The sequence below is a fragment of the Vanellus vanellus genome (genome assembly GCF_965231255.1).
Source record: "Vanellus vanellus genome assembly, chromosome: 5".
Classification (NCBI taxonomy): Eukaryota; Metazoa; Chordata; class Aves; order Charadriiformes; family Charadriidae; genus Vanellus; species Vanellus vanellus.
The window spans coordinates 80,190,671-80,261,963 of NC_138910.1; the positions used below are offsets into that span (position 1 = coordinate 80,190,671).

Here is a 71,293-nt window from a genome sequence, read left to right on the forward strand (position 1 = left end):
GTGTAGGCTCACCGGTACGCCCAAATTGATTTGGCAGGTAAGCAAAGCAGGCGCAGCCTTGCTGAGGTTCTTGATAGCATGTGGTGAAACTGTCCCGCTCAAACTCCCTAGGTGCTCTCAGAATAATTATACTCAAGTTTGGGTACCACGACCAGAAGGAACGCTTTTGTGGGAGTGGTTGCGATGTTTTCTCGGCCATGAGTGTTCCTGCCAACAAGGCTTTCCTTCTGCAGATGCTTGCATGAGGACCATGAACACCTCTGAAATGAAATTATGGCTGTTGCTTGACAAATGCTTGTGAATATGTTCTTCAGTGTCCACCCGCTGAAGAACACATTCACTGGAGCTTCAGCGGCTGAAGGTCCAGCTGTCAGCGAGGCGCCGAGTGTTGCAGGGAGGTTTCACTACAGCGAAGGCTCAAGGCTTCCTCTGAGGAAGGAAAGCAAAGGTTTAATTGAGTGTAACACTTCAAAACAACTCTGAAACTTTCTGAGGACCATGTTTGCTTTTCCCTACAGATGAAGATGACGGGAACGGTCAGTTTGGAAGTTTCTGAATATCGGGGGGGTTAACAAAGGATTAGATCGTTCGATCCCCCTCTCTCCACCTGGGTCCCTATAAAGCCGCCCAGTTTGCCCATGGCACACCGCATCCCACACCGGTAACACACGCTCCACTGCCGTGCGTAGCCACTGCTCGTAGGCAGGCTGTGTCACAGCTCCTTATTTCTCCAGCAAACCCAGGCTTGGCCACGCTATTCCCACGTACAGAGAAAGGACCCACATGGCCATCCTTGACTCCAGGCCAAATACCACTTATTTATCCTCAGCACAAGCCGGGGTACTGCTTTGAAATTATATTTCTGGCTCTGGACCGAGAGCCCGTACCCATTTTGCTATCACGTTCCCGTTCCCAGAGCGGTGCACGGGAATCGATGCTCCTGGCCAGCCCACGGCACTGCCCAAGTAATGAATGGAGCCTCCAGATGAGAGGGCGAGAGGTGTGATCCTTGCCGTAGAGGTCACGTACGCCCCAGAGTCACTTGTGCTTGTGGCACATCTCAGGTCTCAGCTGAACATGGAAAGGTGAAGAGCTTATTCTACAGGAGTAGGGATTGCAACGGGATGGCTCCCGAGGTTTTATTTTGTCAGCTGTCAATCACCACTGCTATGACAATGACCTGTCAGGAAAAACAGCCTTACGCATCCTCCCCCATCGCCTCAATGCGGTCAGAGGCTGCAGGAGCGGAGGCTGATGCCTACAGACAGAACGGAAGAGTGATGGGAAGGCTCCTGCTGGAGGGAGGGAGGCTCTGGCTAGCACTCTGGCAGGGTAGGACTCCACCTACGTTCGAGGCAGTCCCAGACTGAGGGTCTGGCTATTTTTAGAAAATGACTGTTTAGAAGACACCGTTTTTTTCTAAGCTGGCCTCAGACATGAGTTGTAAGGTAAATCCTGTGAAAGTTTATTCATTGCCTCTTGTGAAGGCTGAGGCTGACAGTTGCTGGTTTGCTGGGGAGGCGGCAGGAGGTACTTTGGTTCTGGTTTTCTTAGGGCAAGAAGTAAAGCAAAATGGGTGATATCACATGGCCTCCTGGTGGCCTTAGTTAGCTGTTGTGATTTCTGAATGGGTGCCTTTAAAAAAAAAAAAAAACAACACAAGAAAGCTATCACCCTCATCTGAGGTGGAGTTGTTTTGGCTCTCACTAGAGCTTCGCTTTTGTTCCTCACCACTGCTAAGCCTTCATCCGGAGGGAAATGCAATACGCGTCTAAAGTGACAAGAACCAGGTGAGTTGAATGGAGAGCGGCAGATGCAATCGAGAGGTAACACTTTCTTGAAGCTAATTCAAATGATGCTGTATGGCTTAAGTTTTTAAGATCTTTGATTTATGTTTGAACACACCAGGCCAAAAATAAAATAGAAAAAAAAATAAGATATTCTTTATCTGTGGCAGTAATGACCCATGATGCAGTGGCATTATTTCTCACAGTTCACCTGCGCTGCTCGCTGATGGTAACTGGGGTGGTCCTAGCCCAGAGGAGGAGCTTGCTGGCTGCAACCAATTCAATCAGGTTTGTTTGACCACTTATTTAAAGTGCTGGCAGCTGTAGAAGCCTTGAGCATCTTGGGGATGGAGATGTTGGTGTCAATGCTCCATGGGGAGGTAGGCAGTGGCATAGACCCTTCTCTTAAGGGTATGGACACGGACACTTGCCAAAGTAAAATTGCTATGGGGTGGGTCCAGGAGGAAAGACCCAACAGAAGAAGGTGGTGATGTTCTTGCTTTCCTGCTGGAAAAGTGTTGTTGGTACTAGGGTCAGAGCTGACCCCTGTGGAGCATGCTCTTCCCTGCCTGGTGGGGCTGAGCTGCTGTGAGCAGGGTTGTGATCCCAGGGCTCAGTGTGGTGGCTGGGGAAGGGATGGGGTTCAGGTTTGGCCTGTGGTTTTCACCAGGACATGAGGCTTCTGGGAGTAAATGTGATGTGGAGATAGACACAGTTGTCAGTTCTATACCCAATTAGGTTTTAGGGCAGGATAGATGATTTTGCTATACTAAATTTTTGATGGCTTACTAGATTAGGTGTCAACATCTCAAGCAATACCCTGCTACCTAGTGTGTACGGCGATGGCTGTACTGTAGGTGCGGGTACTAAACAAATGCAAAAATGGTGGCTGTTATTTTTTTCAGACCATCAGAAGTTTATCAAACTGCTTCAGTTTATACAGGTGTTTAAGCCTCGTTCTGCTGGCAGGACGGCTCACAGCACAGCTCAAATCCTTGATAATGTGGCAATGTGGGGTGGGGTGGGATACTGGGCTGCTAAAGGGGTTCTCCAGAACTCCACCGTGGCTGAGTGCCATGGGTGGTCCTTGCCAGGTTTCAAGGAAGGTAAGCAGAGTTAAAGAGCTTGTGCTGTTTTTCTCTTTTTTTGAAAGCCCATTTTATAGAGTACTTGCTATAGGAATTTTGGAGGTATTGGAATGCTGAATTCATGAGCCTGTGAATTAAGGTTATTTGATTAAGATTTGAGTGCTTTGAAGGGGGAAAAGGCAAAAATGTTAATTCTCTAGAGTATGTACACTTTGTGCAGGGAGAGTCTATTGTTCACAGTGGAGTAACTTTGGAAAAAAGGCTTAATATATTGCATTTTGAAGGTGTTGCTCCAGATATTAAATTAATCTTCAAGCTATATTTGTAATTCTCACAACAATCCACAGTTTGAATGCGTCCGTGAAGAATTAAGAGTATAATATTTCACCTTAACTGTTCCTCTAGTTGGAGGAGAGGTGGAAAAAACGAAACTGCACCTCAGTGTAGCTGGTGCTTGATTACAGCTGCGGAAAGAGACTTTACCCAGGAGAGGCTGCAACCCAGACAGAGAAAACCAGAGAGTTAGAGGCTGGCAAATCAATTGACTTTTCCAAGGTCAGTAACAAGGGGAGAGTTTGTATCTCTTGAGTCTTGAGCAACACACAGTCCTCCTTAGCATGTCGTTAACATCTCCCACAGCCTTAATGGCACCTGCCTGCCTTACCAATTCAAAAAGAATACATCTATATTCTATAGTATCATTAGCCACTGCTCAATAAATCTGCAGGGATGTTAATGAATTTATCAAAGGAGCTGATTCCCTAGGTCTTCCTTCTTTACTCTCACTTTTGAAAGTCATGTGCAATTTAACATGTTATTTGACTTTGGGTTTGGTTTGTTTTTTTTTTTTTTATATAGCATTCTCTATACTGTAGACCTCAAAAAGAGAGAAAACCATGTAGCCCTTTGTTAGCCCAACATAAAGGAAGAATCGGGGGCGAGGGGAATATTACTTTCTACGTTCTCTTCAGCTAAACTTCCCATAGGGCTGGAAAATGCATGGATAAGTGCAGCTTCTGCCAAATCCCACACAACATGCTTCCCTAACCCCATCTCTCTGTGTTTGTAGCAATGGTAATTACAAGCAAGGATGGGACTTGAAGTCCGTTTCCTCCTCCTCCCTCCTCTGCCCTGAGATCCCCTGGAGAGGCTGTACTGTCCCAACTTGGTGCCTTCACTGACGTTTTGCAGAACCCTCTTTCTCCAGGCTGGAGCTTCAGGGTACGGTGGTGATTCCACTTTGGGACTCCTTGGATGGAAAGCAAGCTATGATCCCCCAGACTCTAGGACATATGTTGAATCCATTATTAATTTATTTCTTTCCACAAGGAGAAGTAATTATTTTTTATTACTTTTATGACTGGACTGTACTTCTGCAGAGGTGACAGCGGCATCAACATTGGGTAGGAAACGTTGAGCCAAAGATGTGCTGTGAGGCTCCTGTGGGCAGTGACAGCTGCTGAGGAAGTAAAAATTCTGGACCTGTTTTGGTACTTGGAGAAGAGCGAGCTATAAATCCTGCTGGAGTGAACCTCTCCGCTTGCTTGTACCCTTTTTCCATGAAAACATTTTCAGTAGGACTTTCCTTTTGCTGCCTAATGTAGAGAGATCGTTGCTGCTCGCTGGTTAGAGAGATGAATTCTGGGTATAGGATATCAAGTCGTCTAAGCTGAGCTTCTGGAATTGGTGGATAAAGGCAGCAGAGTAGGCTAGAGACCACAGGTGACAGTTTAAGATGGAGGCTAGGTTGTGTAGGGTGTTGTGTTGTGCTAGGTTCCTCAGCTTGTTCCCTCTAACAGGCCGTAGTCGCCTCCCTTGCGAGCGTGCTTGAGTACTCATGGCAATGTTGCATAGCCTTAATGTGCCCCCTTCACCCGAGAGCCTGGTTTTTCGTGTTTGGGCTGTCTTCTGAGCAAGCAAATGAAATGAAAATCCACCTTGACCCTCCCCCAAATTTCCCATTTGTATCCTAGAGCACAGGAGTTGTTGTATCCTAGGTTGACTAGGAGAGACTAACAGATGTGATCCCTAGTAAAAATACCTATGCTTTCATTTTTCTTTTATTAAGTTGCTGCATATGGGTGCCAAGAGGGAGGGGGACCCATTCCTACTGATGAGCATTGCAATCTGTGTATTGCTGCGTACAGACCGATGTATGAAGAGCCCAGTAATGAGGGGGTAGAAAACACACAATTCTAACCTCGAGTTCAAGCTGTTACCTCTGCTTACTGTGAACTGCTTACGTCAGGTTAGTTCATTTTAGTTTGCTGCTTGTAAATCTGCTTGGATTTTTCTGAGAAAATTCTGGGTCACAGATGTACCTTGTCTGCACTGTAATATAAAATTGCAGGAATTATATAAACAATAGCATGTGACAAGGTATGGCTGTACCAGATGCCCGCTGCCCTGGAGCGTTAAAGAGGAAAGTTTAAGCCAAGTGTCAGTAATATTTCAAGTTATGGTTGTTGCTACAACACTGCTTATTGATGTTGTAGCTTTAGAAGCAAACCCACACTAGTTTTCTAAGCAGAGTACTTTCTGTCCTTTCTGTAAGAGATTGAAGGCGTACTTGTGTCTGGATGCTATGGCTTCCTTTTGCCTTTGTTTTTCCTTAAATTGAAAACTAATCCATTTAGAAGAGTTTAATAGTGGTCATTTCCTCTGGAGCATCCCTCAGTTCCTCTGCTCCATGTACAATGAAATTATGATCTAGTAGCTGTGGCTGCAAAATGCAATGAGCGAGGTATGGCTCATCAGTTGTTCAAGGACATGCTTTGTGTTGGTCTAAAGTCTGTTTACTGGTGAACAGCTAAAAACAGATTGGTGAGACCTAACAACAAAAATGACTGAGCAATCAGTGGTAGTGCTTCTTCAGCTGGGTGACACCAGTTTTAAGCCAGCAGGGGCTTGGGATGCTGACCATAGACTTGTTTAGGTTGGAGAAGACCTTTAAGATCATTGAGTCCAACAGAACCAATGTATCCCACGCTGACTGCTGTGACACAGGGTTCGGGAACCCCTCTAGTTCCTTGCCTGCAAGCAGATGTGGTGTTACACTGAACCAGAGATGCTCTTTAGGTTTTTGGAGGCTTGGTGCAGAAGTGCTGTGCCATCCCCCCTCCTTTAGACTGCAGGCAGAACTGGCTCTGTCACCCTGTAACTTGGTGACCTTGGCCCGCTCCCAAGGAACGCACCTTTCCCTGGTGTGATAGAAAGATCTTAACACCGATTGCTATTTCGAGAACCTCTTCCTGCCAGCTGTACGGCGGACCTCTTTTGGGAGAGGGATGAGGTTGCCAAAATGCATGAATAATAAGCCCTGGAGAAAGAAACGGTGTAGATCCAGCACTTTTTGCTAACTAACGGCTTGCAGCAGCTGACGGTTGGGCAGGGAATGAAGCAGCGTGGACCACTATCGCTCCGCTGCAGCCTTCCCTGCATCCCGTCACCGCATTAATTTGAAGATGCTTCTACTCGGGGGCCTGAAATCCTGCCAGCCCGTGATTGCTTCCGGGCCGGGGAGGGGAAGGACGGGAGGGGAGGGGAAGGGCGGGACGGGGACGGACGTCCCCGTCCCGCCCTTCCCCTCCCCTCCCGTCCTTCCCCTCCCCTCCTCGGGGCGGCCGGAGCACTTGCCTTCCCCTCCCTGCCCGCGGCGTCCAGAGGAGAATTCTCCCCGCCCGCCTCACCCATGAGCCTTCTCGGGAGCTACCGGAAAAAACCGTGCAGTGACGGCTATGAATCTTTACAGCTAGTGGACAACGGCAACGCTGAAGGCGGTGGGGACAAGCCCGGGGCTAACGCGGTGGCGACGGGGGCGAGTGGCCGGAGCCCGGTGCGGCAGCAGCAGCAGCAACAGCATCAGCCCCGCGGCGAGGGCGGCAGCACCATGGACAGCTCAGGTAGGGCCCGGCGCCTCCGCGGGGGTCCCGGTTACACGCGTGGGTGTGGGAGGGGTGGTTTTATTTGGGGAGGGGGTGTGCGTGTTGGGGGGGGGTGTGTGAATCTGTCGTGGAGGGGCCGCTACGCAATGGTGGCGGTGTGGTTGCGTTGGGGGTGGGTGGTGGTGGTGGGGGGAGCCTTGGATAGCCGGGGACAATAGCGGCCCTTTGTCCAAGGGGAGGGTGGTGGGATGGAGGAAATCCACCCGAGGCTGGGAGCGCCGCGGAAATCAGGCGGCTAATAAGTCCTGGCGCTCGGCTACTGTTTGCAGCCCCGGAGAGGCAAAGGTTGTTCTGAAGCTAAGATGGATGGAGTGTTTGGGGATCTTTCCCCAACTGACTTATTTCCTAGAATCATCCTTACTTTTTCTTCCCTCTCACCCCCCCACCCAAAAGCACACATCAAACTGAGTTGGATTAATTCTGATAGATGATGCACCATTTTTCTTTTTTTTTTTTTTTTTTTTTTTTTAATCAGGGAGTAGGGGACCAGATGGTCTTTATGACTGGTAATGGGATAGAGCGCTTTCCACCTCTAAATCACAGGTTCAAATTTGCCTGGATCACCAGTAATTGAGAGTAGTCATCCCATGGCTTCTAAGTGATCTCTCCAAACAAACTGGTTCTGGTTGGTTAGGTGTGCCCATTGCAATGAATGTCTACAGCCTTTGCAGGGAACTTCTCAAACGCAGACTTGTGCAGGGAAATACTCTGTTCAGTTGTGGGGGACCAAATTTGATGTCTGCCCTTTATAGCGGGGTGATCTTGCAACAATACCCACACTGTTCCATGAAAGAAAGGGGTGGGCTCAAGGCACTCAGCAAGTACTTAAAATACATCACTTTTTTTTTTTTTTTTTTTTTTTTTTTTTAATGTGGTAACCTCTTCTGAAGGGGGGGGGAAGCCATAATAACGTCTGGACTTTGGTGGGGAGAAAAACCCCTAATGACCCGTGTCTGGACTTGGGTGGGGACAGTCTTACTTTAGGTCCTTTTCACATTTTCTATGATGTAATGAGTAGTGTTTTGCTCTTCCCCCTTGCTATTTGAATTTGCTTTTGAGAGTTCTTTGTTTTTTAACTTCTTTTACTCCTGGGCTTTAGAAATGTATTTGAATTTGCTGCTCTGATATCTCTGCTACAGTTGCTTGTAATCATAGTATGTGTCAGTAGATTCTTACTCACAGTAAGCTGTTGTGTTACAGTTATTTGGATTCTTACGTTGGCATCTGCTGAGATGGTTAGATATTGCGGTCAGTTTAATATCTATGGTTAAAGCAATTATCTGAATGAGTTTCCTAGAACTTTAAGAACCAAAGGCGTTAATGTTGTGGAAGGTGGCACTTGCCTCCAGCCAGGTGTGGGAGCGTGCTGCAGCTCGTGTCAAGTCACGGCTTTTGTCTAGCGTCAGCTCTCTGTAATACTTGAATGTTGCTGTTGCCATCGTTCTGTTTGGTTTCTTCAAGCCATTCTGCTCCCTGCTGAGGGACAAGGGGGGGAAGCGCTCACGGATAGCTAGACATATGTTTATTTCCACGTTTTCTGCAAGATTCAGCCATTTCAACAATTCAGCTACTAACTCTGAAGACATGCCAGAGCAGTAATTGTATTCATGCCCTCTATCACTTTCTAGGATGTTCTCCCCTTAAATGCATGGGCTTGATCAAGGACCATCTCTGGGATTTGGAAGCTAATGGTGAAGAGATCTGTTAACCAGAGTTTGGTTCCTTTAGTTCATTTTTTTGTACTCTCACTGCCTAAATTTTTCAGGCACTATAAATGACACACCTGACACTTAGGCAGCAACAAACCTCGGGACTTAATATGGCCCTTGAATTGAGTTTACAGGCTTGTTATTATTTTTTTTTTCTTTAATAGCTCATCTGTTTAATAAGGGCTTTTTGGTGGGTGGTTTTAAATCTTCCCATGAAATTAAAGAGCTGTATTAAGTGTGGTGCTCTGTTCTAAACCTGAAGTCCAGACTTGTATCTGCCTGGTTCATTTGAACACTTGATGCTGACAAATGCCTAGCTTCTATCAGTTCACTGTAAAGACATTTTTCTTTGCCAACTATGAAATTACAAAAGCTTAAAGAACCATATTCACCCCTCAGGTGTGCATGTGATTTCTACTGATTTGGGGATTGAAGCTGCTCATGACTTGTGGGATGTGATTTATCTTTAATGCAGTGTGAAGATGGATAGTTATGGTGGGGGATTAGGGGGTACTGTAAGAGAAAGACAGGAAAATAAGGTGGTTGGAGGTTTGGCTTAATAGAAGCAAGGAAAAAAGCTGCCACCCCCCTCCTGTGTGTTGTTTTTTAAAATAGAGAATATATTCATATATAAATGCTTGAGACTTCTCCCACTGATGATGCCAAAGTCTAAATTTCCAAGATGGTCAGTAGTAGAGCGTGTTTCAGTTAGAGAAAAGAGACCCAAATTCCTCAAGAAGGAGATGGGCGAGATAAATTGGTGATACATTACGGTGCAAGGGAGGTGTGCTCTGGGGTTCAGTGGGGCAGGGGAGACTCTCTTCTGCCTAATTAGGTGGCAGACCCTGAAGGTGAAATCCTTCAGCTGCCCTGGCCAAATTGGAGCTTGTTAGGTACTTCCCACGCACCTGCCCTCCCTTTATGTCTCAGGTGATTCGGGTTTTTGGTTTTGTTTGTTTTTCATGGTTTTAAATAATGGTTTCATGCGTGGCGGAACAGCTGCTGCCTGAGTTATCAAAATGGCTGTTTGCAGTGGAGGAGTGAAACAGTCCTGAGGTACGACTCTGTGTCACCAGGCAATTTGGGACACGGTGCGGCAGGCTGGTGGGGTTATTGCTGCGCGGGAGCCGAGCGTCTCTGGGTGCAGTTAAATAGCATCTTCGGTGAAGTTAAATAGTTGGAGAACCAAACCTTCCTCTTCTCTCCCTGGGTACTAAGTTTCACCGGCACCACAGCAGCGCACTCTGGGCACAGAAAAACAGCCTTTGCTCTCTGGGAGATGAGTGCGTAGATTAATATTAAGCAATTATAGAAGTTAGACAGGGGAGGATTTGTGCTGAAGGCAAAGTGCTGGCAATTCTGGGGCAAATTGCTGTCGGGTTAGCTAGCCTGGCGGTATTTGCTGCTGCTGCAATGACAAACTCGCATGTGTTGAGAAAGTGGGCCCCTGTTGGGTTTTTCTATTACTTTTTAAAAAAAAAAAACAACCTAATTCTAAGTATTAGATCTTAAAGTATCATCTCTCAGTGTGGGCTTGCAATCTCATAAACGCTTCTTGCAATGAAAATAATCAGTGGTTACAGCTTTGCTGTAACTTCCGAGTACTCATGATTATTGGCTTAATATTTTTTTGGACTGGTATTGCTCAGTGTCAAAAGAAAAAAGAGGAGAGAAAAAAAAAAAAGGGAATCAAGAGCATGGTGTGTGTGTGAGGGGTTTGCTGTTGGAAGGCAGGATCTGACCATAGCTGGAAAGGGAGCTGCTACGGATGGGCTCCTGAGGGGCTCTTCAAGTCCACCATGCCCCTGTGCCGACACGGTGGGGCTGCAAGCACTGGGGTGGAGGGTCTGGCCAGGCTGTGTCCGGTGGCTGAGCCTGGGAAAAATAAGATTTTCAAAGTCTCTGGGGCTGGTAAATGCTTCTTGAGTTCCGGTGGTTAAAAATTCTTCTGCCACCTTCACCCATGCCACACAGAGGAGCGCTAATGTGAGCTGTTTAACTGAAGCGGTGACAATTTAAGTTGCTTGAAGTATAGCTTGGGGTACCTGTGTGCTCACAGGCAGCACAAATGGGAACTGCTGCCCGCAGCGATGGCGAGTGTCTCCCTGTTGGGCTTGGGGTGAGCTCAAAGGAGCTCAGAGCAGCAGCTTTATTTCAGGGAGGCCGGCTGTATCGGTTACCGCTGGTATCTGGTGATGCTTGTGTCGTTGGCTGCTTTAAACTTTGCCAGACTTAAAGCAGTCAGAACGAAGGATTGGTCAGCATGGGGTTTAAATCTCAGATTTAAATCTCGCGGTGCGGTCTGTTCATACAGGGCTATGCTTAAGGTCTGTGATGCCTCAGGTGGGCATTAAAGCTCTGTGCAACCTTAGCACGAGCCCTCAACTGCTGAATGTTCAGCTCCTGATGTAATGTTTTAAGCAACTCTTATGGAATACACTAGATGCCATATCGTGACGTGATCACAGTGTGTAACTCCAATGGGACCTATATGTTACTGCTGACTGCCAGTTCCTCCAGAAACTCTGCCAGGTTGGGGTTGGAAGTTTGAGGGTGGAGATAAGGGGAGACTTGAGCTGAAGGTGGAAGGACACAAAACATTGCGTGTTCAAAGAACAAATTCCAAGAAGAGCATCAGTATAGTACTTCTTTTGTCTCTCTATTTTTAAGTTGCTGAAAGTGCTCACAAGATGAGGAGCAGGCAGCAAAGAAGCAATTTATTTAGGTTTTTGCTGTGGCATTCAATAATGCTTTCTTAGCAGCTGGCTGAGCATTGAAAGAAGAGGTTCTGGGAAATAAGACATGAAAGTAACAGCAAGGATACATGTTACGAAAGGGGGGGAAAAAACCCTCTTTCTGTGCTCTTCTGTGGTGTTTATAAACTAGCTAATCAACAAAACAGCTTTTAAACACTCAGAGGATTGACTTGCTTCTGCTACGTGCTTCCTCGGGCAGAGTAACCGCAAAAGAAAAGCGTTTTAAAATAAATTGCAAGTGTTGAAGTTGAGATTTCTTGAACTGTTTTACACTTGCGAACATAATCTCTTGTACTCTGGTGATTCCTTTTCACTGAGTCAGAAGAGAGACATCTCCATGTCACTGGCACGGGGACAAAGACCGCCGCTGACAATGTTGTCTTGTATTCTCTTCTAGCTGCGTTTTCAAACGGGGAGGGTCGGTTTAATAACTCTTTTGTTTTGTTGGTGTGTTTTTGGACACTTGAATGGTTTAGTGTTGGCAGTAGTGCCTTTTTTTTTTTTGTTGTTGTTGTTTTGACAGGGAGGAGAACTGGGGAGAATGTCAATCAAGACCAATTTCATGGTTTGTGGTAGTAGTTCGGTATTCCAGCCTCACATGCGTTTTGTTCACTGTAATACAAGCTTCATAAGGGAAAGTATGTAACAAATGAAACAAATTTAGCACAGTACTGGGGGGTGACTTCCCCCCCATCACTACTCTTCTAAAAAAGGAAATAAAAACCCCTCTTCGTGGAAATCCTACATATTGCTTAGCTGATGGTTCAAACCGCATTCTTTAGTTACTATTTCTCAAGCAAAAGTAGAAATATCTTAATTCTTCAAATTTCCGTGAAGTTTACATTTAGGTAGTCTCAAACGAACCTTCAGATGAAAAGCCTTGGGCTCATACAATATTAGTTCTAGCAGCTTATCATAGAAAAACACAAGAAGTTCTTGAGCGTGCTCTAGGGTAGAGAAGCTATGTGCTGCTGGTGGCTCCGAGTGCTTCCCAGGGGAGATCAGGGACCCTGTCCCAGCCCAGGGACCGTGACTTCTTGCGGGAGGGAGAATACAGCTTTCCCTGTAGTCGGAGCAGTTCTCCAGGAGGGAGGCAACGCTGCCTGCCTGGACCAGCGTTGCCCAACAGCAGCAGAAAGGCACAGAAATCTCCCCGCACCAGCGTTTCCTCAAGGTGTGAACCCAAACCTATTCCCTTCAGGACTTTCTTGGTTCTTCCTATCTCTTCTCCTTCCTCCCAATCCATATAGTCTATGAGCCCTTTGTAAGCTTATAATGGGTTTATTTTCCCAGCCTAACTTCATCTGAAAAGGATGCTTTTGGGAGTGAGAAGGGCAGAAAAACATGGGGTGACCCTTCAGCTAGAGGTAAAGCTGACAAAAGAAGTTCTTGGGCACGTAGTAATGCAACTTTGGGTCTTCAGGCAGTTTCTATTCCGGGCAAAAGGCCTGGATAGGTGCAGTGCCAGCTAATTGCAGGAAAGTTGCAGTAAAAAAAAAAAAAAAAAAACCAAAAAAAAACCAAAACCCAAAAAACCCCCCAAAACCAAAGAAACAAACTCAAACAACAACAAAAACCCCAACTATTCCCAACAAAGATGATGAGGGTATTAGAACATCTCTCTGCTGAGGAAAGGCTGAGGGACATGGGGCTTTTCAGTCTGGAGAAGAGAAGGCTGAGGGGGGATCTCATCAACGCTTATCAGTCCTTCAAGGGAGGGGGCCGGGGGGATGGGAACAGTCTTGTTCCAGTGGTGCCCAGTGATGGGACAAGAGGGAACGGGCACAAACTGGAGCACAGAAAGTTCCATCTAACCCTGAGGAGGGACTTCTCTCCTGTGGGGGCGGCAGAGCACTGGCACAGCTGCCCAGAAAGGGGGGGAGTCTCCCCCTCTGGAGCCATTCCAAACCCGCCGGACGTGTCCTGTGCCACTGTTGGAGGTGCCCCTGCTCTGGTGGGGGGTGGTGCTGGGGGAGCTCCAGAGGGCCCTTCCAGCCCTCACCAGTCTGGGATGCTGTGATTCTATTCCCTCACTTAAATAAATTGTTGAAGATGCCATAATGCTCAGTATGTCTGTGCTGTGAGATGGGTCTGGGCTAAACCCTCCGTGCGCTGAACCAGTCTCTTTATGGTAAGGGGGGATGTTGCCTGGGGAGCGGTGGCTTTGGCAGCTGCCCACGTTGCCTGTCCTTGCCTCCTGAAAGCTGGAAGCCCTTTCTGTGCTCATCTCCTGTAGCCCATCCTCTCCCAGCTTCGCCTAGTATTGCTTCTACAGTTGCAGTTTGTATTACTGCCTCTGTCTCTCAGACAAAGTGCCTGCTTAGGAAAGAAATATTCTGGTTTGCCCCCCACATTTTGGAGCTGGCCATGCTCTGGGGGACCTCCCTGAGGCTGTGTCTCCTCTCTGGGTAGTCAGCCCCCAACTCGCCTCTGGTGAATCCAGCTCTCCCCTCCTGCTCAAGAACCGCTGGGGTTTGTCTTGAGCAGTCTCATTGTTAATACGCTTATTGCAAAATAGCCAAACTGCGCGGGTTTCGGAGTGAGGGATAATACTGGTTTATAATCTCATGTGATTTGTGATCTGATGAGCTCTTGTCTTGCGTTAGGTTCCTTGGCTTGTAGCGCGTCTCCTGCTTCCCTCTGCCCTTAGAGAGTCCAAACATCCTCGTAGCCTGGTCTTAAATTTCCCTTTGGCCATGCTGAAGTCACTGTCGTGGGCTTTAACCTCTTTTCTTGGGGATTACGTTTGCTAAAGCAGCCTTCAGCCTGCGTGCCTCCATGATGTGTTTTAAAGCATCAGGACAAGCAAAACCTGGGTGTGGGGGTCTCGGCAATGGCATTATCAGATGGCAGGGGCCTCTTCTGCCACTGTCGTCCTGCAGTTCTACTCTGCACGTGTTTTGCTGTTTATTTTTCTAGAATAACACTTTAAGATATCTGTGCTCAGCGTTGTAGGGAATCTGTCTCTACCAGGAATCTGGGACAGTAGTGGAGGAGGGGAGAGATGAGACTGGTAGCAAAAAAAAAAAAAAATCAGTCTTCAGGGTCTGTAAGTCTGAGGAGCTTCTCGAGTAATTTCTGCAGGTAGGAGCGCTCTCCTTTCCTGCGAATGCCCCTTTACCGCTGTTTCAAATGCCCCTGTTGCTGCTGATTTCTCCCCAGCCCCTTTGCAAACCACCACTCGGTGGCTGTTAAAAAGTTGATGCAATTATGACGCTTGGGCTATGTCTCATCTAAGAGTGGATAGAAGTGCATATAGTTGCATAGATGTTTTGGAGTCTTTCCTTAAACGTGATAAAGCTCAGCTGTCCAGAAGAGAGCTATATGCTGGAAGGAACAGTTAGGGAGGATCGGGCTTCAGTGTGCTGAGGTTGTGCTCTTAAAACGTAGTTGACAAATGAAGCGCGTGGATCTAAACACTATTGATTATCACCGGATGCGAAGGAGCCACCTGCCCAGAGATTTTCATTTAGGAGTACCTGCCACCCTTCCCTTGAAAGGGGAGTTTAAACTCTTCCAGTAGTGTCTGCAAACTAATTTGCAATCCCTTGAAAGACAAAGCGCTGAGGATGGAAGATAGACTCAGTGTGGGGAGCGGCAGGAGATGGGGATGCTGAGGGTACCCAGGCAGGTGGGGACTCTGCTCTGCCTGGGATGGTTTGGCTCTCCGTCCACTTTTTGCACACATACACCCCTCCATACGCGACGTACCTACATGAGGATGCTTGGGCTCTCGTGCCGTGCCGAGGTGAAGCCCGTCCATACGATGATGGGGCCGCAGCAGCCTGGCTTTATGTCCCTTAATGCTGGTGTGAAATCGCATCCCGCATTACACAGGCTTTGCTGGGAGAGCTGCGTGTAGGAGGAACGTGAGCTGGCGGGGCTGCTGGGGGGAGGCAGAAGCACAAATAGTATCATTTTTTGCTGAGTGTTCCTTAAAAACAATTCAGGCTTTGTTGCCGAAGCCACAACAACAGCAGCTCAACTTCTTTCAGTTTGGGGACCTTTAAAAGGGCCCTTTCTACCAAGGCACAGGGCAGCTTCCACCGCGTCCCTCGCTCCCCTTTCGTGCCATGCCCTGGTAATAGTCTGGGGGGTGGGAGAGATGCAAACAAAACCCCCCTGAAACATTTTGTGGGGAGGGAAAATGCCATACCAAGTGGCTAAAAAATTCCAGAAATGTGGAATCTGGGACATGTATGCAGCAGCTCACAAGTTTGGGTTTTTTTCCTCATCATATTGTCAGGCCCTGGCGGTACTGTAGAAAGAGAATACAGAGGAATACTTAATACTCCCAAACTAACCCCTTGTTTTTGGGAGGGTGGGAGATGAAGGCTTTAATGCTTTGCTAGAGAAGCACTGAAGGTTTAGCTCTCTTCCATCTCCAGAGAAAGCACAGGCAGTAGCTCTCTGAGAGGATGGGGGGGGGGGGGAAATATAGAATATAAAAAAAAAAAAAAAATAGTTTGACATTGAAGATACTATTACATATAGTCTGGGCAGACTGAGGTAAACCTGCTTCCTTCCCTATGGTTTCATGTCTGCTTTTTGTCTGCCCTTTACAGGCAAAAAGGGTCTGTTTACTCTTGCTAAGTAACCTATGAAACGCAGTACTTCGCTGCCCGATCTGCAATTTCTAGACGTCTTGCTTTCACCTCCCCGCTCTCGAGCTAAGTATTGCTTCATCAGCATAAATATTCAGACTGACACAGTCTTAAATGCCTTTTAAATGCCGGCTCATTTCCCCCTTAGCTCTCTGGAGACTGGAATTCATGCCCTGTGGCTTGTAGGGTTTGTGGGTTGCCTGGGATTGGGGGGGGCTGTGGCTCAGGGACCCCTGAGGCAGACAAGGGCCATGATGTGCAGATCTTGCAGGGAAAGCTTCCAAATCGGGTGTTTCCCACTTGTCCCAACCGGTGAGCATCTCTCTCAGATGGTGGTAGTGTGGAACCCTTTCTTGCTGGTTCCTCCGTGGTCCCCTGCGAAACCTCCAGCTGGAGGTGATGGTGGCTGGTGCTCCCATTGTGCAGGGTCACACCTGTTTCGTTCACCCATTTTGGGCTCCAAAAGCCAATCTTTCAAGCTGGACTGGTTTAAGTGTCTTTGCGTTTGAGACTAGGCACAAACACTGCTTGTGGGACTGCAGCAAGAGGGGACGAGTGGCCCTTCATGGGGATACAGGTGGTGGTTCCCTTCTGGATACAGCGCAGTTTCTTTCTCTGTCCACGTGCAGAAGATGAGTTTCTGAGTTTGGCGAATATATACACTTTGGTTTTCTTCTACTAAGGGAAGACAGATGACAGCAGGTCTCTTGACAGTATTGATGAGTATTGGTCTCTCTGCAAGCTCCCAACGCCCAAAAGCTGTCCTAAAGCATTCCATGTCTCTCTGGCGTAATGCTTGTGCCTTTGGTGAGGAGGTCATGGTGGGACAGCAGGCAGAGAAGCTGTGCTCAGCTGTTCCGTATGGGAGTGCGTCCTTCTGAACCTCTCTGGTGATCACAGCGTCCTCCTCTGAAGCTGTGCACCCGCTGCGGTGGGATGTGTCTATAGGGACTGCACTGTCTCATCAGTCTCTCTGCCTTGGGAGAAGTTCTCCTGCACCACACATCCTTTTCCTGGTACTTTGTAAAATTAACTAGAAGAGTGCTTATGTGCTTTAATTAAGACTTCTACACTCTCCAGCTTCCATCCTGTACAGCACAAGGCTGGTGCTGTCAGCAGAGGCTCCTTCTGTTGTAATCCCACCCTTTGGCTGCTGATGAAAAGGACTGTGATAGGAATGCTGCTGTGTGAGATATTTTGGGTTGGTAGGGAGATGCAGCAGGTTGTTGCTGTATTTGGTGAGTGCTGGAGGTTTGTTCTGAACACAGAATAGTCTCTTCTCGAGCAGGTGTTAACTCAGGGCAAGTACCTTCAGCCAGAAAAAATGCAGACATCACCGTGTCAGCCAAATGGATGAAGTTGTCTCTTTCATGCTGCTCCATTGACTTGAAGCACTTCGCTAAGGTTGCCATCACCTAACAGAGCTACTCAAGAAGAGCCATCCCATGCATCTGGGGCACGCTTTGCAGCGCACGGGCAGCAGTAAAACCACTACATTAAAAGTTCCTTTATTAGGAAATGAAAAGGCTGCTGTGAGCAAGCCATCCCTCTGAAACCTGGGCTACAAATGCAGGTCAGAAGCGCATCTCTGATTCCTTTCGGGGAATATCCAATAACTAGGTTAAAAAAAAGAATTCTTGCCACAGAAGGAGCAAGATGCATCTCGTACACATAGAGACTAATTCTCCATAATGAGACTCCTGGACAGCAACTTCAACGCATGGTCAACGTTAACTGAACTGCTCTGTGACAACATGCCAAAAACTGGGATGCGAGCCACATGGAAGGCTCCTGCATTGCTCTTTTGCAGCAAACTATTTCTACACAGACAAGCTTGTGAGCTTCTGTTTCTGCTGCACCAGAAGATGCTTCTGGGGCTTGTGTGGGGTCTGTGAGTGTTAATCTTGGCTCTGGCTGCAGCATAAGCAAATGTGTGCACGGGACACCATTCCTGGGGGGACGGAGGGGGTGTCATGTGCCCCAGGCACTTAATTTTAATACAAAATGTCCCTTTTGCTGTTGTGCTAAGGGAGAGAACTCTTTCTCTCTTCTGGGTTTACCAACCGACTCTGGAAGGAAGATCTTTCTGCAAAAGGGAATGCCATTATGCTGCTAACTCAATACCCTGACCAAGACAGCGGTGATCACCTTATCTGCATGCTGAAACCTGAACCTCCTTCCTGCCGGGCTCCGAGAAGGAGCAACGATGGGCTCATCCTTCAGACTTGGCGAGTGCCTCTCGTCCTTCTTCCGCCACAAGAACAGGTCGTAGCCCTCTGCCGATGTGCTTGAGGGAAAACTCAACTGCTCTTTTCTCAGGACTTGTATGTTCAGGAAAAGCAAGCCTATGAAGACAGCTGCCTCTGGGTGGGGTTCAAGGATGTGTAGGTGATGCCGTCCTTTGGGAAGGTCTGCAGTAGCTCTGAAGGTCTCCATTTAAAAGAGGGACTTGGCACGGAAATGTTTTATTCAGCAAAAAATGCAGGGGCAGGCTACCATTTTTTTTTTCTTGCAGGTTTCTGTATATATCATCAGGTTTGTGTGTTAATGCAGTAACCTGTTCTGCTCCTTTACGCTTTGTAGGAGACACTGTCTAGCAGAGGAGCCTTTGAATGTATTTATTTTGTTCTTCTATGAGCAGTCTGTGAAGACTGTATCGGTCCTAGTGACTGCGAAAGCCAAGGATGCTGCTCTGATCCAATGACTAAAAGATACCCGAGCAAAGTACTGCACCAGTATAGCACCAAGTGCTGCTATGTTGTCAGCTTCCTCAACAGCTTCACAAGAGCTCAGTAATACTTGCCTCATGTTAAATCTTAAATACAAGTTTTGTGCTCTTGGTTAAGTAGCACCAGCTTGTGTTTCCTCATCAGCCATCCTTTCTCACTCTCTGTTTTAGTGTTCGTTGTAGACTTGGAATCAATTGCTGCTGCTTCTTTTAGAAATACAGTGAAATTCTCATTTTCTCTCTGTTTCTCCTCCCCTGTCTCAGGTTGATTTCTAAAGATCCCAGGTTTCCATACTCTTGAAGCCTTTCTGTTGCTCTCCTAAAGCATTTCCAACAAAAAAATTTGTCCTCTAATCCCTTTGCCCCCCTTTCCTTGTTCCAAGTTACCACCTTTCTGCTTTCCTTTCTTTTAAAAGTTGACCTGAAGAACTGAAAGTACCTTTTGAACGTTACCTCCCCCTTCCACCCCTGGCTCTTCTAGCACAGTAATATGAGAGCAAAGTTTTTGAAGAGAGATCAGACACTGATTCAATACTTGGAAGCCAACAAGCTACTTTAATTATTTTTTTTTTTCCTCCCTCTCATTTATTTTTTTTTTAATCATACCTGAAGTAGATACTTGCAAGTGGTTTGGCAAAAGATGCCTTGAGAAGGCATCTTCTGTTCTGAAGCTGGCAGAGTGCAGGGGAGAAGAGCTGACCTCTGATTTTACCAGTCTAGCACCGGGGTTTTGTGCATGTGGAACATGACCACATCAGAATGCATTCAGCACCCTCTGTGCATACAGGAATAAATAGCATCTCTTTACCAATGGAGACTCCAGTTTAAAGATATATTTACTGGTAGCTCACTCCAGGTTTGAAAGAGTAAATGCCATTTAGATGGTTTGGTAATCTACAGACTAAATCAGGAGCTTTTTTTAGATGTAGGTTTTGTCGTGTTTCTTAATAGTTTAAATGCCTTTAGAATACTTTTTTTTTTTTTTGGTAATGATGACAATATTTCAATAGTATGTATCTAACATTATTCATGGATGTGTTATATAACCCGGGAAGTGGGAGCTGTAAGGTTTCTTTGTAAAACATGTAACGAGCACTAGCCATGCCACCAGCCTGCCTTAACTGTGATAAATCTTCCCCGTTTCTGGGTCCTGGAGTAATTAATACTGACCAGCATGTTCATTTTACAAAGCAGCTGTCCCACGGCTCTACAGCAGGACAAATGTTCTCAGACTTTCTGGGTGCTCTGGGAAAGGCAACACTTAGCGGATGCCATCTTGATTATGAGACTACCTGAGAGCGTGGCGTGCATTTACACGGGTTGCTTATTGCTTAATTTGCTATGCTAGAGGATCTAGCTCTTCTGACCAATCTGACATAATGAGGTAACAAATATATAATTACAGAAATGTCGTTAAAGTTTGCTAAGATCAAAACAGTTGAGGCCTAGTGAACAGAAAGCAACGTAAGTAGTCAAGAGCTTTATTTATAGCTAATAAGCAGATTTTTATCACTTTACTAGGCTTGTGTCTAACAACTCAATTCTGCAATAACACAGAACCCCATTTACTTGGGTCTACATCCCATTTATTGTACTTAACTTTCCTGAGAATGACTGATGCTATTAACACAGCACCGCTATAATAAGGAGGGCTGCGACAAATCAGTTCTTGGTTAAGACAGTGGAATAGTTATTCTATTCTAATTGCCAAATTCAAACACTTGAGGTGTAAGGCCATGTCACAGTCCATCAAAATAACACTTCAAATGGCTTTTGCTCTATGTCAGTCTCCCACTGACTTTGCAGCTTCGTGCTATTTCAAGCTGTGAAGGAAAAGCTTACCGGGGAGGTCAGCCCTGCTTCAGTCTTAGCAATTTGCTGAGTCCTGTACTAAGGCTGCAAATGCACAAATATCCAAAAAGGTTCTCATTCTCAGCTGGAAATTTTAATTCCTGAACTGTTCTTCTTTTCTCACCAAAATCCAAACTTCTGTCATCTTCCACTCAGGCAAATCTAACTGGATTCTTAAGTGGCTTAAAATCACTCTAATGACTTCTCCTACATCCATAGAAACGGATAGTCACGAGACAACCTTCAGTCACCTAGCTGTGGTCAAACTGGCAGCTGGGACAGTCAGGCTGAAGACCTATTGTATATACCAGTGCCTCTTCCTTATCCCTGTGGAGGTGGTTGTTGATTTGGCCTTGGTTATGACGAACAAATTAGCTGCATGCTGAAGAGCCGGTCTTGCTTTGGGTTGGGTTGAGAGGTGAGGGAGCTTGCGTGGTGGTTGTCCATAGTGTACTGATACTAAACAGTCAACCTACGCACAATGCTGAGAGTCAATGAGAGTTTCTGAGCCCACCTGGCAAGAATGTGCGCTCTCATCTCTGGAAAATCATGACTTGAAAACTACTTTTGCCTTACACTTGACATGCAGCAGCACACGTGAATACATTTGGTCTGAATAGAGCAGTGGGTTTGTTGACTCTGGATTTGTTCCAAATAAGTGATGTTGGCTTTGGTTTTGTTGTACTTGAAGGTGCCTCATCACCAGACATGGAGTCCAGCTATGGGGGAGGCTTGCTAGATATGGTGAAAGGAGGAGCAGGGAGACTCTTCAGCAATTTGAAGGATAACCTGAAGGATACCCTGAAAGATACATCTTCAAAGGTCATGCAATCCGTTGCCAGGTACGGTACAGCTGAAGCTGCCTAACACAGGTAAAATCACTAGCTGCAAAGTGCTGGTCTGAGCTGTCGTCTTAACTAGCACAGCACAACTTCCAGCTAACCCTGAAGGAAAGAGGTGAAAAATCACAAGTGACTTCTTTGATTCTGTCTCATGATTGGTATTTGGCATCAAGGAAGCGGGAAAACCAAAGTAAAAAAAAAAAAACCAAACCTCTAAACTTCATACTAAGTGAGCATCAACATCCTGAAATCTGGAAAAGCTCCCCCTGCCTAGTGAAAATGGAGCACTTGGTCTCCGATTCCTTCATTGACCCACGTGGGGTCCTACTCAGCCACCACTAAAATATTTTGTCACTGAAAACTGGCTCATGTTGTATGCCTTCCCTTTGCTGCGCAAGGAGACTCTTCTTGCTGATGTAACAGTTCCCTTCGCTATAGCCACTTTTTGAGTTGAGGAAAGAGCTGAGGTGACTTTGCTTTGGCTGCCTCTGCTGGTGGTGTCCCCTGGGCTTGGCACTCTACCTGCCTCTGAGTGATATGGGGCTACGATAAATTAAAGAAACTTAATGCAGGCAAGACCTCAGAGACTTTGAGGGATCTGCAAAGTGCCAAACTGCTAGAGATTTTTCCTGAAAAACTGGCACTGAAAACTAATGACAAAAGGGAAAAGGGACCTTTTTTGCAAGCTTCTGCACCCAGTTAATTGCGTACGTGGAAGGGAAGGCTGGGTCACTGTCTGCAGGAAGCTATTTGTACCCTCTTCTTAAGGCGTAATGATAAAGGACAAAGAATCTGCTTGAAAATGATTCTTTCCTTGTGTCAAAAGCAGATCTTTGCGGGGAAAATGCTCTTCTGGTTCCTGTAACGGGCTGTCTTCTGTAAACATGTGCATAACATCTGTCTCCTACTTTGTCTTCTTTCAGTTACACCAAGGGGGAGCTAGATATTTCATACATTACCTCAAGAATCATAGGTAAGTACTGCTCATGGGATAAATAAAACCTGCCGTACCCCAGAGTTCAGAAGTCCATGAACACGTTATGGTGCACGCTCAGCCTGGCTGCTTCTTATGTTTCCAGTGATGTCTTTTCCGGCTGAGGGCGTTGAGCTGGGATTCAGGAACCACATTGAAGATGTACGGACGTTTTTGGATTCCAGACATCCTGACCACTACACCGTCTTCAACTTGTCACCCAAGTATTATCGCAGTGCCAAGTTTCACAACCGGGTGAGTGTCTCCCGAGAGGTTTAACGAGTGCAGGGGGAAACTTCTCAGGAAAAGGGGCACCAGGTCACTTCCGTCTATTCTGAGTGGCAGAATGTAAGAAGATGAAAAAGGAATTACAGACACTTCTAAGCTGCTGTGGTCATTTCTGGGTTTTGGCTGATGCCTGGGACTGCAGGGATTAAAAAGCTGGAAAGTTCAGGGCATAATGCTGTGTTAGGAGGCTGTGAGAGTACGTGGCATTGCACTAAGTTGAGTCTGTGCTGCTCCTGGCTCCTGTTAGAAGCTGCTGCAGAGAAATAAGGAGCAAAATGAAAGCGCTTTGCAAGAAGTTACCGACAAAATAGGTAGATTATTTTCACGCTGAACAACCCTTCAGTTGTGCTTTCATCAAGCAGGAGCCCTTAGCAGGCAAAGCACAGGACTGAAAACTGGATCTAAGGGGCACTTCGGCTCTTCCAGTAGCGTATGACTTTAAAAACCCACCTCCGCTCTCTGCCCCAGTTTTCTTCTCTAAAACCAGAACAGCATACGGGAGCATCGCGAGGCTCTGGTTCATTAAAGGCTTTTAGAGGAAATCTCTATGAAATACTGCTGTTGAAATGCAATATTGGATCTAATCTTTCAGAAATATTCCTGTTCTCTCCCTTTCCCGCAAGGGAGTGATTTTTTTTAAATTATTTTCTAAAAAATTCTTATTTTTTACTTGCCTTCAATGGAAAAAGGCAATTGTGTTGCCAGGCTTAACCCTCGGTCAGGGTAAGCGAATTTCATGCTGCATAAGCCTCACTTCATTTGAATTTGAGGTATAGCTGAATCTATCTTCAGCAATTGCTCTGATCACCAGAAATCCCTCACTCACCCTTGTAGCAAATTTCTCAGTGGCAATCAGTAACCACCCATGACTTCAAATATGAGTAAATGAAGGGAGAAGACTAATTAAAAGATATTAAGGGCTCTGAATCTTTGGTCTCGCTTGGTTCCGGTGCATCACTGTTGCTGTTGGTGGGAGGAGAAAGGCATCTCTACTTTTGAAAGCCCATCATTAAACATCTGTTGGTATATTGCTAGACCTGGCCATAACTCCTCCATCCCCTGTGCTTTATGTCCTACCCTACCCAACAGCTTAACAGATGACTGTGTGCCGCTTTCAGAGCTTGACAAGGTGTTTTGTAGGCTATTGCCTTGACATACACAGGAAGAAAATGATGCATCTTTTAATAAAATATTGTACTTTCAGGTTATGGGCTAGGAAATATCGAGTCCGGGTATTTTTCAAGAAAATGAAATGTGCAGAATGGAATGCATGAAATCAGATGACACATGAAATAATTATAAATGAGGTTGAACTTCAGACATATTGGGAGAAATATTAATGGGGTTATCAAGGAGGTGAAATCATGCTAAGAGTATTTTCTGCTTTGGATGAGGATGCCAGCTGAGCTGAAGTTTTGAGATACACACTTGTTCTCTGAAACAAAATGCCTTTTAATTCCTATTTTCTGTAAAATTTTTGTTCCTAAGATCAAACTAGGTCGCTCTGCTGTGTAGTGGCACAGGAGGGAGACGACAGTTAATGTCCGGCTGGGCCATTTTCCTGCCCTGACGTGGCTCTGTGGGTCATGAAGCCCCAAATGCCCGCCCAGCCTATTGAGGAGAAGAGGGGACTATGAACACTAAAACCTGCTGCTCAAATCTGGTTGTGCTCTGTTCTCCTCCCTGCCTCGCCTCCCCGGCAGGAGAGGACAGCTCACGGCTGCTCGAGGAAGTGTGAGCAGTTTGAAAACATATAACTCGAATATAACATTAAACAAAACCAGACTTCAAAGTCCCCGATGGGTCGCATTCTTGGCTGTTGCTGCTCCACCGCTGAAGTTAAACAAGCACTGGCTGCTGATTTCCAAAGCTTTAGAAGAATTCCTGTTACTTTTCTCTCAGGTTGTCTTTCACGAGTGGTGGCGAGGTTATATTTGAAATAAATGCCAGGCTACATAGTGCATATTTAATTTCCTAATTGTGAACCAGCAGGCAGATGTGTAATTACAGGCAAAGTAAACATATAATTACGAACTGTTGGGAGATGTATATTACTTACTTGATAAGTGATAATGGCTTTTCCAGATGCTTGACAGTGTGTTGTCATGAGGTCTGTTCAGAAGATCGTCAGTGGGAGGATTGCTGGTCATATTAATTCTAACAGCCACTTGGAATCTGAATTTTGTTTTAGTGATCTAATTGCAAGTGGATCTTGTGCCTCCAGAAGCCTGCTGCAAAAGTATTCGGGGCTGGGAGGAGAAGACTCTTGCTTGATATAAAATAATAAAATAACTGGTGTGATAATATAAAATAACATACATAATTTATGGCATCAGTACTCCGGCTCTGTTAAATAATTGAATAAATGTTTATGATCACTCTGTAACTCAGATTTTACATCGGTCCCGTGACTGCAGCGGTGCATACGCTGCCAGGTCCATGGAACAGAAAGCTAATGCTGCACTTGGGTGTTTTGTGCCCCCTCAGCCCTTCCTGAATAGGCACAGAAAAGGTAGAGGCAAGGGAAAAATCAAGTGTATACAACAGAAGGAATGAAATAAACTATAGCTCTCAAGACGGGAGAGGATGGAGGATGAGGTAATGCTGTAGAAAGGGTAAATAGGTGATGGTTGTTCTCTGCCTTCCGAAGCTTGAGCAAGGCTTGACTTGTTGGGTAGCTTCTACAATGCAAAACCTGCACTTGCTCATCAAATTCACAGCTGAATTTGAGGATATTGTGGAGGCCAAAAACTTTTGAGTCAGAAAAGTGATTAGACAAATATCTAATTAGATATTGTATTAGACAAAAAAAATCTCCCAAATGTTAAGCAGAGGTCTGCCAGCTCAGGAAGGCTGGTAGTGGGATGGACGTGCTGGGTTAGGCAGTGCCGCCTGCTTGCTCTGTCCCTCTGTCCTCCGGGTGTCATTGGAGCTGTGGTTTGAGACGAAACACAGCTCGGTAGTTCTCTGGTTTGAGTCAGGATTCCTGTTTCTGCTATAAGATGTTGTGCAGGTGTATGTAAGAGAGAACCTTAAATACAGGTTTTATGAAACCTGGAGCACTTCCTTCCTCTCAGAGATGAAACAGTCGGGTATGGAAATCATACGGCTATTTCAGAACATCTGGGCAAACCAGCTCCTTCCTACCCCTGGTTCTCATTAAGCAGGATCCAAATCTCAGCTGAGAGAGAACCAATTCTTTGTCTGAGGACAAGCCTCATGACATTTCTCCTTTAAATTTCTTCTAGCCAGAAATGCCTTTTTAAAAAGATATTTCAATTAAAACCAGATGAAATGGATGTCTGTAGAAGGCTATTTGATGTGCTGCTTGAGACTGCAAGGACTGTTCTGGAGATAAGTGTTATGACTTAGAACTAGTACATTGATGAATAGTAACTAGACATACTTTAGGATTTGTGACTTTTCTGCTCAAAGTCATTCATTTTTCTGACTCATATCTTAACTATACTCAGATATGATTTTTTTTAAACAGAAGTTTCACTTTCATCAGCCTAATATCTGTCAAATAGGGCTTGAAAATTCTATGACGCAAAATAACTGAGAACAACAGATGCTCAGTATCCTTTGAAAATCAGCCGTAGTTTTTAGGGACAAGTTGTACAAAGGCTTTAGAGCAGAAATCTATGTGCTGTGGGGAGACTGGAGTGTCGTGAAAGACCACTCAAGATAATCTGACTTGGAATGTAATTTTTTTAAAATACATAGCCAGTGACAATACATCAGTATTATGTTATTCAATTGAGAATTCCTTTTTGTTTGCCGCCTCATAATTCATGCAAGTCACAAAGCAGAATTATGCATGAGAAGAGATGGAGTAGGTTTCAAGCACATAACTCTAGGTTGTAAAAGAGAAGTACGTTTCTTGGCAGAAAGCATTTGTAAAAGCATGCCTTGCTTAATGCTCTTAGGAAGCTGCCTTTTGTTCACTCTGTGACTCCTGTAGGTATCCGAATGTAGCTGGCCAGTACGACAAGCGCCCAGTCTGCACAACCTCTACGCCGTCTGTAAGAACATGCACAACTGGCTACAGCAGAACCCCAAAAACGTGTGTGTCATCCACTGCATGGTAAGTACACCAGAAAGTAACCACATTTTAGACCTGTGAGTCATGTCATGTTGCGCATCGCATGTCTGGGCTCTGTGTACAAGGATAGCGACATTTTCCAAAAGAAAAAGAAATGTAATAAAATGGACCCTCATAGAAGGTGGCTTCATCTTCCATGTGCAGCTATGTAGCTAAGCTGGAAGACCTAACACTGAACAGGAGGCAGGAATGCAAAGCAAGAGAGGTCACAATCCTTCCAGCGGTGAACTACTAGGGGTGATGAGTAGCAAAAAGGTTTGAACTTCACCCAAGAACTGAGCGTAAAGGTTGTCAGCCTGCTACGGCTTTGCATTTTATTGTAAAGTAATCGGAGGACAAAATGCAGCCTCTAGAGTGAAGGTTACCGATGGACACTGGGGAGAAAACACAGCTGGGAATTCTGTCAAACTGGAACTCAGAGTGGCAAAGTCTCTTGTGGTCGCTACTTGTCAGGCCTGCATGAAGAAGTCCAGTTGCCTTCTGCTCCTCCTTGTGCACCACAGCTGACGTGGTGCTATATCGCCCGTAAGGGTTACTCGGTATTGGGCGATGTGTAGATAGGATGCACAAGAGTGGTGCGAGTCTGTATGACTAACTCATAATTTACCACATATCACCTTTAATATAGACAGTAATGCCCAAAAGGATCGTTCTGGTTAGCTCCTGGAGCCTAAATTAAATACAGAAGGCTGTCAGCCCTGATCAGCATAAACTGGAAGGAATGGGGAAAATGACTGATCCCAAAATGCATAGACCTTACGTACAAGTCTGGCATTTCTGCCTTGCATAGCACAGCCAGCGGCTATGGGATATAAATTCCACTCAAACAGAGATGAAGATGTACTTGATGCCTCCAGTCCTGGAAACCTAGCTCAAGAATCAAATTCTTTTACTGTCCTTTGAATATCAGAATAATGATGTAAAGGACAGGGAGTCCTTTTTAACGCTTTCTAAGGAGTCTACAGAAGCCCACTAAGCCTACATGAACTTGAGAGATCTTTTCAGAGCGACTAGCAGGGGCTAAATCTTAAAAAGGCAAATAGCCGGTTAACCTTAAGCATATGCTCAGGCTCAGCAGGTTATTGGGGTCTGGGGTCAGCTCTGGTATGGCAAATGCTACAGTATGGCTGGAGTGCCAAAAAGTTGACTGAAATAAGGAATTGCAAGGAGTGTGTGTAGCTTCTCACTTGTGTTTCAGACTTTAAGGGTGACTGCCTGCCTGATGGGGCAGTAGGTGTCCCGCTCCTTGTAAATGAGCCTTGACTTCTGGGCTCTTCTGCCTCCCTCTGACAAGTGGGAGATGAGCTGGGTGGCACAGCACTCTGGTAGCATGGAGCAGGCTCTTGTACCCATCACTGCACCGCGAACGTGCATCCAAAACTAAGCAGGCATCAGACCCGGGTTTTGGTGGAAGCTGGTGGAAGGGCTTTTTCTCCCCAGAGTAGGGGTATGGCTCATCACTTCATATGTTCCCGGGTATAGCAGGGACCTGGGACACTGGGGATAATTTGATTCTCTCCTGCTCTTTCTGTATTTTTCATCTTTTTGTATCAGTCCGACTCAGCAAATGCACTTCCCCTCATCACCCTAAATAAAAGGTAGACCTGTTCAGGAGCAATGTGTAGGTTGAGGGCTGTGGAGCTGTTTGGCTGAGGGAACCTCGGGCTGGATTTCTTGTTTGTGAACTCTTCTAGGTTAATGTTCTATGAGATGACTGCCTGCAGCAGTGGGGCGGGTGTACTCTGACCCCTGTGGTCAGTTCCAGACATATGTTTGAAATAATTATAATATTACAGCTTAGGACCAGCCATGAAACACCAACTTTTGTAGACAAAATGTATTTCTGGGGTTGCAAAATGAGTCTAAACCATCCTCAGCTCTGGCTGCCTGCTGGATATTATCCTAACTTTGATCCAGGCCAGTGTTGCTCATTGAAGTCCTCGGTATTACGCAAATGACACAGCACTGGAAAATACCTCATTCTCATGCGGTCTCATACCTAGTCTTTCTGGAGATATTATTTTACGTGATTTAAGGAAGAGCAGGGAGTGTTCTGCTGAAGTTTAAAGGATGTCTCTGATACTTATACGTTGTTCTCTCCCCATCTCTTTCCTTAACAGGATGGCCGTGCAGCCTCAGCCGTTCTGGTCAGCGCGATGTTCTGTTTCTGTCACCTCTTCTCTAATCCAGGCCCTGCGATGCAGTTGCTGAACACAAAGAGACCTGGAATTGTACTGTGGCCATCCCACAGGAGGTAGAGTACACCAGCAAAATGCTATGCGAGTGTGCTTTATTCCTTACACGAGAAACTGCCCAAGCAGTACTCGCGCGCTAACCACGACACTTAGCATTGACGGGCCGTAACCGATGTTTATGGTCACTTCCATCTTACCCACATTGATATAACAGTAACGGAGGAACAAAATCAAATATTACAACAGCTTTGCCCAGTAGTTCAGGAAAGCTGACAAACCTGCAGTGAACAGGGCCTGGGTGAATCTCTCTCCCTGTGTCAGCTTCATCCTTACGTGAGTTTACGCTGTAAAAATGTCTCTTTCACAGTTTCCATTAAGCAGAGGAAAAGCTGCCTCTCAGAGCAAACCAAAGATCTAGTGTTATGTTAGTCATATACCGAAGTACTGTTATTACATACAAAATAATTAATCTGCTATGTGCATGTAAAATAGAAGGCAAACTTCTACTGGTAAACCAGAAAAACCATTGACCAGCACCTCCTCTCCTAAAAGGTGAGGAGGAATGATCATCAGCTCAGAGTTAAAGGCCAACTTCTGTCCTCTTGAGCTCTTGTTCTTGTAATTAAACAGAAATAGAAGCACAGATTTTGGGCCAGCTGCAAGACTGCTGGAGTACATGGAAACTCCAGTCCTGGAACTGTGAAAGAATCGCACTTACATTGGCTTTCAAGGTAGACTTCAAGTTCAGAATGAAAATTTGTCGCCTGGGATGGAGATTTCGGTAATGGCTTTCTCTGTCTGCAGATACATAGGATACATTTGTGATCTAATAGCAGACAAGCCCATCGTTCCTCACTGCAAACCACTTACTATCAAGTCAGTCACTCTCAGTCCAGTCCCCTGTTTCAACAAGCAACGGAATGGGTGCCGGCCCTTCTGCGACATTCTCAGCGGAGAAACCAGAATCCTTACCACTTCCCAGGAGTACGAAAGAATGAAGTGAGTTGCTGTGATCTCCTCCCATCCTTAGGAGGATTTCGTTTTGGGTAATGTGGCTAATAGCTGCGCTGCAATCATTGCCAGACTGCCTGATAAATGATGGAGGATGTTTACTAATTGAAAGTTGGCGCCTAGTGTTGAAGGCTGTCGTGTGGTGGGATGCCTCCATAGAGATAGTACAGTGCTGTGTTGGTTTCCCCTGTGAAATGTTTGTATTTCAACTAAGCCTAACATTAAGCAGAGCACAGAATGCACCTTCTGTGTGCTTGGCCTGAATGAGATGATAGCTTTTATGTTGACATTGTTGATGGGTGGTAATGGCATTGTGGAAGGGAGCTTAACTGTGGATTTCCTTCTCTTCCCCTCAAAGAGAATACCGTGTGCAAGAAGGGAAAGTCCTAATTCCACTGGGAGCCACTGTACATGGAGATGTTGTTGTTTCTGTCTACCATATGAGATCAACCATTGGGGGACGCCTTCAAGCAAAAGTAGGAGTTTGTTTAACTTCTCTTGCATGGTAGAGGCAATGTAGCTAACTGAGATGACTAAATATGGGGTCTAAGAATGCACATGGCAATCGCATTGTGATGTAGAAAGTTTCCTTATTTGACAATAGATACAACACAAATTTGAGCAGTGCCAAGTGGAAAAAAAAAAATAGTTGCATTTGGAGAAGTCCATCATGTCTCTAGTGTATCTGGAGGTGGTGTCTACTGATGGGGCATAGGATCCTGCCAGCTGATGTAGAAGACATCAGTAACCAGCTCAGGGCAAACCACCACCAAAGCCTCTACCCACGCACTCTAAGAAGATGAAAGAAGATTTTCTTCTGCTCAAATTAGAATGACTTACTGAGCCATCATTCCTGCATGGTGTCTGTTTGCTTGCTCAAGAGCAGCCTTCATCTTTTTTGGTCACTGGGGCAAAAAAAGCAGTTTAGGTGGATTGGTCAGACATGGAGATAGGAAAGAGCATTTAACCTGCAGGCTGGTCATTTGGAAATGTATTCTATTCAGCCTGGAAAACTTGGATCTGTAAAAACTGAGTGTACGACAACTACTGATAAGTTGCTCAATTAACCTTTGTGGTGCTGTGGGTTGATTGGCTCACTTGGTGAAATAACCTGTCTTGATTGTAGTGACTTAAAGCACAAAGAGCAAGGGAAGAACCAAGTTTTGTCCCACTTGCTTTGAGGGGGTTCACATGCTCCCTGCAGAAGTGCTGCATGGCTGGTCAGGCAGGAGAGCCCCCGGACTCCCAAAACTACCTGGGCGTGGTGGCTGCATTCTGAGGGTCACATTTTCCTCTGATATTTTAAAATAAGATCTTGATAATTTTCCTGATGATATGCTCAAAACCTGAGTGTTCAAGCTGCAGAGTCACCAATGAATGTTTTTCTCTTCCTCATTTGTTATTGGTGATTTTTCCTGTACAGATGATGCTTCACTGAAACATTTACTGCAAGTGAAAGGGTCTTACATTTTCCTGGGGTACAAACCTGTTGCTCCAGTATAATCAGTGGAAACAGATATCTTTCACTTAAGAGCTAAAATGTCAAGTAGATCCCAGAAACGAAGGAAAGCGGGACACGAAGACACATTCCTGAATGAAAGGCACTTTGCTGCATGGAGGCAGCAGCACCAGAATTTAAGGCAGATGGAAATATTTGGGTTTGAGAAGGAAAAGCTCTGCTTTCTGTAGAACAAGCAGAATGAATTAGCTTATATAGCAGCTATAATTAGTCTATATAGTAACTGGTAGTAAAATAGACCTAACTAACTGTCTGCATGTGTTATAAAGAAATATTTTAATTTAATGAATTTAAGCACTTGTTTATTCTGATGCTCTGTGGTTTCTTTTCAGATGACCAACACACAAATATTCCAAATTCAATTTCATACTGGATTCATAGCCCTGGGAACAACCACACTAAAATTCACCAAGTGAGTATTTTAAGCCGAACATTAATCAAACCTGAAGCCTAAAAGCCTTATGAAGGCTGAAGGAGAATATTCACAGATGAAAAAGTCTGTGTGCAGGCATATATCGAAAGACTTTATATAGCTTTGCAGAAATATCCTTTCCCTTTTTAACTGTGCAGCTCTTGTCCCCATTTAGGCCTGAACTGGATGCCTGTGATTCTCCAGACAAATATCCTCAGCTCTTTCATGTTATACTGGAGATAGAAATACAATCTACCGACAGACAAACCGAATTAACTCCCCCATGGGAGAACTTCACGACAAAAGACATCAATCCAACCATTCTCTTCTCCTCTCATCAGGAGCACCAGGACACTCTTGCTTTGGCAGGTAGGAGCTGCACAGATTTTATTCAATTTACATGCTTACCTGCATGCTGAACTTTGTTTTGCTTGAATTTATTTATTTGGTGCTCTGTGCTGCAGGTAGAGGTCCCACTGATTCACCCCAGGATAACATAAGAAACGTTGGACAGAGTGCATTCTTCTCATCTCTCAGCTGGCAAGGTATGCAGACTTGGTCTTCAAAGCAAAATCTGCTTCAAACAAGATAAACAACAACCCCCCACCCCCCCTTCCCTGGAGCAGAGAGTCAGGCTGAAGGATCCGATTGTAACATGTCTTTCCCATTAGATCACAGCATATTGCTGGTCGCACCCTTATGTTGCAATAGAGTGGGAATAAACTTCCTAAAACATCCTCTTCAAACGTTGCCTGCTTGTGCTATGACAAATGTTGACATTGTTCTAGCATAAAGCTTCGCCTGAGGCCTCCTCAATTCTAAAACCAAATTTAAGCTGGTTTTTCCTAATGGTGCACTTCATGTATAGTGCTATAAGGATGTCGCACTGAGTGTGTTTGTCCGAGAGGCCATTTACTAGGGCTGAACGCCTCAAAAAATCTCATGGTGCTGCTGAACGCAGTGTTCCTCCTCTGGCATCAGCACCGTGCTGGGTAGGAGCCCAGCGTAAGCGATCCTTGGGGGCACAGCTAGGATGGTGGCTTATGCCCCTAGTCCTTCACAGTGAGCCTCATCTTGCCTGGATTTTGAGGCACAGCTGGAGATCACCCTGGATGCTTGGTCCTGACCCAAAACTTGTTTGGTTTGCATCTGTAGGCTTTGCTGGCTCTTTGGGTTTGAGGAGAGTCAATTACCATCTGTCTGTGTTCCCTGATCAATAAAGCTGCCTTATTAAAATGCAGACCAGCAAAGACTATAAGTTAATCTTTGCAAGGGACTCTTATTTTAAAATCCAACAAAATGCTGCTGTGGTTTTCTCGGTAGGCTTTTGTTCTGCATGTAAGCTGACTTTTATGGGACTTTTTTGATGACAAAACTAACAGCTACTTAATTTTATTTTTAATCATCATTTAGATCAGAAATCTGACAAAAGTAGCTCTCACCCCACCTCAGAGGATCGAGCAGCGTTGGTGCATGAGGAAAGCGAACAGTCAGATGACGAACTCTTGTCCCTTTCCAGTCAGCACAGTAATGCCAGCGGTGACAAGCCCCACGGGACACCAAAACACAGCAAAAAGCAGCAAGAGCCTCCGGCACCACCTCCTCCTGAAGACGTGGACCTGCTGGGCCTGGATGGTAGCCCTATGAGCAAGAGTTTTCCCTCGCAGCCCACTGCTGCCCCTTCCAACTCAGACTTGCTGAATGATTTGTTTGGGGTTGGCGGGCCAAGCTCCCAGAGTCAAAGTGGACAGCCCGCTGCTGAGGAGGTCTTCCATGTGGGGGGACCTGGATCTGTGCAGTCAACTCCTCGTCGTTCCGCAGCTTCAGCATCCCCATCCCCGTCCCCAAGGGTAGGAGAAGGTAATAGTGGCTATGCCTAGTGCGTGACTTGGTGGGGCACGTGCTTTGAGAATCCCACCTGTGATCTGCTCTGGGCTGTTGGATTCCTCTTGGGTACACTCATTTCATGAAAACTAAGAGCTGTGAGGGGTCCCAAGAGGCCAGTCAGCTCCTCTGCTCCGAGACAGGAGCTGGTACATCTTCACAGTCAAGAACACAAACCGGGTTATCTGGTTTGCTCCCTAAAGTCCTTACTGGAGCTCACCCAAGTGTTTGGCTGGCTCCTTACACTGACAGCCACTGGAGATCATCAGTTTTGCTCTTACTCTGTGTCCAATAATGCATATGAAGAGAATAAGTTGGTTTTGTGTGTTTTTTTTTTTTTAAAGCCTCTTAGGTTTTTGGGTGGACCCATAGCAGTTTGAATTGAACTTTTAACTTTAGGGGGTTGGGAGCTATGATGCTGGTCCTGGACTATGAAATATGGCTACGGAGTTCTGCTGTTTCTGGCTTTTCCACAGATAAGATCTTTTTTTTTTTTTTTTTCTTCAAAGCCAGACTGAGATCAGACTGGTGGAAGGAACGGTTGAGTAGATCTTAGAAAGAGGGACCATCAGGAGGGTTAAGTGAATGGAGGAGGGGAAGTGAAAACCAGTTGTAAGTGAATAGGTGAAGAGCCCAATCCAAGTTGCTGAGATTTGCTGAGGGATGCCCAGTTTTGCCAAAGGCAGGATGAGAACAAGTGGCTGGATCTGACAGCAGGTCTCTGCACCGCACTGAGGTGCACAGCCGCCCTGTGTTTGGTTTGGCCTCGTCCTTTATGTCACGGTTTAAGAGCTGATGTTGCCAACATGTACCTGGTTCAAAGAGCAGGGTATGCTTACTTAACTTTTTCTCAGCAACTGATAATTTGAAGCATTTGCAACACCTGCCAACTTTCTTGTACAGAAATGGTATTTTCTCATTTTGTTAAGGAGGCGTAGGCTTGGGCGATGCTGGGACTGACAATGGTAGCACCTACCATGGGATGGCCACGCAGCCAATTTCTGAAGACTCTTCTTGAGTCCTCCTTTCTCAGCTAGAATAAAAAAAAAACCCGCAGGCTTGGGGAGGTTTGTCTGCTAGTACACTCAAACACCAGATTTGCCAATGGTGGTTTTTTGAAGCAAAAGGAACAGGAGCAGTTATAATCTTCTTGCACCAAAACTTGCAAAAGGAAGGAAGAGGAGTAGATTGAGGACTGGAAGCAGGAGAGGGGAGAAGAATACAAGTTTCAGTGGAAGAAATCAGGTCATTTATATAAGGAGAAGGTTAATCTTGCTGTGGCTGTTGTATGTTCCATCTGAGAGCTTTTGCCCAGAGTGGGAAGGTTGTGTAGACACTCGCCTCGCAAGGCAGAGGTGCAGCAACAATATCAGGAAAAGATCTCTGGATATTGTTGTCGAACTTTGCAGAGCCAGACCGGTGCTTGAAAGAGAAAGGAAAAGTGTCACACAGCTAAACTGTCCCAAACCTGGAAAGCAAGAATAAGATCTTGCAAGATAACTGAAGAATAGTAATTTATTAAGTATCCTAAACAACGAGTGCCATAAGTAATGAGTAGCATCATTAACACTGCATAGGTTCTCAGGACTGTATCTATCTTATAGTAGTATATCTGCATCTGTTCAGGATGCTCTTTACCTTAAACTTGTTGGCAAGTAGGAATTTGAGTGACTTCATAGGGGTTTCTTTGGTTGGTTGGCCTTCTTTTTTACAAGAAAGACAGTAGGCTAAACAAATTCATCAGAAATGGCGTTTGAGAATGAACTGGATTTTTGTAACAAGTGATGCTAAGCAGGAAGGATGCCAGTTATTTTCTAAAGCTATTTCTAAAAGATGGCCCTTTTACCCTCAGTATGTATAAGCTTTGACAACCTAAAATCATCTTGGGCTGCGTTCAGCTCTTGAGAGGAGGCAGGAATTGCACCAGGGCACTAACTCCAAGCTCCAGGCTGTTCCTCACCATCCATTTATGTATTGGCAGTGTTTGCAAGTTGAAACTTCACCCAAAGTGTCTAAATATCTAAGTACTCACTTTGACTGCTCTTAAATTCATCTCCTCTCTTTTGTTGATCCCATCTGTCTTTTCCAATGCATTGCCATGGCTAAGGCATGTGGATCTCTAGGTTCCCCTAGAATTTGGCTAGGGTGTTGATACTTTCCAGTTGCTCTCCCACAGTCACGTGCTGCCTCCTATCTGGTAGCTGCAGGTATGAGGCTTTCTTCTCCACACACCAGTGTCTTTTCCCTGAAGCACATTCATTGTACAAGTTAATGATTTAGTTTTCTCAAATATATTTTTACAGCCACTGCCTTTGATCCATTTGGAAGTAGCCCTAAGCAAACTGGTCCAGACCTCCTGGGTTCCTTTCTTGGTTCATCAGCTGTCCCTGGTGATCCTTTCCTTCAAGCAACAAGAAGTCCTTCACCAACTGTGCACAGCGATCCCTTTCACATGGGTAAGAAAGGGAGGCTCTTCTAGTGTATTTAAGTAAACATGAAATGCTGCTTTTAAATAGTGATGGAGCCATTAAGTACAAACTGATGCTTACCATGAAATGACTCTGAACCACAGAAACCCCACTAAATAGGAAAGAGCTTTTTATCTCTAGACTTAAAGCATATTCATAATTTGAAATGTGGTAGGATGCGACTAGTTTTGCACAAGTCTTATACTTAATTAATAAGCTATTTGTATACATGAAAAAAGAGACCATGAAGAATGTCTGTCTGCATATTCCTGTGGTTATGAGGTCTCGTTTGAACCAAACTACAATTAATTGAGCTAAATAGAGCATGGCATATTAAGCCTGCTAGAAAAAACACATGTCTTTTGGTGATTTTAGTTACAGGCATCTGCTTTCTTTAGATCTGATGATAATCCCAGCCAAATTCACAGTTGAATTTGACTCTTATTTGAAGAGTAGGATTTATTTTTGTTATTGGACTTTTCTTTGTTTGAAATGTTCTTTAGTTGTCCTGTTCTCCCCCCATGCCAAAACTAACCTTCTCTGAAACATATTCAGATACAAATTTGTGTCTCATCATTTAACACATCCCTTGGGTGCAACAGTCTCGCTGGAAAGTTAAAATGACAAAGGAGGGAACCAGTGTGCTGCTGGCACTACTTGCATCCTTGCCTTGCCAAGCTCGGGTATTGGATATTAACTCTGTGAATAAGATGGTTGGGTCGCACTTGGAGCTGGCTGCACTAATGAAAGGGATTTAAATGGTATCCCAGCATGATGAGGTATTAAATTACAGTGCTAGTGTCTACAGATAATGAAATGCTGGCGGGGTGAACTGCATAGATGTACGGACTTTATTTGATACAGGGTTAAAGGAAGGACTGTGTGTATTCTTTCTGGTTTACATCTGTGTGCGCTTCTTTGCTGTATTTGTTTTCTCCATCCTTGCCTTCTGCGTGTAGAATATTTCCTTGGGTTGAGATGAATTCAGAAATACTAAACCTCATGTTATTATGGTGGTAAAGTTTGGTTTGTTTTTTGTTTTTTTTTTTTTTTTTTTTTTTTAAAGAAGTATATAAAGGCTCTGACCAAAGCTACCATAAAATGAACGCTGTAAATCTGTGTCCTTCTCCACCTACCTCTGTGGCATGATATCAGAAATAAAAGTTAAATTTATAATGCCCATCGTGGGGGAGAAGTTAACTTCTAATTGGCAAGTGGTAGGTGGACACAATACTGTCTCTCCTGCTCCTTGCCCCCATTCCTCCTAGATGCTGGATTACGTTGTTTTTGCTCTACTACTTTGAGATATTTATATGCAATCATTCTGCTTAGCTTCTAGCACACCAACGGTTTCCATACAACCAGACGTTTCCGGTGGTTGGGACTGGCCCAACAAACCAGGTATGTACCATAAAAATTCAAGACACTTAACAAAAAACCCTTAAGGAGCCCCGAGAGAGGAGAAGCAGAGGGGAAAATGCTACCAATGACTACAGAGAACACGCTCCCTCTTTCTGTTGCTTAGCACTTTGACTAATACAACAAAACTTCATCAGGATTTTAGTCTCATCTGTACTTGTTGTTCTGATCTCCCGGTCATCCAGGTGAGGATCTTGCTAAAGACTACCAAACTCTTTCTATTTAAAAAAAAAAAAAAAAAAAAAAAAGAAGAAAAAAGAAAAAAATAATCTGAGTTCCTTTCCATGAGAAATCAGGGCTTGAAGCAGGACAGGTGCTTGGTGGACGTAATCGTGTTTCATTCCAGTGTAGAGCCATGAGAAGGACTTGGGAAGCACTATGTGTTCCTGGGATGCTACTAAATAATAGCATGATTTGCTCTCATCTTGGGAGAGTATACATGTCCTACCAAAAGTTGCTTCCTGAAGGCTTCTAGTTCTTAAAATATATCCATTTGTCATAATTACTCTGTCAGTGCAGACAGCCTAGGGAACGTTCTTGTTGCTGAGCCTAATTGTGAGTGGGTGTGCAAGTAGGCTGGGCCAACGCTGAGTTGAGACTGCTTAGGAACCTGACAGTAGTATGCTTAATTTGAACAACAATCTTCTAACATCATGTGACTGAGCACTGGATAAGAGCTGTACTCATGTAAAATAGCAATAAAAACTGATGGGTTTTCTTTTTTTTTTTTTTTCCCTTCTCTTTTTCTCCCTTTAAGGTGGCCTAGGTGTGGGAAGTAAGTCAGCTGCCACCAGTCCTACAGGATCCCTCCATAGCACTCCCACTCATCAAGCTAAACCCCAAACACTGGATCCGTTTGCTGATCTGGGGACGCTTGGAGCAAGTTTAGCAGGTTTGCATCTCTTACTTAAAAAACCCCCAAACAACTCTGGTTTAGAGAAATAGAATGAACAGCCCAGTATGTGACAAAGAGCTCTATGGGTCCTCTCAGCCTACATGCCTGCCGGTGCTGCTTTCAAGCTTTCCTTTCTGCCTGATCTTCTGTAAGCTCTCATAAATCTGCGCTTTTACTGATCTTCCATGAAAAAACCTGTTAACAACTTGTTAGGACCTTGTAGGCTATATGGATTGCAAAGCGTAAACTTTATCTCAAAAAGTCTAAACAGTCTCTGGCTAAGGATGCTCTGTTTCACTCTGACTACAGAACTGTTGGTACAGACCTTGGAGCAGCGCCTGGGAGCAGCCTTTGGCTCTTCAAAGCTACTGGGGTCCCTGAGGAATTGTTTCCTTCTAGACTTGACTCATTTTTGTCCGTTGTGAGGAAACCTGTGGAACCTCACCAATCTGCCTCTAATTCAGGGTACTGTCTAAAGGTGGACCCTGAACCCATTTTCACTTGCACCTGGCTGCAAAGGACTGTTTGCTTGACTGTTTAGACAAGCATTTTCTCCTTTTTATTTATCTCTGAAAACAATCGGCAAACATTTGACCCCACTGTTAAAAAGGCAGATCAGACAAATTGTTTAAGTTTTCCATAAAGCCTGGCATGTCAGCTTCTCTGACTCTGGTAAATAGATTTTTTTTTTTTTTTTTTTTTCTTCCCTTTGTCACTGCCCTCAGCTCTTTGCAAGCCATTGTGGTTTGATCTGATATTTGTTTTCTCCTTTGCGTCAGTACCAGCATGGTTCTGGAATTAGGTTTCCCAGTTCCCTCTGCTGGATCTCTAGCTGCTCTGCAGGAGCAAAATAAAAAGTATGCCAAGACTCATGTCAGAGCCATCGAGGTGCTGTTAAAACATGTATTCTGTAGCAAACTTACGGAGTTTAAAAACAAATTAATTGGCATCCACAGGATATTTAACCACATTTTTGTTGTTCATCACTAAGTCAAAAGCACTTGATCCAGTTTCCATGACATGTTTCAGAGCTCAAAGTTGAGCGTGGATGTTAGTGTCAAATAACAAAACATTAACACTGCCTACCTCCTACCACAAATTAAGCATCCCCTAAAGTAATAATGTGCTGAAACACACCACTCTATGGGATAGTATTACATCAGCACAGCGTAAGGAGATACTATTTCAACATACTTTAACCTGATGTTGCCACTATAGCACACAGCAGCTGTGGATCCCAGTTACCTGCATGTGGCGTTCCCTGCCTTTCCCCAAGGAGCTGCTACTCCAATTCCTGTGCAATCTTCAAAGGCAGGTGCTGTCTCTTAAGCAGCTTACAGAGCAGTGACAGGGAAGTTGAAGGGCTTTGCTTGATGTTGCAAAAATAAGTTTGTGGCAGAGCTGAAAATAGAAGCCAGCTGCCCGGGAGATTTTGTTTAGGTTCCCTTTTTTGGAAGGCAAATTGGTATCCTGTTTGCTAATGCTCACCGTCACTCCTTTTCCCCATGCTCTGCAGGTGGCCCTTCGTTTGCCAGCAAACCGACCACGCCGACAGGCATGGGTGGAGGATTTCCCCCCTCGCCGCAGAAACCTTCTCCCCAGCCCATGGGCGGCAGCGGTTGGCAGCAAGGAGCTGGCTATGGCTGGCAGCAGGCACAACCCAAAGCCCAGCCGAGCATGCCTCACGCCTCTCCCCAGAACAAGCCCAATTACAACGTGAGCTTCTCAGCAATGCCAGGAGCACAAAACGAACGTGGAAAAGGGCCAGCTAACGTTGGTAAGCTTTTCAGAGTTCAGCATCCAAAAGGTCACCTCCTTCTAATATTGCTTTAATGCTCAAACACCTGAACAGGTTGGGGTCCGAGCAAGTAAGTCATGCTGATCATTTGGGGATATATCAAGTTCAACACTAGTTGTCCTGTCCTAGACTCTAAAACATGCCAGTATTTAGGAAATCTTGAGTTCCAAATGGGCTTCAATAATAATTCAAAGGCAGCATTAGCCTACACCTCTTCTGTGAGAATCTCTGCACTCATTAGCACTGTGAGATTGTTATAGTGATAAGCGTGGGAGTGGCTTGGGTAGAAAAGCATTGTTAAATAAATCTGTATTGTGATAACTTCAAATCTTCTTGGTTTTTAAGATTCAAAACCAAAAGTATCTGCAGATTTCGAAGATCTATTATCTGGTCAAGGCTTTAATGCTCACAAAGACAAGAAGGGCCCCAAAACAATAGCTGAGATGAGAAAAGAAGAAATGGCTAAGGAGATGGACCCTGAAAAACTAAAAGTAAGCAATGCTCTTGTTTATGCTCTTACAATCACTCAACGTATCTTTCGATCTCATCATGCTGGAGGCTGCTTGAAACACTGCCCCTGAAAGTCACCGGCTGTCCTGCATGTAAGACAGCTGAGCACATCTTTCAGATCATTTAGTGCCAGAAGCTGTCCTCCTGTATTGGCACTTAATCTAGTGCGCATCCTCCACAGCATCGCTGGATCCCAAGGACCACATGCTATCTCATGCTTGCTTTCCATAAAGTAGGTGTCCAAACTTAGCATCATAAACTGCTGTGCTCCCCATTTGCATCCCAGACAGCAGAAAGATAGTGTGAGCAGAAGACAAAGTCATAAACTGCAGGTGTTGGGGAATATCTAGAAGAATCTCAGAATAAGAGATACTACTTAGAAAAAGTTTGTAAAATCTCTGTTGCAAAATAGGTTCTTACAAACAAATAAATCAGGTAAGAGCAGTGACCGTCTCTGCCAGTCCTTCTGCCAAACCCAGGTTTTGGGGAAATGAGGCATGTTCTCCCCATGATGAGATTGTCTTGGGGCAGAAAGTGAGAACTTCCTGCTGTTTGTTCATATAATAAATCCTCATGCTTTCCCTGGAGATGTGAACATCTATTGGAATAGATTTAAAACTCCAAGGTTACATTTCTGTCCTAAACCAGACTGTGGCAAACAGTTGCTTGCTCAGTGCCACTGTCAGGGCTACTGGTCTTCCACATCACTCCAGCTCTGATTAGCAGGCACAGCTAATTGAACTAATCCTCTGTCTCATTAATCTTGCATGCTTTGGAATTCTCTCTTCTCTTCTCTCCTCAATAAATTGTCAAACTACAAGTCTATTTGAAGGGAAGGAAATTCAGTCTGCCCGCTCTACATTTGAAATATGAAGCCACAAATTATAATTACAGAAGAATACAGAGCTGAGAGAAAAAGCCAGAGCAAAAGCCAAGCAAACTTCCAGAAAACAGATTTATTTATTTATTTATTTCAATCTTGTGGAAAGGTTTTAAACTTTGGAAAGTGTGTGCCAGCAACCATGCTGGACATGGATATCAGCCACTCATAACCAAGCTGGACAGCTGTCAGGCCATCAAGTGGGCAATACTTTTCCCAATTCAAAATTTATACAACTTCAGCGATTCATGTGGTACTACTTAATGTGGGCAACATTTCCCCCCTCCTCCCCCAGCAAAATGAAGCACCCAGCTGATTCTCCCTTCCCAGCACAGTTCCCTTTGCTCTGATGCATTTAATGTCATTGAATCACTTCTTCAGCCTAGAACTGTTAAATATCACAGAATGGCAGGGGTTGGAAGGGACCTTCGGAGATCATCTAGTCCAACCCCTGCCAAAGCAGGGTCACCCAGAGCAGGTTGGACAGGAACACATCCAGGCAGGTTTTGAATGTCTCCAGAGAAGGAGACTCCACAGCCTCTCTGCGCAGCTTCCCCAGCTGTAGACTAAGATGGCAAGCACTGAGGGGGACTGCATCATTTAGGAAAGTGGCCTACCTGTTGCTTGCTTTGACTGCTGGATTGCAGGTAGAAATAGGCATGTGGAGAGAATTGAGGCTTCTGACTTCAGAGCTTAAAAGGATTTGTATTGAAGCCAACCTTCAACATGAGTTTTTAGAAGACTTAACTCTAGACATGCACAAAAGATAGACATCAACAGCAAAGTTCCAGTTGAGCTTATTTTAGGTATGACATTAAGCTTGCTAAAGAGCCATGCGGTTAAACACTTAATTTATTTTTTGATTATTCCATCTAATGACTGTTCATAAGCAGTATTTTTAGCAGGGATGTTGCTCAAGCTTAACTTTCAAGGAGTAATATAAAAATTAAAGACAAAGTAGAGACTGGGAAACATCTTCCAAAGGTTTTCTAAAGCTTGGAAAAAAATGTAAGATACTCCTTGGAGTCATTGCTATTCAAATGAAGAAACTTTTTCCTACTGGAATATCTGATGTAAGGCATAAATTGTGACTCATTATCCTTTCCAGGTCCTGGAATGGATTGAAGGGAAGGAGAGAAATATAAGAGCCCTGTTGTCCACAATGCATACAGTTTTATGGGCAGGGGAGACCAAGTGGAAACCTGTTAGTATGGCAGATCTTGTCACGCCAGAGCAAGTGAAGAAGGTCTACCGGCGGGCAGTGCTTGTCGTTCATCCTGACAAGGTAAGGTTTTCCTAGTTCCATATTGTTCAGAAACTGTAACTATTCTCTTAATTATAAAGCATTACATGTAATTGCTTAATTTATAAACAGCTTTGTAGAAAGTATTAGTTCAAGACTTCTGCCAGTTTCTGAAAGGTGAGAACTCTAACTACTCCCCACCCCAAGACTGTGCTCGGTACTCACTGCTCCAAGCAACAGAGATTCAGATCTTCAGCTTTTGTCGTTCTCACTTTGACTCTAAGCCATACTGGTGGTGAACAACAGCCCAGAATAATGTGCCTGATAAAGAAGACGAGGGTGTGATAAAGGCATATGAAAGGAGAAAGGTCTTAAAATCAAACATCTAAAATGGAAGAATCAGGTTGTCTGATTAGCCAACCTGTGGCTTGTGGTCTTGCTGCTTGCAGTTGCCAACCAGAGTGTAATGACGCTATCTGGGAAACCCTATGGCAATGAGGCTTCCACTTTTAAGGACGTGGAGGCCCTGAGAATTTTGGGGCAGTGTGCAAGGCTTGTGAAGATGCGGGCTGCCCAGAGGCTTGCAGGAATATTGCTTTTATCAAGGAACTGTGTCAGGTGGCAGGTCTCTCCCTTTGGTGCAGGTAAAATGCCTGTTGCAAAGCCTAGGTTCAATTTTTTTTTTTTCCCTTGGGACTGCAGTGCTTTATCACACTTGAGGGGTTATCAGCTCTGTGGAGCAGGAGAGCTGAAGAGCCAACAAATTCTTATGCTGTAAACAAGGTAAGCAGCCCTCAACAGTAGCTTATTCTTGTCGAAGAATAAGGGAAAACCATTTGTGGAAGGAGAACGCTAACTGCTTGAGAATCTAGCTGCTCAAATGTTAACTTTTTGTAGTCTGATTTGGTAGATGTGATATCCCTCTTTCTGTTTTTTATTCCAGGCTACTGGGCAGCCATATGAACAATATGCAAAGATGATATTTATGGAGCTAAACGATGCCTGGTCAGAATTTGAAAACCAAGGACAAAAACCCTTGTATTAGGTACTTTCTCCGTCTCCACTACAGACTTGTGCTAGTGCTTATATAGTCTCTTGTCACAAATGTCACAGATCAACCAAACTCTGGCTGGAAATTCAGACGTTTCAGAAAACTAAGAGCCTAATACTTATCATGAAGAACAAGAGGAAGGTTTCCTTATACTTGTATCAAGAATCCTGAGCCCAGAGGAACTCTAGCCACCTGGCTCACTGTATGAGAGCCATGGGGTTACAGTTTCTTGTAACTTTTATATTTTTCTTTGGATTCAAGTGGGGTGAGAGAGAACACATTCTGGGAAAAGGTGGAATTGTTCTGTCTCCGACACAGTGTAGCTGGTGAATTTCCTACTTTTTTTTTTTTTTGTGATATGTGGTATGGCAACACTTCAGTTGAGTTCAATAACTGGTGGTGAAGCCCAAATTTTGATGTACTTTATTCCTAGGTTTGGATCAAACTTTATCAAATTTAAGTGCTCAGATGTGATTTAGGCACATTTCTAACAGTCACCATTTGCTGCTTAATTGCTCATGTAGTATAGTATGCCTGAACAGATACAAAGCTGAATCCTGGGTTAGATCAGTGCGGCAGCTGACTGCTGTTTTATGGATTAATACTGTATTTCACCTCACAGTCCAGCAATGAAATGTGCAGAAGACATTCCTCAGCGTTATGGAGCAAGTGTCTTATAAAGCAAATAAGTAATTGGTGTTAATCAGCACCTCATTGGTTTGTTAAACAGCAGTTCTGGGGGAATAGGGAATTGGGGGGAAGGGTGAATCCACACTTGTAAAAGTGAAGAATGAGCATGCGTACTGTTTCTTATGAAGTTCTCATCAGTAGCTTGAAAACATCAAACAAAACAAATATCAACAAACTAAAACTCTGCTGCAAAGTTTTAGAAACTTCCCAGTCTGTAGGTAACAATTCCCCTCCTGAGGATCCTGAAGACTTTTTCCAGCCCACTTGTATCACCTCTATGCCTTTATCAGCTCCAGAGCACTTGGCAAAGGCTCTTGGCAGAATGCAACCTGTTGCAACTTCACTTTTCAGACTGTAGTGCACAAGCTGTCATGTAGACATCTGTGGACAAGGTCTGATTTTTGAGGTAAACACAGCGCAAATTGATTTACCTTAAAAGTTTATATTGGACCAAAGCAATAATATCACAAGGAAGTATCTCTGATGCTAAAGCTGAAGCATCTTTCCTAGTTAAAAAATCAAGTTATGCTCTTCACCCCAAATTCTGGCATTCTCCTTTTGTAGAATAACTAAAGCTAGCCGTTTATTTACCAACACATTGTATCTGTATTTGAACTTTGGAAGGGCAGGTATATTATGAAGATGGGCAGAAAATAATTTGTATTTACTGCTTAAGGAACAGGTTGCTATCTGATGTGAGTCTTTAAAGCTGGTGGTTTTTAAAGACAATCCACTTGTTGTTGCACTTACATTTTCAAGTGGCAAAACCTTTACTGCAAAGACAGTGTGTCAAAGTACATTGCTTTCTGTATAAAAGTCATCCTTTTGTTGTATTGGTCCATTATTTACTACCATTAATTGAAAATGTGAAACCAACACATAGGTCTCCTTTTATATAAAAGACCTTAAGATAATAGTAACAAACTGGATGTTATTTATTAATGTTTTGATCCAGTATGTGCTTGTCTTATTTAAAGAGATAACTGGAATGTGAATCATGTTCCTGTGATTTGTTGGTTTATTGTTTCTCATTCACATTTGTAGATATTGTGACCTTTGCCTATATAATAAAAAGGATCTCATTACTATAATGTACTTTTTTAATAATGAAAACTACATTAGCTTTGTATCGAGTTTGTCATGGCACATAACTCTGGATACTCATACATTCACAAAATACAAATCCATCATTATCTACCAAATGAAACCCTACCCCACTTAAGCTTTGGTTACTTCCATCCCTAAAGTTTTTATGGATGCATGAAAGTATTAGGACATATGTATATCAAAATAGTTAACTAAAAAAAATTTTCTTGTCATATCTGGTAGTGACAGAGGTTATCAATGTTCAGGTTTACTGTTTGACTAAATTACTGTAATTTTTGTAAATACAGTATATACTCAATGAAATTGTGACTGGTCTGAAACATTTGTATATACATTAAAAAGCTCAAATTAACATATTCGGGTATCTTTTGTGCTTGTGGGGGGAAAAAAACTCTACCTTCTTGCTTTATACACAGTTCAGAGTAATTGCTCTGCAAATGCTGGATAAACGCCAATGAATCCATGTATCTTAAATGGAAACTTCTTTTGTCTAGGCTCTTACATGTATGACTAACACCTCTGCACTAGTGCAGGGTTGGGTGGGACCTGTGTGATACACATAAAGGTAACCATAAATTACTTGCTCTAAAAACAAATACTTTTTCTTTTCTAGAGCTTTTATTTTCTCAAGAGTAAGCAAGCTCCATGAAGAAGCGAGTTCCCCTTACTGGAGGCAAATTTATTAGAACAGTAAGGGCTTAATTTAGACAACATTTGCAATGGGAAAAGATGCACCCTTTCATGCTTAAGAGAAAAATGCTTCAGCTGAAACAGAAGATGGTAACTTAACTTGCTTCTACTTTTGGATTGTTTAGACAAGTTAAGTCGGGTGTGTGTATACATACTTATTGTAGGTACAAAACTGTTTACGTTAGCAGCAGCTGTACCAAGATCATAGAATGGTTTGGGTTGGAAGGGACCTTAAAGACTATCTAGTTCCAACCCCCCTGCCATGGGCAGGCACACCTCCCCCCAGCCCAGGTTGCTCCCAGCCCCGTCCAACCCGGCCTTGAACACCTCCAGGGATGGGGCAGCCACAGCTTCTCGGGGAAACCTGCACCAGGGGCTCTCCACCCTCACAGTGAAAAACTTCTTCCTAATATCTCATCTGAATCTCCCCTCTTTCAGTTTAAAACTGTTCCCCCTCATCCTGTGGCTCCCCTCCCTGATCAAGAGTTCCTCCCCAGTTCTGGAGCCCCTTTAGGCACTGGAAGGGGCTCTAAGGTCTCCTCAGAGCCTTCTCTTCTCCAGACTGAACATCCTCAACTCTCTCAGCCTGTCCTCACAGCAGAGGGGCTCCAGCCCTCTGGTTGTTTCTGTGGCCTCCTCTGGCCATGCTCCAACAGGTCCATGTTCTTCTTTTGGGGTTCCAGAGCTGGATGCAGTACTCCAGGTGGATACCAGTACCCCAGAGTGTAGCAGCAGAGGAGCAGAATCCCTTCCCTTGACCTGCTGGCCACGCGGCTGGGGATGCAGCCCAGAATGTGGGTGGCTTTCTGGGCTGCCAGCACATGTTGCTTGCTCACGTTGAGCTTCTCATCCAACAACTCCCACCAAGTCCTTCTCCTCAGGGCTGCTTTCCATCCATTCTCTGCTCAGCCTGGATTTGTGCTTGGGATTGCCCTGACCCATGTGCAGGACCTCGCGCTTGGCCTTATTGCGCTTCATGAGGTTCACACAAGCCCACCTCTCAAGCCTGTCCAGGTCCCTCTGGATGGCATCCCTCTCCTCCAGCATGCTGACCGCTCCGCACAGCTTGGTGTCGTCATCAAACTTGCGGAGGATGCACTCAATCTCACTGTCCAAGATGTAAGCTTGTATTAAAACTCCTAGGGTTTTTTTTGCTTATTGATGACAGCCAAAGGGTTTGCAGTGTGGGAGAGTACAGTGAAAGGGTATCCATATCATTTTCTGTTTGTGTGCCTCAAAATAAGCCCAGAAATGCTGAGCTTGACTGCTGCTCACAACTTGTGACCAGACCACAAGCTTAACGTCATACACCAGTTCACACGATACTCAGCCAGTATCAATATTGCCTCTTTAAAGTGGTCACTAATTCTGTGCGGTAATTCACAGGTTGGCATTCCGGGTGGTTTTCTCAAATTAAGACATTTTGGAAAGAATTTGTCACTTGCTATTCTCATGCTATTGCACTTCAGAGAGCCAGAGCGGAGCAAGAGGGCAACTGTAAATCCTAAAAAAAATTTCACATGGAGCATTTAGTTACCTAAGCATCCTGTTTTAATTAGGAGGCCATCTTGGTCTGTAATCTCTCAGCTCTAAAGTAATTAAAATTCATCATGAAATTGGAAAACACAATATGTATTAGACAAGGTATGAAATGAGAAGAGCTGATAGGCTGAGATGGGAGAGACCTAAAGAAAATCTCCCTTGGGAAGGTGTATCTGAAGGGTTGTGCAAAATCTCCCTCAAAAAGGCTGCTCTTGGGTCAAAAATGGGGTGCCCCAAAATATCTAAGGCTTGAAAAATACTGCTCTAAAAAAAAAAATAAATGTGCCCTTGTTGGAGTAGATTAGCAGGAGAGTGGATGACACAGATCCTGAGGAGGAACTGTGTGAGACAAGCAGGCGCTTGGGCCCATTTTTGGGGGTGAAAACGGGTTTTCAGAAGTAGTCTGCAAACTGGCAGCGAATGATGGATGGGGGCTCTTTAAAACTGTATTTCTGTATTTAAATCGCGCCTGTGCACACACATATCCATGTATTTACACACGTATGCGCTATATATAAAGATATATATGTATGTTTGTGCGTACGCAGGTCAAACGCCCGCCCCGAGGCCTGACTGGAAGCAGCGCAGTCCCGCCCCGTAACCATGGCGACCGAGAGTGGGCGGGGCCGCCCCATAGGCGGCGGCTCACGTGATGCAGGAGGGGGCGGGGTTAAGCGGCCGGTAGGCGGAAGTCGCTTCGCCGCCACCTCAGCTGGGCGTCCCTCAGAGCTCCCAACATGGCGGGCATCAAAGGTACCGAGGATTCCGGGCTCGCGGGCGGGACAGCGGCTCGGAGCTGCCGTACGGCAGCTCCGAGCCGCTGTCCCGCCCGCGGGCCGGGTCCCTCTGAGGGAGCAGAGCGGCCGGGTTGCGCTTCCACTTCCCCAGGCATCGCCTCAGCGGGGGAGCAGGGAGGGGTGACCGGTAACCGGTGAGGCGGCTCCCGCCTCACCGCCTTGCCTTGTGCCGTTGCAGCTCTCGTGGCGCTTTCCTTCAGCGGAGCCATCGGGCTGACGTTCCTCATGCTGGGCTGCGCCCTGGAGTACTACGGGTGAGCGGGCCGGCTTCGTTTCCAAAACTTCCCCTTCTTTATAGTTGTTCATTGAGGTGTTAATCTCATTTAAGTGAGCTGCTTGGCTCTAGTTACCTTCCAGCAGTCGCCCCCTTTCTGGCTCTTGACACACGGCAGTTTGTTGTGATTAAATACCTCCTCCTTAGCCAGTACTTAAATTTCCAGTAAAAAAAAATGACTGAAAACAGCTGTATCCTTTCTCAGGAAAAGGGGTGCCATCTTGCTAAACAGTCACTTCTAACCTCGCACAATTCTTTCCCTTACTTCCCTGTTTCTTTAAACAACCCTCCTACCGCAAGACTCCAACTGGGGTGTCTATTACACTTAAAAACCCGGGTGAAGCCAATGAGAGCTCTGGCAGAGGGGTGAGCGTGCAAGGGTGTGCCTTCACAGTCAGCTTGTTTATGCTCCAGGATCCCTCTAATTTGGGAAAGCTCCCGGTTCCCATCCCACTTGCGTGCTTTTCCTGTTCCCTGTGTGGTGACTGTCAGAAGGTGGGTGGTGGCATGAGCTGAATCGGCAAGGTGATGCAAATGTGAAATAAATGGTGGTGGTGTGAGAGAGTGGATCCTGTGCTATACGAGGCCATATGGGTGCTTGTGCTGGTACACAGGGAAAATGAGGTAGGATTGCCCCTTTGGGTGAAAGCTTGTGGTTAAATCATGTAATCCACTTTTCAAACCATAAAGTAGGATTACAGCTATTGCAATTACTTTTCCTAAACAGAAGATATGTTTTATTGAAGCATCCACTAAAACTGATTATGTATTTCCCCTTTTCCCCCCTCCCCAGTGTGTACTGGCCTCTGTTTGTCTTAATATTCTACTTCATCTGCCCCATTCCCCACTTCATTGCAAAAAGAGTAAGTGATGACAGTGATGCAGCCAGCAGTGCCTGCAGGGAATTGGCATATTTCTTCACAACTGGAATTGTTGTTTCTGCTTTTGGATTTCCTATAATCCTTGCACGGGTTGAAGCGGTAAGTTCTGCTTCCTAATTTTTATTGTAAGACACCAGTTACTGAGTATAATCTTTAAGTGCACTGTTGCTGTTTGTAAATCATGTCTTTAATTTCATTACTGTGATATTTCTAGATTCTGATGAAAATAATCACTGTTGAAATTTTGTCTGTCTGTGCTGCTTTTTGATCTGAGCAAAGGACTTGCATGACTGAAAAGTTTTTAGCTGGGTTTTTTCCAGCTTTGTTCTGGTCTAATACAAGATATTATTTCGTCCTACATCTCATGCCTCTCTGTCTCATCACCTTTTGCACCTCTTCTTGCGCCACCTTCCTTATTTTTATCTGCGAATGTCTGCTTTCTCCATTTAGGATGCTGAAAACTTGGTGACTGGAAAGCATTATCAGTTAAAAGATAAAAGGCCAAACTTCCAGAGCTGCCCTTCTGGTTTTCAAAGCATTCCCCAAGCTCATGCTTTGTCCCCTCAAAGCCTGAGGAAATTCTGCTAGCTTCTTTTCTCTTTGCTTTCTGAACTGCTCTTCAGTGGTGAGATTTTGTCACGCTTGTTTGCAAGGCAAAGAATTCTTTCGTCCTGTCTCCCGAACTACCCAATAACGTTTTTGTGTGTTGCATTGTTTTTCCCCTTCAGTCTTCCAGTTTTGCTTAAAACTTGTGTGCTTAGTTTTAACTTATTTGTAATGCACAGTTTCCTTGATGTTGCAGTTATGTTTTTGTGTATCTGACAGTAGACAGAACCAGAAGTGACCGCGAGGGGGAACTCTAATTCGTTACTAGGTCTTAATCATCGCTTATTTCAATAAAATCGGGCAGATTGTTAAAGAAAGCTATTTACCTTTAAGACCACGTACTGTTTTCCATGCTTGATATTGACATTTATTTGAAAGGCGACCTTTTATTTTGTTGCATAGCAATTAAAGGAGAGCACTAGTTTCACCGGATTTTTTCTGTGACTTGGGTATGTTTTAGTGATTGGTATAGCGAGGTAATTATTTTGTTCTAAAACATAGCGTTATTAGTCTGTCTGAAGTGTTGTGTTAGTAATATGAGTGGTTGCTAATTGAATAATTATTCACATAAATAGAATTATTTATTGTTTGTCTTTTTTCTTTATGCTTTTAGCACCTTTCTGTAGTATTTCGTTTAGTTTATCTAATGCATACAAATAACTGGCCTGAAGCTGTCTTATAAGAACTACTTTGATTGTTTCATTTCCTTGCATTTCAGATCAAATGGGGAGCCTGTGGCCTGGTGCTGGCTGGCAATGCAGTCATTTTCCTTACTATTTTAGGCTTTTTTCTTGTGTTTGGTAGAGGAGATGACTTTAGCTGGGAACAGTGGTAGGACATCGCTCTGAAGCTGGTAATATTTTACAGCATGTATCACCATATGTATACTCTATGTGTGTATATGTGTATATATTATAACACGTGTGTGTGTGCACGCTGAGATGTATGTATGTGCATATGCATGTAGTTTTACATTATCAGATCATAACATGCTTTTTTTTGAAATGCATTTCAGCCAAAAAAAGCCCTTGTGACAGCTGTCTTAATGTATTCAGTAAAAGCTGGAATCAGTGTTGCAAATGTGTCCCCAAATAAGTTTACAAAACATACACTGTTTTACTCATTTTTTCACTATATATGCATTAACTTTTGTTTTAATTGCAGTAGTATTATTGATACATGTGGTATTGGTCATCATGCCTGTTGGGTTTTTTAACCATGTAATCAAAATAGGCCCATATAAAGATTATCCTACTTGGTATTGTTCAACTTAATCGATCTTTCTGCTTTGGTTAGGGATGAATGAATAGTTGCTTTTCATCTGAGTAATTGTAATTCTAGTGTTTTTTCTTGACAACATAAAAACAAACATAGGTCATGCCAAGTCTTTTACTACCTAATGAAAGAAAAAGAAAATAACCCTGGTTAAAAATCCATTCTTCCTTCCACTTATGGTGTTCATGTAAAAAAAATAATTCCCCCCCAAGATACTCAGGCTTTGTCCCTATTCAACTTAACAACTGTGGATATATTTTGGGAATAATATACTTTAATGCTTCTTTAATGCTTAGAGCTGACATTACTTCTCTTATGAAGAAACAAAAGAAGAAACTACGCTCAGGACACTTGCAATCACATTGTAGTATATGACTCTGTACTCTTATGTGTGAAATGCCTGAATTGCAAAGAAGTGAGTGTTCAGCTGGGTGGGACTTCTTATCTCCTCAGTCCTCATTGCTTTTAAAACATACTTATTCAACTACTATTTTTTTATCTATAAGAGATTGTTATATTAAAACATTATATTTTTAAATGGCATTATCCTAGTAAACATTCACATAATCACAACTGTAAAAGTAACCTTTATCACTGTTTTGACTTGCTGAATCCCGCATATTGTGGTGGCATGTAGTTTTGTAAACAACCCTAACTCTGGAAGACATTTCAGTAATCTGCAAAGGAGGAGACACCTTAGTTTATTCTTTCTTAGAAAAATGGACATAAAAGAGGTTTCTGCTCTGTGGAGTAAGAAGGAGAATTCCCGCATAGGGTATGTTTTACTATTGCGAGTTCTTTAGATGAGCAGATTGCAAATGAGTATTTTATAGTTCATAGAATGGTTTAGGTTGGAAGGGACCTGAAAGATCTTCTAGTTCCAACTCCCCTTTGTGAGTTAGGTCACAGCTGACCACTATCACCCTGTATGAGGGGCATTGTATAAGGAGGTAATGGAATCCACCCCGCAAGATGAGGCAGCTTCACCAATGCAGTGCTTTTTGCCCCCTAAGTTGTATGGAACTACTTACGCTGCTCTCCAAATTCTCTCAATACTCGTCTACTGCAAAATGGTGTCCTGTGGATTGCTGTGCAGAGCAAAGGTTCACAAATTAATGAATGTTACATGAGCGGTCTGATACTGGATCTTTTGTTCATGCTAAGTGCCCTAGAAGAAGGGTACAGAAATCATTCTGTGGTCCAAGTAATGTAATATCACTTAACTAGGAGTGGAATATCATGTTTCAGAAAGGTTAATTACATGTTTTAAATTTAAACTTGAGATGTGTGTAAGGTGAACAGTTCAGTGCTGAGGAATGCTGAGTAGCTGTATTTTATAGTGGAGTGTGTCTAGGCTGTTATTCTTATAAAAGAAGAATTAACATTAAATGACAGCTTTTTCTGGATGTTAATGCTTCCTCAAAGACCTAGCAGGAATAGACTTGTAAAGATGCTGTGCGTAAACAAGTTCTTTTATGGTGTCTCCTTCCTGACTTTAGGTGAAATCTGTTGGACCCTACTGATTTGTAAAGGACTACTGTGGAAATTATTTGTTCTAATTATGAGCCAGGTTGTTTAAAGTAATCATAGTTTCCATATATCAGTCCTGCTTTGATTTTTGAAGAAGTTCCTTTTTTTCCCATACTGTGGCATTTTTCATTCAAGTTGGTGAAGTAAAACAGCAACAATAATACACAATTTAAGTGCCTGATCCTGTTAATGCCTAAAGTCATTGTTAACAATTCTATTTAACTCCTGTTAAAGTACTCGTGAGCTTGCAGGGTTGGGTTCTTGAGTATTTTTACTCCTTAGAATTTATGTACTGAAGGCTGCAATAGAAGGCTACAAAACTACTCAATTACTGATGCAATTTTGCTTTCAAGACAGTGGTGTGTGAAAAACAGCTGAGATTAATTTTTTAGAGAATCATTATTTGTAGACTCTGTTCTAGATCTGTTGGTAAATAATGTGCTTGTGGCGGATTGGGATACAGGCAGTAAACGTATGACAATCTAAAATGAAAAGGAGGACTAGAAAGTACAGTCTTGAAGAAAGGTTGCTTCTCTGACAAATTATTCTGTTGTGCCATATTTCCTTTGATATTACTGTGGTTGGTCGGTACCTCGTGAGATGGCAGGTAAACACTGAATGGAGAAGTCAGTGCCTTTTTGTTGTTTTTTTTTTCTTCTTCTGAAGCAGCTACATGCACTAATCCTTAATGTGAACTTCATGCAGTTTTCACCATGAACTCTTATTTTAAACTGTTTACCTTTTTAAAAATTGTGTTTAACAGCTTTTAAATCATGGAAATCTTCCTGGACCTCCTTAAAACTAAATTTGCTTGAATGAGTCTTCGATATCAAATAGTCAGGGTAAAAAAAAAAAAAAAAATTCAGTGCTTTTTCTATCAAGAGTTTCACTCATTCACACAAACCTGGTGCTTTGATGGCCAGTACTGGGCACACTGTCACTATCTACCAGTAGCAATTTACTGTGGTTTCTCTGAAATTGTTTTCCTATATGAAAGCGAATACTATGTATCCAAAGTGCCTTACTTTCAATACTGTGCTGATTTTGTGAATGCATATACATGGCAATATCACTCTGTTTCATCATCAGGTGAAAATCTGTTACTGCATTTTATAAAGCTTCCTTGTCAACTAATCATGTTTTGTGTAATTCGGAATGCAGTGCAGCTTTTGTAACTTTTGTAAACACTATTTTTATTTTCTGTGATTGCCAGGTTCTTGAGGTGATGAAGTATTAAAACATAGAAATTAAAACATTCTACTTTTCTTTTTCAAATTGTCTAATAAAACTGACTTTTTGAATTGTCTAATAAACATATCTGACGCTTAAGTATTTGTCTGTCTTAAGTTTCAAGAGGTGACAACAGACTCTTGTGTGAGAGGAAAGATAAAACACATCCAATGGTGCTTTCATAATGGTATAAATGATATAATGAATAAAATTCAGAAGCCATGATCTAATTGCAATAAGTGGGATTACCGTTGTTGCATGCATTAGAATGTATTGTAAAGGCCATATTCAATCCTGCAGGTAAACTATCATTACATATCTCTTAGGTACATGGTAAATAAAAAAAGTGTTAAAAAAAAGATGGTATGTGAGGTAGTACTTGACCTCTTCCACTTCCCTTCCTTTAGAAGAGTCTAGAGTAAGACATTGGCTCTGTTGGCTTTGATGAGCAGGGAAGCAGAGGACATCAAAGCTCTCTTTCTTTTCTAGGTCAGTACTCCTGTAGTTAAGTTGGTCAATATATTAAGTGGGTGATTTTGATCCCACCAGTGTATGTGAAAACAAAACCTGCTCATTACTTTAATCAATTTGTGAAAGCACCCACCATCAGGAGAAGGCGGCCATAGTGTCTGTGTTCTGAATAACTGATGCTTTCTGTTTACAGCAATGATAGGAGCATCTGAGCTTTGGAGAAGGTGAGTATACTCACACTTTGAATTAGTTACTGCTGGCTTTGCCCTGTTTTGCAAAACCAATGTTTGGGATTGCTGTTCTGTGCTGCCTAGCCCCACGCGTGCTTTGTAAATAGAGTAACTATAAGCTCTAGGCTTGGTTCCTGAGCTCCCTTATTTAACCTGGTTCTGGATTCGCTAGTATTATCTGTTATGTTATAACTGTTATTTATAGAGAGCTGTTTCCTGTCAACTTATACTTAGCTGGAAGCAAAAAATTAAATAAGTGTCTTGCACTGGTTTTGAAATCTGTTCAGTCCTTTAAGAAAGCTGGTAACCTTCCTAACTAGTTAAGACCTTGGGTAACTTTTTTAAAAACTTAAAACAGACTTTAATCCCATAAAATGAATGTAAGCTTATTAATACCTGAAAATTAACCAAACAATTTTGTCCTAGTAAGCTACATGTAGATTTTTATTGTTAAACTGAAAATTATGTAAAGCTCTACAATGATCTCTCTAACCCTGATCTCAATTGTTAACACAGCATGACTTTTAAGATACTGCATCATTTACTCTGCAGGCATTGTTTCAGATCTATGATAATGGATGAAAAGACTATTTCATTAAGCTGGATGCTCACCCGGTACTAATGACTAATTGATTTGTTTAAGTGGCCCCTGCAAATACATGACCAGTATGTACTAGAGGGCTTTACAGTGAAGTGTCTCTTGATAAAAGATGTAAAGAAGCATTGACTGGTGAATTGTGATTAAATTTTAAAGATCAGCTGGACACTTAGAGAAACATTTTCTCCGATGGTCTGTTCCTGTGTTTATCTCTTGTTTTATTGTTTTGCTTTTGTTCTTTATGTTGAGCTTTATTTCAGCTGTGTCTCTGGGTTATTTTCAAAAACTGGTTACAGTTGTTTATGTCCCATGAGTAGCACCTCAGCTGGAGGTTACTTCGCTTATTGTTTTGGAATTACTACTTCCCATAAATTGGTTCTAGATTTTTAACAAATATTCTGGATGCTGCTTTCTAATGGCTCTTTTCAGATGGTCTGGTTGATTGTTCCCTGCTTCCTCTCCCGTGAGGGTGATCATCCCTTTGCCTGTGCAGATGGTTTGCTTCCTGCTGGCCCTCAACGCTTGGAGGTCCTCATGGCCATCTATGAGGCAGATACTGCTGGACAGAGCCCAGGGATTATAAAAACATACTATTTACCCTCAGAAAATCCTTAGATGTTAGGAGGAAGGGTGTTTTCAAGTGAGACTAAACCTATGGCTTTGTTTGATAAAGTAATTTATGTATAATGAACATAATTGTACAAGACTGCACGTAATATAGTCTTGCTTTGGAGCCTTTGTATATAGGGTAGACTTCTTCCTCTTATGCTTATACGATTGCTTCCTGTTAAAATGAAGAATTTCAAGTATGTAGTTACAGCAGTCCTCCCAGGTGATGTGATCTGAAACCCTGATATTTTCTTTGTTAGCTGTTTGCTCGCTAACAGCTGAACTGGCATTCAGTGGTGGAAGTTGCCTGTGTTATATTGTATTTTTAATTGCATGTTTTCCTGGGGAATGCTTGAAAAATTAACTGCTCACTTTTGTGGAGTTTACAAAAAAAAAAAAAAAACCAAACCACACACACACACAAAAAGAGCAAAGTCGTATTCAGGTTCAAGTTGTATATAGTTCATTGAAGACCCTTAAGTGGAGAATGGATTGCTGAGGCTCAAACAGAGCTCGAGGCAGAAAGGGATGTTAATGTCTCCTGGTAGGTCCAGGAGGTCAGGTGGGGCTATCGATATCTATGAATTTTGGTATTATCACCTGCTTTGAGTTTCATTTTCCGGTATACTGGCTAAGGTGCCTTAATTTTCTTCGTTAATATGAATAAATGACAGATGCTGCTTGGATGTTTTTGTTTGCTTGAGGATTTGAGGAGAAGTTAGACACTATTTATCGTGCTTTACAGAGCATATGCTTGGAGTAAGAGGATTGATCGTGACATTTATATGTTTTGCTTACCCTTTGTTGTGACTGTTTGATCTGGGCATGTGATTTTGTTATTCATTTAATTCCTGCCTAAGACTGGTATTTCACAATATAATGGGAGCCTTTGTTACCAGTCTTCCATCTTAAAAAAAAAAAAAAAGTGCCTTTACACAGCATAGAAACAAAAGCTGCAATAGTTGTAACTTACTGGCTACTGACCAAGTTCTCCCCTTTTGAAGTTGGTGGGACTTTGCTGTTGGGGTCAGTGGGGGGGACGAAAGAGGCCTAATCCCGTTCGATGGTGAAACCCTGCGTGTCTGAGGGTGATCTGTGTGCTTATGAGTCACTTCTATGGAACAGGCTGTCCATCTTCTCTGAGTGTCTGTTTCTTCTGGCTGTGCTACACAGGATATGGGGGTGATGCTGGCTGCAAAAAATCCATATGCCTGTATTTCAACAGAGGGCACTTTACTCTGGGAGAGGATTTAACAGCTTGTCCTTGTTTCTAGTAACATGGCTTAGTGTCACCCTGCGTGGCCAATCTTTCTTTGGTAGTCTGGATTTTTTTAGACTAAGTAAATGCTAATGATTGCAGTGAAATGTTAGGATGTTTTAAACAATTCCGTGATGATAAAACAGTTTCCTGTATAAGTCTCGAAAGAGAACTCTGCTCTTAGTTTAAGTTTAAAATACTAAGAAATGCAGAATATTTCTCGTATGCATGCATAAAGTAAGTTTTACCCTTTGAATCAGATAATACAAAATAACGTACCTTAGGCAGTCCAGAGCATGCGCTCTCTTCTATTCATTCCTTCAAAGAAGATAGCTTTCTTAACAAATATTTTGCTGTTTAATTAAAATCTACAGCAGAAAATATATTAGTTTTAAGGATCTTTTAATAGCTAGGCAGATCCTCATTAGAAGCAATTTCAAAATGCAGTGTCTTTCTGGTAGTATCGTAAGTGAGCAATGTGTAAAGTTAATTAGGATTCAGCAAATATCCTCAGTTAGGATTCAGATTATGCAAACCCCTTTAGACACCTAAAGGTCGATGCAGTTGTCTCTTTATCCCTCTCCTCTTTTGCAGTGGTTGTACCCCATCATTAGTCTGGTCTCTTTAGATTTCTTTAGTCCTTTTGCCCCAGGGCCCAGCCCTGCAAGGAAGGCAGAGAAGGTCCTAGCTACAAGCAGGTGTTGAGCTGCAGCTCTGTCCTGGCTCCAGCCTTCGTCCTAACTCTTGGGGTTGCTCAGAAGGCCCTCAGGTTCCTTACCTAACCCTACCACCTAGGACATCCCCTCCCTGCTCCACATGCGTCTTTTAGCTACAGTTCCATTAAAAACCAACCAAACAAAACCAACCCAAAGCAACCCTCCCCCAACTGCTGGCAGCTCCTGGTTCTCTGGAACAAGAGAGTGAATTTTAAACTCCCACAGTCAGTAATTGCAACCAGTCCTTGCTTCCCTGCCCTGATGGGACTCGTTTATTGTCAACTCCGGGTGTCACAAGGAGCTGAGCCAAAAGCAAGTCACACGTTCAAAACAACAAACACTGATTTATGGATAGTATTAACAAGATGGAAAGAGGGGCAGGCGAGTGGTAAGTTAGAAGGAACTATGTCATAAAATTCTAGTTGGTTCTGGATGTGAATTGATGGCTCTGACTTCCAATTTCTAATTACTTAAAACTTGTGTTTAACAGAAAGAGCCTAAAAATAGTCAGTGCTCTTCTGTAAGGACTGACTTTCTCAGATACACCAAGAAACCATTCTGAGATGACACTTCCTTTGACCAAAGAGAAACAGCTCAGGCAATTGTAGTTCCTCCTTTTGACTGCTGTTGTCTTGATTGCCCCATTTTCCCTCGTTTTCCTTTTGGTGTCTTTGCTACTAAAGCCAGGATTTGTTGTATAACTTGCTACAGCAACATGCATATTAAAACCTTGCAACCTTGTTTAAGGAAAACATTAGAGTTTGCATTTTGTAACCACACTACTGGCTAACTTTTAAAATGTCTTGTCTGTCCAAGGTGGATGCTTGGCCTTGAATTTGAGAGCTGCACAACAGTTTGTGTTGAGGTGCTGAATGCTAACTCCTGTTGTCGTAGTCACTTTTCTGTGAAATGCATTAATGAACCAGAGGGCTTGGGAAGGACAAAGGGCTTAGAAGGACAACATTCCTTCTCCAGAAGGTTCCTTGGGACGTAATGAGGATTGTCGAGAGCCTCTTTTGAGATATGGTAAAACTAAGCAGAACAGATGTATGGGTAGCCTTGAGATCGAGTCCTTATTTTCAGAGAAATTAGCCCAAGCTCTTAAAGAATGTGGTTTTTTGAGCATGATGTATTGATACATGGTATAAATTCAGCATTACTAGGTAAGGCCAGTAAGCACTACACCAGGATGCATTTCATTAACCTTACTCCAGCACAATCGGCACAGCGAAGTATCTACATTATATCCATGATTTGCATCTGTGTAGTGAAAAATTTTATTAGTTAAAAGTTCACCATTTAGCTTCACTTAAAAGCTTAACTGAAAATCCCCTAAAAATCAGTGGAAAGCCTCCTGGTGGTTTCAGTGCATGAGATCTGGCAGGAACGGTTTTACATACTGATTTGCAGCAACGCTTCCACCTCTGGGATTCGAGTACTGAGTTTGCCACAGAATATCTGATAACCAGTGTCCAGACTTGGGCTTTTCTAGCAGCATGTAAAGGTGTAGTTGTACAGACACAGCTGGGACATATGGTAATGGGGAAAAATGGTAGCTCTCTGGGACAATTCCTGTTAAATGTATAAGTACATACATATTCATATATATATATAAACACATATACTCCCATGCAGACTTTTGTAGGTATAATTTCTTTCTAAAACATAGAATATTATGCATAATGACTCCAGGATGAGGAGAGTCTCCTCATTTCACTATGACAGAAATCAGATTTGAACAGGGAGCAAATTATCTGACTGAAAATAAAATCATAGTGTGTACATTAAAAAGAAAAATCTGCTCTCCTGCAGCAAGTCACCTGAAGGACAAAAAAAAAATAATCTTACGGAAGAACTTTTCTCTTGCAAGTCAGAGGGTTTTCTGGGCATTGAATTGGACTAAAGGATGGTGGTAGATTGATCATTAACTAGTGAGAGAATTCCAGCATGAAAAAATAAGTCAATCCTGCTCTTCTCAGAGCTTGACTCAGCTCCTGTTGAAATCACTGGGTTTTGGGTTAGGTGAACAGTACATAGTTTGGTACCTCCATAGTCCAGTGTAATTTCAGTGGAAATCTTTCCATTAAACTTTAAAGAAGGACTGCGGCCAAAGTAGATGAATGTCAGGTTTGGTGGCTTTTGAGAAGGCAAAATGCCATGGAGTGCAGTGCAAATGAAAAGGGAGCGGTTCCTCATGGGGCAGCTCCAGAGAGCTGAGAGACCACCAGGAGCTGTGATGCTACACTGGTATCTACAGGCAGGTTAAAGTTGACAGTTTTTCTTAAGATGCAGTGGTGAAATTTCTGTTTTGTTTTGTTTTTTTTTTTTTAAAACAAACAAAAAAAGAAACCCCACAAAAACAAAGAAGTCACAGATGATTGTAATTGGGCTGTAATTTATTATCTGTCTTTTTAGTGGTGAGATATACAGTAAATTCCTTGTGCTAAATCTTAAAGGCTTTGTTAATAATTTTTGAAAGCATTTTAAAAGATAAACTTTTTCACTAGCTCTGATTTGGTGTCTTTGGATGTTTTTTGCTGTTCCGTTTTAAATATAAACTCTTACCCATGTCCTGAGCTCTGTACAGAATTGAAGAATTTTTATTAAATATAAAAACGTCTGCTTTATAATGCTTGAAAGTATATGCTGTGGCAGTGGTTATGATTTACTGTGTTTCACTGTGTGAAGTTTGTTCAAAAGTGGTTTCTCAAACTTTGTGGGCTGTAAGGTATTTTTAAAATATATACCTCTGATTTGGTATGAAAAATGGCCCAATTAACTTAATTTTACTTTCATCTTCTGTTTATACAGTGAGTGCTTCTGACAAGTGATGGAAATCATAGTTAATGACAGCAGTGATATCTGTACGTACTCCTTTTTCTTTAGTGATAAGAATAATTACACCGATAGACAGAAATAAACATAAAGTCAGTTTTGGTGGATCATTTACAGATAGATCCTGAATTTTCTGTTTCTTGGTAAAAGGCACTGTATAAGTAAATCAAAGGGCAAACCCATCATTTTTCCATCTGTTTGTCTGACATTTAAGTGCCCTGTTTTTATTGTACACAACTCTTCTCAGTTATGGTGCAAGGTATTATAAGTTACTGAAGCTAATTGTATTCTCTTCACTAAATCTCGTCTGTAATGTGCAGGTAATGAGGAAGTCTGTAGGTAAACTCATTATGAGGGTCAGTCGATTCATGTTTTCCTGTAGCGCTTTTAGTAATCACGTTAACTTGACAGCATTTCCCTGGCCTTCTGAAAACTTTTAAATTGCAGTCATAGGCCATTCGTTATTACTGTATTTTTATTTGGAGACTGAGTGTGGGAACAGGATTTAGGCTATTTTGTTCCCATTTAAACGTCAAAACTTCCTACCCAAAAAGAAACCTTTTGAAGTTAGTTTTTTAAATCGTGTTCAATAGTCAATTTTATCTCCCTCTAACCTACATAACAAAGAAGCCGGAGTGGTGGAAATGAAAAGTGGTGAGGTGGAGGGAAAGGCAACCGATGCTTAGCTGGGGTTATCCGTGGGTGCCACAATTATTAGCAGCCATTCAGACGTCCTGCAGACAGACGCGTGATGGAATAATGCTGCATTAAATATGACCTTTCTGAAGGGAAAACCTGTCTGAACTGAATAATCAAATTAGATTTGTATTTGACACACTTCAAGTAGAGACCTTTTGGCTAAAATACCTAATCAATAAGGGAGAATCTTGATGTTTGGAGATGCGGAGTACCTCTAAATGTGAAGAACAAAGGACTGTGCCATATTAACCAGGACGCAAGGCATGGGATGCAAGTGAAAGACTGGAGTATGTTCTCTATGTGGATCTGCTCTTCTGCTCTAATCTAGTCTTGTATGAACAGCTCTGGTCTGCGTACAGCACAGCGTTTTCCTCTGGGTGTGGAAGGACTGACATTCACGTCTGCTCTCCTTGTGATGCAGATTTCAAGGTTCACTGGTGTTTGCGTGGGTCTTTGCCAACAGAAACTGGCGTGAGAGGGCTGACTCCTTCCCTGCCTATTCTTCTTGTCTTCTCCAGCATCAGCAGTGGCTTAGCCTTTACCTCCTCGTGCAGAAGCAAGAGCGCTTGGCAAAGGGAGGTAGTACTGTCTGAAGGAACATTTCCCGTGCGGAGTTTGTGTGGGAATGAAACATGCCATACAGATCACCTCTCTCCCCACGAGTCTCCCTCCCTGCGTCAGTGTACTCTGAGCCTGGTCCACATGGCACTGAGACCTGGGGTTGCTACAATAGGAAACAGCTGTCCAAGTCAGTGCTTGTGGGCTCATTGCCCATGTCTTACTGCTCCAATTCCTGCTGCCAAGTATAGAGGGCAGAATTGTCAAAATCCAGTGTCACAGCCAGAAGTGCCCTCCCCAGCCCCTAAGTTCGAGGGTATAGCACCCTTCCTGCTGGCGGTGGGTAGATGGTTCCTGCTGGTAGCACGAGCCCCTTCACAGGGACCTCACGCCCTGCTTTAGTTGGGGCTCTGTCTCCCTCTTGACCCTTTCCCTCATATCAGGATCCCATGGTCTTCCCTTCAGTCACACCTCCTGTGTGCCAGAGCTATCTGTACACATCATTTCCGCCCCGGCGGGGTCCATCTGCTTGTTTTTCTTGCTTCCCATATCTGGCCCTTCCTAGCCCACTTTTCCCTGTCTTCCCACCACACGCTCTTTCTATACTCTTGTATTTTTTTTCTCATGCTGTTTTCCCATGCTGTGCCTTCCTTCTCACCCATTATTTGTCTAGAAAATAAGTCATGCAGAATATCAACATCTCAGCATAGAAAGGGGTCCACCCATTCCCCTCTTTTTTTTTCCACTCCATTTTTCTGATTTCCTTCCAAAACTGTTGGCCACTTATGTTAGAATACTCCCTGATGTTTTGAAGTTGTCAGATCTGGCTCTGAAAAGTTACTGAGACAGAAATGTCTTCAACCGCTGCACATAATGTCTCAGCAACCCATTACATCTGTTTTTGAGATGCATGTAAGATGTGCTTTCTAATAGGTCTCAATCACAGTGCATCTTAATATGGATGAAATACTGCCAGATTTTGGAGACTGAGACCCAGATCGTTAAGGGTAGATGCCGAATTCCCTCTAAAATTAGCATCTAAAGATGTGGTTTGGAGCAACACTGAAAAACTAGTAGCTGAAAACTGAACACAGCATGCTAGGACTTCACTTGATATCTAGGTAAAATAACCTGATTTTTAGATTTTTAATTGTTGCAGCTACTTTGGGGCAAAAAAATGCATGTTCTCAGTAGATGCTGAAACAGATCCAAACATGATACAATGAAGAAGATGCTAAGGCTGAGATAACTCAGCAAAGGGCTGCTGCCAAAAAGCCCCATGAAATTAATTAATAGTTGCTTGACAAACCACTCCAAATAGCAATTGTTGCTAAACTGGAGCAGCAAACATGGGACGGTGCTTTTAAAACACCTGGTGTCTTCAGCGAGTTGAATTTATGCAAACCGAGTGGTGGGTAATAACGGGAAGAGGGTATGTCGGGCTGCACAGCACATCGTGCTGGCTGCTGCGTTGAAGGTGAGCTCTGCCTGTCCTCAAAATGCAGTGTATCCATCTTGGCATCATAAAATGCTCTGAGGCTATTCCTAGGATTTTAACCGTATTCTAGAGGCAATTATGATCAGAAGTAGGTATTACTGATAAGTCATGAATGCATGCAGTGTCTGTGCCAGCGGTTCCCGTATTGCGATGATCTCCATTTACTTTTGACCCCGACACTCAGAAGCAATGCATCCATTCCGAACGCATAACATTGAAATCCTTTCTATGTATAGTGTATTCTACTCATGTAGGTTTATTCAGAGAGCCCCCAGGCAGTTTACAGTTTAGTCACTCCATTTACATGATGTTGACTCAATATTATACAAGTCACATAAACTGGATGGATTCCACCTGGAGGAATTTACACTTTCAAAGTCTCCACACTACAACAGTCCATCCAAACACTCAAAATTCTAGTTAATGTCTTCCTCCTTCTTTGATTTAAAATACTTCTGTCTAAATATCAATTTAGAAAGAGGTGGTGTTCTTCACACTCGAGTGCTACATGAGAGGTAGAATTGATTTTGGAGAACACAGATGCTGAGGCAGTCTTTGACTAAGCAGTTGGGGGTCACAGCTAGCGGGCTAGAGAAGATCTGTGCATGGTGCGGCTTGGGAGGAGGTGACACGTAGGGAGTGGGAGAAGAGGCAGAATTAAGGCTGAACTCGTGGTCCGAGGCACTGTGGCCTTACAGGCATTTAAAGGATGGGAAATGAGTGATGGGACTGGCTGGAGTCATGTGAGACCATTGACATGAAATACATCTTGTTGGGTTAGGAATGGGTCTGCTTAGGAATTGCCAGTGTAGGTGTGTAGCTTCTGTTTTACAGGATAAAGTCTGATATGTGGTTTATGAAAGCACTGGCTACTCTTAAACTATGGGAAATACAAACAAAGGGATTCTAACTACAAATAGAATATAAAAATGAAATGATGATCAGATCTTTTCTGTCTTCCCATGCATTGATGTGAAGGTGGTTTCAGGCTATGGAGGTCTGGTACACTTAGATAGTGGCGTGTCCAGAATCTCTGCTCCAGTTACGTTTGTCAAAGAACATTGTTGGATTTGCTTCTTTTTTTTTCCTTTTTTTCCTCCTGTTCCTTCCTCTTAAGCTATAGCGGATGGACATATGATCCTTTCCCTTTTTAGAGATGAATAATGCATCTGAAAAGAGCTATGAAAGACATGTGTGATGTTCTCTCCTATTTAGGATTTTTTTTCCCTTTTAGGATGGTGGGACAAGGTGGGTAAGGATCCTTGTACCCATTCGCTAGCTTCCCCTACTTTCATGAAAAAAAAAAAAGGTGGCATTTTCATTTATTGTGGGCATGAAGTAGATGGGGTTTCTATTTTGTGTTGGATGAAACTCATCACTGATAACATAGATATTTGAAGTAAAATGCTGTTTCCCTAGCCAGAACCACAAAAGTGGCCTCCATGTGGATTAGATCACTGTTTCGTTCTGTATGTCTTCTCTGCAGTATAGAGTGCACGAATGTCACACTGGACAACGTGCTATACTTCTGCCAGGTTTAGAAATGTTTAAGTCACTAAAAGGCCTAGTTGTTTTTTTTTTTTTCTCTTTAAGTCTTTCAAAATACCTTCTCATTTTCTCCACCATTTATCTCTCTTGCCAGCTATATTCTGTGAATTCTTATCCTCTGTGCTTGATGACACGCTTGAGAAACTCAGTTTGGTGCCAGGTTTTATAAAGCGCTTCTGGAGATAGATTTCCACCACCACCCCCTTAGGGAAAAAGTAGTGGTGTTCGCTTTCTTTTCACTGAAATGTAGTTGAGTAGCGCTCTCATCCTGGCAGGGATTAGGTGGATAATAGACTAAACAATGCTTCTCTTCTCAACCAAAAGCAAATCATGTTTTTTTTTCCATGGTTATGACATCAGCAAAGAGTAACTTTAGGTGACCAGCAGTGTTTTGGCTGTGCTACAGTCCCATTCATGCACATTTTCACTACAGTCTGAATTGAGTGCATATATATCAGGAAGAAAAATAGAAGGAAAAAGCAAGTCAACCCATTGGAGAGGTGTCTGATAGCTCTACGTATGTTACCTTCACTCTTTTCATTATCCTCTGCTCTCCATATTTTCTAGCTGCTAATTCCTCTTAGATATGATCCAGAAGTGTTTTTACTGGAATCAAGAACCCTGGCTAAAGCATGAATGATCTCTTACTCTGTCAAGCTGCATTTTTTTTTAAATTTCTTTTATTTGATCCACTCCCTTCCCCCCAAACACATTTCCCTAGTAAGTGTTTCAGCACATCTTTGCAGAGAGGAGAAATCATGGAGAATCTCATCCTGCTACTGTAAGTTGGAAATGTATTAAATGCTGTAAGATGAAGAGTCCAGGGAGGGAAATCAACACGTAAGAACATGTGGAGGACTTGTTTCTGTTTTCCCCACCATAGGGATGCGTGAGAGGAAGCCTTCAAAAGTTGATTTTTATTGTAACTTGATCATTTCTTTGTGCTCTCCGTCTTGATTCCTGCTCATAATGTTACGCACGACGGAAAGGTGCAGCTATAGGCACCTCTTCTCTAGTATTGTATGTCCTTGTTTCATTTCCTCATCTGCCAAAGGGGAGTTGTCACGTTCTTCTATCTAAATATCTTGCTTCTGTACGGTTAGAACAGAGTTCAGCCATGCCAGCTTGCAGCGATGGAGAGCCAAAGAGGTCTCCCAGCATTAAATCAGGACACTGCAAGCTTAGGAGCGTTCTGCCAGTGAAGGGGGTCCCCAAGAACAAAGCTGGCTGAGCAAGGTTGTCTGTCTTCTGTGTCTTGTGGTTACACACTCTGACTTTCATAAAGTACACTGATAGGTATGCAGGGGTGCAAATATAGCAGGTGTACAGAAGGACTTGAAAATGCTAACAAATCAACTGATAAGAAGCTGGAAAAATAGCGGAAAGGACAGCAGAGGCAGAGCTCGGAATGGGCCATGCTGCTTTGCTATTCTAACAGGCTAAAATAAAAGCTACAGAGGAGAAGACTATTTGTCCAAAGAAATAATAATCTGTCACTTTTACCAGGATTCCTAGAAGAGGGAACGAAATTGCAGAAGGACTAGAAAAGCAAGATTTGTCTTATTTCCCCATACTGCAGTTTTCTTTCTACATTCTCCTTGTTCTCCCTGGAACCGGGTTTCATGTTCCCACACACAGGGCTTAGTCATTTAAAAGAAAATTAGATCAAATGTACTTTAATTTATAATCTGAGAAGTAAAATAATTAGAGAAAAAGCCAATTTATTAGAAGACAGGTTTGTCGTTTAAAATATTGCAGAAGTGAAGTACAAAGGTTAACACAGCAGATTGGTTTGCTGTATCTCAGAGGCAGCTTAAGTACAACCTATGATGTAAATGTTACTATAGTAACTCGTGTTTTTATTTAAAAGCCCAGTAAATAGACGTATCAAACCCATATAAATTGTCAAAATGTAAGTTCAACTGCAGATCCTGCTAGTTGAAGGAACACTTTTTTTGCCAAACTTACATTTTTGCTGCAATTTTCCCCCCAAATGCACTCAGTATTTTCTTCTTGCCAAATGGCATTTTGGCACTCAGGAAATAGGCTTCACCAATGGTGACAGCACTAATTACCTGCAACCTCTCACACAGCCATGTGAAGCCTGAAAAAAAGGATGAAAATCGCTTCTAGTGAATTTTCTCTAGACCATTGCCTTCTGCCTTGCTTCAAAGCTTATTCCTAACAGCTAGAGCTACCTAACTATAAAAAGAATTAAGAATATGTTATGACGTATCGTGTATTCCTCCCTCCTGTTGCACTGATTCAGCTGAACAGGAGAGAGGGGTCCCTTGAGCACCCAAGTGTGTTTAGTTCCGCTCTGTTTTCCTCTTTTCCTTCCTCCGGCTCCATCTGAGCAGCCGGTGCGACTCTGTGCCCCTCCTGACCCTGCGCTGGCTGCAGCCGGTGTTGCCATCAGAGCTGACTGTCAGCTCCGCTCGCTCAAATTTGCATTGTATGCTTTGATTATAAAGTAATTACAGATTTGCATAAATGAAGAGTCATATCTTATGAATATCAAGGAGATGTGCTTTTTGTGCTCCTCTTTTCCATTTTGAAAACTTCCCTGTGCTTGCTAGCATAAGCTCCTGTTAGCTGTTTGCCCAAAAGATGAATAAGAGTTGGGTCCTTGGTGTTTAACCTGTTGGTATTACGTACTTTGTGTTGGACAGTGAGGCTTTTGTGACAAGACCACTGATGCTTTTAAGTTTGATTGCTAGGAGGAAACCCATGTTGTGCTGTATTTGACATAGTTTGTTTCGTAAAAGATCATGCTCAGAAGCATTTGGGAATGTCACAAGCTTAGCAGGTTCTTGCAAAGAGGTTGGGATACAACCTTTGCATCTGTCAGCTCTTAAGTTCTCAGAGGGGTTTTGACACCTTCAGGCTTTAGACACGCGCGGTGTGTCCTGCCGGGTTCCTTCTGGGAAGGATGGGATTTGGGGAAGGAGATGTGAAGGGAGCAAGCCTCCCAGATACCCTTTTAGAATGGTTGCCAACAGGGAGGCTGAAGGAAAAGTCCTAACAAAGGACTGGAAAGGTTGAGAGCCAAGAGGGGAGGAGCAAGTGGGTATGAAGCCTGGTTATAAATGGGAAGAACTACCTTGAAGCTGGGGAAGGGGGCTCAAATACATTGTAAGATTGTCATCCAGGGAGAGAGGGCAGTAGCAAACAGAAAACTGGAGAATTTGGATGCAACTCACCTGGCCAGGAGAGAGAGGGAAAGGCTCTTACGCAGCTTGTGATGGGATGGAGGGAGACCGAGATGCTTCTCTACATCGTAACGGAGCAAGGTACGGTGCACTGTGCTGTCTGGTTAGACTCCTGGCTATGACAAGGAGAAGAATTGTATGCACGGTATCTGTAATCTGCCCTAGCCCAGAGAAAAATCAATGTTACTGTGCAACAGTGCATCGGGTTATGATGTAGATGCAGCTTAAGGCTCGCTTGCTGTCAGTGGTCATCTTCCTCATGCTGTGAGTTAAAACTCTGTTTTGATACTGCTGATAAGCTGAGATCAGGACTCACTGTGATGGGTAATGAATGAGTGTTTCCAAGGGAAATCACTTACCCTGAGGAGATTATACTTTAACAGGCAAGATGAGAAGAATTGCCAGTGTTACCAATGAATACCCGATGGGCTGAGACCACTTCCCGTGACTCACTTATAATCAAACTAATCAAATCTACACAAACATGGTGCAAGTAGTGGTGACACTGGCTGACAAGTCCATATGGCCAGCAGGACGCTATGCAAATTTACAGCACAGGTCCAGGACCACTACAGACCTGTTCTCCTGGGGCTGCACTTGAGGCAGTAGGCTCAGCTCGCAGAGCGCAGTTGTTCTCCAACACGTACAAGACCAGTTAGCATCGCCAGAGCCGGCCTTTCGGGCTATGCTCAGGCTGTCCTGCCCGTGAACAATCATAGCTACAAACTCAACTTAAACCTTGTCAGCTTGGCTGCCTTAGGAGAAACCTTTCTTCAGGGTACTGTATAACATCAGATGCTTCTCTGCATGGGTACAGATAGAGAAATGCATTCATAAGAATATTTAATGTTTTGTTTTTAATTGCTTTCCCAGTTATTTTTTTAAAAGCATATATTGACTAAGGTGTCACTAATTTCTCTTGATGATGAGATACAACTGCCAAAGGATGATGAGATCACTGGGTACTTAAGGTTAGATGGGACCTGAGGAACTCTCTGAAACAATCTTCTGCTCAAGGAGAGCCAGCTGTGAGATGAGTCCAGGTGGCTCAGGCCTTTATCCGGATTGATGAGGGGACTGGAACATCTCTCTTATGAGGAAAGGCTGAGGGACTTGGGGCTTTTCAGTCTGGAGAAGAGAAGACTGAGGGGGTATCTCATCAATGCTGAGCAATATCTAAAGGGCGGGTGGCAAGAGGATGGGGCCACACTCTTTTCAGTGGAGCCCAGCGACAGGACAAGGGGTGACAGGCACAAACTTGAGCATAGGAAGTTCCATCTAAACACGAGGGAGGACTCCTTTCCTTTGAGGCTGGCAGAGCACTGGCACAGCTGCCCAGAGAGGGAGGGGAGTCTCCCCCTCTGGAGCCATTCCAAACCTGCCTGGACGTGTCCTGTGCCACTGCTGGAGGTGCCCCTGCTCTGGTGGGGGATGGCACTGGGGGAGCTCCAGAAATCCCTTCCAACCCCTATCATTCTGTGATTCTGTATGATCCATCTGGTCTTGAAAACCTCCAAGGATGGAGGCTGCTCTTCCTGTTTCACTGCTTGACTGTCCTCATGGGGAAAAAGTTTTTATTTCTATCGTTTCTGAACCCTCTCATTTCAATTTATGCATGTTGTCTCGTCTTCTGTCCATGCACCACACTGAAGAGCCTGGTTCTGTCTTCTTGATAACCTCCCCATGGGAATTTGTGCACGACTTGCCAACTTGAGAATAAGTTTGGCACTGATGCATCCAGAAGATGACATGTTTTTCCTGCAAAAATGCCTGCAGTTCTTAAGTATTTTAAGTATTTTAGTCTTGTTTGTATAGATGCTTCAGACAGACTTATTTGGTAAACTCGGAGATGGTTAACGGAAGTAACACAGAAGCTTAAAAGCACACGGAAACATAAAAGTCTAGAAACCTGATGTGTCTATCGGCTTGAATTATTAATGTGTGGAAAAAAAAGCATGATGCAAAAGTGAGCAATTTGTTGCATATGAATCAAACTTTTTACACTTCTCTTATGAATAATTTTCAAAGTATCTATTATCCTCAGAAACTTATCAGCTTTGTGTAATTTCTGTCTGACTCACTGAATTACTTCATCCTCTGCAACTATTTTCTTGTCTCAAAAAATTCCATTTAAGACGGCAATAGTACTTTCTATCACAACCTACATATACTTAGGTCTCTCTCCATTTTTTTCTCTCTATATTAGGAATGGAATATTTGCATGTACACATTTTTGAGCATCTAGAAATATTCTGAGGACAGCACTTCTTACCTTTGCCTGGCAGTGATTTCTTCCCTCCGCTTCTGTGTGTTTCCATCAGGTGTTTAGCAACATGCCACTAAATTTGATGTGGACTGTCACATCCCTCTTGGGACACTGATCTCCTTCAGCCAGGGTGGCAATACTCGTGCTAGGGGAACTATAGTTAAAAGCCAAACAGTTCCAAATCAAACTTTGTTGGATATTAGCCTAGAATTT

At 43.5% G+C, this 71,293-nt stretch overlaps 2 protein-coding genes across 3 annotated transcripts; both read left to right on the forward strand.

Moving 5' to 3' along the window:
• Positions 1-6,566: 6,566 nt before the first annotated feature.
• Positions 6,567-43,954, forward strand: DNAJC6 (DnaJ heat shock protein family (Hsp40) member C6; the record flags this gene model as incomplete). Of its 2 annotated transcripts, none has more annotated exons than XM_082484490.1 (19): positions 6,567-6,777; positions 21,159-21,309; positions 22,233-22,282; positions 22,389-22,537; positions 26,535-26,657; positions 28,796-28,929; positions 29,675-29,869; positions 30,240-30,357; positions 31,733-31,812; positions 31,988-32,181; positions 32,277-32,357; positions 33,226-33,672; positions 36,000-36,152; positions 37,497-37,565; positions 38,341-38,475; positions 39,995-40,255; positions 40,622-40,767; positions 42,775-42,951; positions 43,853-43,954. In XM_082484490.1, the coding sequence occupies 19 exons, from the start codon at positions 6,567-6,569 to the stop codon at positions 43,952-43,954; spliced, it is 2,976 nt and encodes a 991-aa protein (XP_082340616.1). The 2 variants fall into 2 exon arrangements, with proteins under 2 accessions (XP_082340616.1, XP_082340617.1); XM_082484491.1 differs by having other exon boundaries at positions 38,341-38,466.
• A 4,742-nt stretch (positions 43,955-48,696) lies between these two features.
• On the forward strand, positions 48,697-51,673 carry LEPROT (leptin receptor overlapping transcript). Its single transcript, XM_082484226.1, has 4 exons — positions 48,697-48,742; positions 48,965-49,040; positions 49,854-50,040; positions 51,266-51,673. The coding sequence occupies exons 1-4, from the start codon at positions 48,727-48,729 to the stop codon at positions 51,380-51,382; spliced, it is 396 nt and encodes a 131-aa protein (XP_082340352.1). The 5' UTR covers positions 48,697-48,726; the 3' UTR covers positions 51,383-51,673.
• The last annotated feature ends 19,620 nt before the right edge of the window (positions 51,674-71,293 follow it).

Excerpts from the sequence above, each read along its gene's own strand:
- LEPROT (XM_082484226.1), top strand. Across the intron at positions 49,041-49,853 it reads TGCGCCCTGGAGTACTACGG|TGTGTACTGGCCTCTGTTTG; the intron begins GTGAGCGGGCCG and ends CCCCCTCCCCAG. Across the intron at positions 50,041-51,265 it reads TCCTTGCACGGGTTGAAGCG|ATCAAATGGGGAGCCTGTGG; the intron begins GTAAGTTCTGCT and ends CTTGCATTTCAG.